Source organism: Coffea arabica, chromosome 10c (assembly GCF_036785885.1).
Source record: "Coffea arabica cultivar ET-39 chromosome 10c, Coffea Arabica ET-39 HiFi, whole genome shotgun sequence".
NCBI classification, from domain to species: domain Eukaryota; kingdom Viridiplantae; phylum Streptophyta; class Magnoliopsida; order Gentianales; family Rubiaceae; genus Coffea; species Coffea arabica.
In genome coordinates this window covers 12,294,283-12,358,280 of record NC_092329.1, presented here as the reverse complement: position 1 = coordinate 12,358,280, position 63,998 = coordinate 12,294,283, and the positions used below count along the sequence as shown (strand labels likewise).

Sequence of the window (63,998 nt, the reverse complement as noted above, 5' to 3'; positions counted from 1 at the left end):
CTTTAATCCCTCATATTCTCACAAAAACCAAATTAATTAGTCATTTTTTTATTTTTTATTTTTGCTTCAATTTCCTTTAAATGATAGCATTTTGCATATCTTTACAAATGTAGATCAAATTTTGGATGATGTCCTTAGCTGTTTTGGTTGAAATTGAAAATTAAAAATTGAACTAATTTCTTTTTTTTTTTTTTGGTAAAAAATCTGAAGAAGAGGGACAAATTAGTTGATCAGACTAGAAACTCGTGAGGAGACTAAACTTTTATTTATTTTTCTTTTCCCCAACCTGCATGAGCAAATTCATCTACCTTAATGATGAAGGGCTAACCGGTAATTATACATTTTCTAAAAAGGGCAAAAATATTTAATAATGCTATATATTTCACCACGTAAGAATGTACCTGCCTTAAAGTTCCAGCAAAGATATAAGGCTTTGAGCTAGACTACATATTTAGCATCCCCATTAGTGCTGCAGACTCAAATCGTTATCTAATTAATTACCCAGCAAAAAGAACTTCAAATAGCTCTGGTCATTACTTAATTGTGTTGATATTACATTACTACACCAATAGCCTGAATCCAAACCATTTAGTATTTTTCCAAAATGGGATGGTAAAAAGCTTAACATACATTACAAAGTAGTCAGATATCTAATTGCAACAAGAAATCGGCTTAAGAAATTAAGATCAATTCTTGTTAATAGGATCTATAAAATAGAAATCCTCAACGTACATTATGTTTTAGGACGAAAGTTTATCGTTTAAAACATAGAATTATTTTTATATACGCTGCTGTCAGTATATATACTATTACAATTAGATATATGACACATGTGCGAAATTTAAATTTGAAATCCAAAATTTACTTACGTGTCATCCGTCCAACTGTGACAGTATATATAAGATTCACTCTAAAACAAAATATATTGGTCAAGAATTTTCTAAGAACTATGTAAATTATTCTAATAGAAGTATACTATTTTAGGCTCTCATTATAGTTAACAAATGTGCCGACAACTAATTTAAGAATATGTTATTTACACTTGATATTTTGTTAGTTGCACTACTACCATTTATTTTATCGTATAGTCTCATAAATGAAAACCATATAATAAAAGGATAGTAGAATTGTGATTAACAAAAATTAAGAGTGTAAATAACATATCCCTTAATTTAAGTCAGAAACATAGGTCAAACACACTACTATCTTTTCCTTTCCTTTTCTTTATTGCTTTCTTGTTTCTTTGGTTTTCCCCGTATTAACTAAGTTTTTGGTTTTGCTGATGTTCTTTCTTTTTAAGATTGGATAATGAAATCCTAACGGATTAAGTTATAATTAAGCAGAAGATAATTGTCCGCCGAGGATGTTTTGACAAATTGTCCACTAGTTTTGTTTTTACTTTGACAGAAGATAATTGTTTTTAATATATTTATATATATCCCTGAAATTCCAGAAAGAAGTGGCGGTTCCGTTACGTGGTGAATTTGAGCGAGGGAAAGTGGGTGTCATTGTCAAAAAAGAGGAGCCAGTGGAGAAGGGTTGCTTTCAGGACTTTGGCGTGTGATGAAGCAATGCTGTTGACCCCTTTGATTGGCTTTCAATTAAAAAAAAGAAAGAAAAATATTGTGTTAGTGCAGCTAGTCAATTACGGGCATGATTTATCATTCTCTCAAGTGGCAAATTGAGAGTTGAAACATATTATCCTCTGAATTATAAATTTAACGAGTACAAAATGTTACACTAATCTAAAATGATCTATTGAATTCCCTTTAGAAGTAGGTTAAGAGTAGGACGGTAAAAAAAAATAAATAAATAAAAATAAAAAAGGGCTATCAAAATTTAGAAAAAGAAAGGGATACTTTTTCACTCAATTAAAGGTGCGTTTGATAAAATTGAAATTTGAAAATTGAAGCCTGCGATCTGAATCTAAAGTTTGAATTCGTTAAATTATTGAATCGTTAAATATTAAATCTAATACATTTGAGTACATATCATATTTAGTGATAAGTGAATAACTTATCACTTAATTTTGGAAGTAAGTTTTACCTATGAAATTCAGCGTTACTTAATTAATTCAAATGTTCAATTTTTTTTATTATCAAACGATCTGAATATATTAAGATCTGAATCCATTAAATTTAAGTGCTAAACTGAGTTATCAAACAAGGCTTAAGTGGGTATTTTGCATCTCCTACACTTTGATAAGAGACTATTTTATTTTGATTTAATTAAATATAATGGTGTTTGAATCATTTTGTAAACAATGATATTAAAGTTCGGAGGAAGGATTTCTACGTATATACTTCTATGTATATCAAGGGGACCGACAATTCGGAGTGGTCCATATTACAATGAAACGTCTAGCCTGGATTTTGTCAAAGAACCGATAATGACTTTTATGTGATTTATGAACATCACGCAATATACCTAATATGATAATAATAGGCATTCAAAGCGGAAAGGGATAATTTCACAAACCTATTCTGAGGTTTATAATAATTGCAAAGAGCTCCAATTAGGTTTTAAAAATTGCACATACCTCCCCTATTTTTACTATTTATGTAACAATGTAGGTTTAACAAACTAGATTTTCTCTCAAAAATCCTAAATTGCTCTTTTGTACAAAACTAAAAAAGAAAAATACAATATATTGAATCACTTTTTTCCATACTTTGCACAAATCCACTACCCTGATTCCTAACAACTACCCAAGCATAAACTCTAATTTCAAATCTCACTAGCTATCCCAATGATCCTAAATTGCATATATAGCATTAATGCTTGTCAGGCAAAAGAAAAAAAATAGACGCACACACACCCATCGACAACCAATTTTATACCTCAAGCGTAAAACTCAATGCCCCAACACCTTTTGAATACAAGCTAATCTAGTCTAGAACCATCGTTATAACACTCTCATATCCTTAAAAATATATACATCTAAGAAGTATAGAATAAATTCTACATCTATAACAAAATGATAACCAACAATTACTAATCCAATGAAAGAAGTCCTTGTGCAAAACATTGGTATTTTACAAAAAAAAAAATTTTTATAACAGACAAAATACAACAAATTTCATATTTTTTTTCCTTCATATTTCAATCATCAATTTCATTGTTGATTTATCTATCACCGTGATTCTTTTCATTTCGTTTTAGTTTGACACATAATCTGCTCCTCTATTGATTTTACAATTTCAATCTACTAATATCCGTAAAACTGAAGATAATAAAAAGAGGACATAGTAGTATAATATCTAGAAAAGGAAGGAGCAAAAGAGATATAAGATAGAGAAACATTGGTTTTGCAAATCTATTGTCTTAAATTGTGAATTATCTATCAAGTGGAGGGTATTATAGGTACTTTACTATACCAAGGGAGGTAATTATAATTACTTAAACCTAAGGGAAGCTGAGTGAAATTTTCAGAAACCTCATTTTCAGAAACCTCAAGGGAGGTTTCTGAAATTATCCCGAAAAAAAATCCTACCTTGGATTGTGCTGTATCTTAGCATCCCACGATGAGAGGATATGATTTTTAACTCTTTTGCTGTTTTTCCGTTTTTCTTTGTGGTCTTCTTTTGTTGTTCCCAGGCAAGGGAGCATGAAAAAGTGGAAAGAGGAATTAGGAAGATAACGGGAATTAGAAGCCAGAATCATGTAATCATGAAGCATAGTCATAGTTATCCTCGCTAATGCCTGAATATACGTGGATTGCAGGTAGTCCGAATTATTGCTCCTAGAAGTTATAGTTTAATTCTGTGATAGATCAATGGCAGAAGCAAAATTGTTAGAAAATTTTTCCAAAATGTATACATAATGGATATAAATACTGTCCTTAATTTAGTCGTGTAGACATACGAATGAATTAATGTGTATATACATTATTCCAATTACATACTTATTAATTGAAAACGATATATACGAATATCAGTGGTGTAAATTAACTTGATAAATTGATCAACTCACCCCAAAAAGCCTCGTACACCTAACTAACTTTCGGGTTGGGTATTTAAACTTCGATCCCATTAGCACTGAATGACTGGTAGGTCATTGCTTTTTGGCCTTTGTGATGTCTTCATCATTTGGGTGTTTGTGTTTCAATTTTAGTGCTGTCATTTACCTTTAAAGGATGGCCCCTCTGGGCAGCTCATTTGGTCACGACAGCCCTTTGAAAGTCGTTGTTCAGCTCCGCCACCAGGGATCGAGTCCCAGCGGTTATCGTGTTCGGAGAAAAGGGGTCTCTCCTCATGGGCCGGAGTGGGATTAATCGGGGCTCATAAGGATTGATTCGGACACCCACTCCGTCAGTAAAAAAAAAAAAAAAAACCTTCAAAGGGTGGTCCATGTGCCAAGCAACTTCAGCTGGAACAATACGAAGACAGCAGTGGCTAAAGCATGATCCATTTACTAACAAATGAAAATTTGGCGTTTTGTTTGTGTGTGTGACCAAATGAAAAATGGAAATTAAGTGTAATTAATTGAAGTGATGACTTAAACACCACTTGGCTGGAAAGACTGGAACTATCCAGATTTGCATTTTTTGGATGTCTAAGGTTCAGAGCAAACAGGGTATGTCTGGAAATCCTAGAATTCAGCGCCCCATCCATCTTGAAAGTGATAAGTATGAAACTTTAGATGATATGATTGCAATGCAGGCTAACATAGGCGCATTTACATGTCATATGTTTTTCATAATAAAATATTCTTTTTTCTTTTTCTTTTTCTTTTTTTGAAGGAATATACCTTTTAAGGAAAAAAAAAAGTGGGAGGCGTTGAACCGAAAACGTTCTACTTACAACCCTCTTACCTTACTATCTATCCGACTCTCCTTGAAGGAAAATACTCTATTTTTGTTGTTTCAATAATAATATTTCTATTTTGATTTTATTGAGAAATCATAAAAAAGATACAACAAGACAACACAAAAAGTATGTGAATGCTTTCAAGTTCACCCCAAAACAAGTTTTACATAAAACAAGCATCTCTAAATCTGGGGATTGTCAAGGTAGTTGATCTTACTATTGCATAAATTTGGTGTTGAATCCCATTACTTGTGATTTACTATGAGTCAGATGAAGTATTATTGCACTTGAAAATGTTCTTTCATTTCGTCTAATTTGTAAAGACCCTTCAACCAATTTATCCAAAAAAATAAGTAAAAAAAAAAACTAACAACTTATCCAAGCAATAGTGTCCAACAGACGTGTTATGCTTCCTAGAAAAATTTGAAGGTTTTGTAACACGAGTCAACTGGAAAGGAATTTACAGCATAAGGGACCATATAATCAGAGTACAATTTGGAAAAAGCTCAAGAATTTGCGAGGTCCAAAATAGAATTTGCCTAGAAACTGCTCTTGCTCACAAAATGCAGGCGAAAGGTAGTCACTGATCAATTAATTACCCAATCAGAAAGGTATAGTAGGAGAGAAATGAACGTCTTGGCTGAAATCATGGTGAGCCCACAACATGATAAAGCTAATAAAGTTGATGATTACATTTTTTTTTTTTGCACAAGCAACAAACAAAAGTTTCATCAATTTTGTCTAACGATAATCAACAAAGTTTTGATTTGGGCAGCACAGCACCATGCTAAAGCAGTAAAGAAATCTACATATGCTAGATTAATAATGCAGCAAAGATTACAGTTATTGCTCCTTCATTAGCTTCTTTTTCCAGTTCTTGGGATGAATGATTGAGGTAGGTGAAAATCACAAATCTAACTGCTAAATGCATAGCTAGCCCACATGTGAGCAAGCTCTTTCATGAACAACATAATTGCAATGAAGACATTGTTGGCAATTATTAACAGTTAAATGAATTGAAGACTCTTCAACCCCACCAAAATTGTATATAGAGTTGACAAGTACATGTTCCCATAATGATAAATGGAAGGAATCTATAAAGGGTATATCATGCATGTGTTAGCTTCTTTGCTCTTTGTTTTGTTTGGTGGCTTTCATGCTCACATGCAGCACATGCAATCCTTTGGCTCCTTTCATTTGTGGTCTTCTCAGAGTGTGGTGCCTTAGCTGTATTGAATACAAAGAAGGAACTAATATATATAAAGGTTTGTGTTGTCTATGCTAATTTTTTGTGTTTGCATATAATGACCACCCCAGATGAGATTTTCTTATGGAGTTAAGTATCTCTAATCAGACATGAAGTATAGTTACAAAGTCAGAAGAATCTGGAGCTGGAAAGTGAAAAATATTTGGAGGATAAAACAAACAAAAATGCCCTTTAGGCCCACCAATTGAAGAACAATTTTTAAGGCTTTAAACACTTGTTCATATCTGTAATGAAGCTATATTAAAGAAAGCCAATCCTAGAAGATGAAGTTTCACTTGATTATTAGGGTTTCTAGTTGATAGAGGTAATTTGTACCTGAAAATGTTTTGCTGCAGTAAACACCAAAGAGAAAGAACGTGATGAACCCACAATTAGGGTTTTTTTTAATATTTTTGAAAGCAACCCGTAATTAAGGCTATATAGGATTAATTAGTGCACCATATTATTTGCCACATGATTGTTAATTAGTTGTAACTTTTTACCAAAAAAAAAAAAAAAAAGAGGGAGGATATTAAGCTTGTGATACAAATTACAATAATGTATTCTCAATTTCCACTTGTTGCAATTTAAGCTAAACCTCTATATTCGACCCTTTGGTAGTAGAATAGTAGTTAAAAAAACAACAAATAAAGTGCAGCAACACTATTATTCTACTCATTGCTTGGGATTAACATGCTACGATCAATTGCATAATTTGCTTTAAAAGTAAAAATCCAACTATCACATAATGTAAAAGTGCTGAAAAATAAGTGATCTAATAAAAAAAAATTAATTCTAAGCCTTTTTAGTTATAAATTTTATATGGTACAAAGTGATATTATTCATATTATCCACTTTCATCAAACATTTGGATACCTCACAGGCTATAAAGGCCAATGGGAAAATCGAGTCAACCATTTTTTTTTCTTCATGGAATGTTGCAAAACAACCTAGGATTATCTTTTCACGGTTTATTTATTGATTTATTTTTCTCTTGGAAGATGGGAGGTAGAGGCTAAAACAGACAAGGGCTTCTTAAATTGGCACATCAAATCACTGTACCAAAAAAGGGGACAGAGTTTTATTAAGCTTTTATGTGCCGTTCTTGTCATGCTGTACCAAATGGATCTTTGAATTGAAGGCTTTCATACTGCGATGTTCAATTTTACACCATAGCCGACACTTCCAATGACTCTATGCGTCTTCTTGGTTGGTGGCATTAAAGTAATCAGTGTAACGGACGAGTTCACCTACAAAAAGCGAGTTGAAAATTCTCGCTACGTGTTGAAGTGATAAGCAAAAACATAAAAATCTTTGAAATCAATGAGATGATCATCTTTATCTTTATTTTTATCGTATTAACTCGTCTGTCACATAGAGTAGCATTTTCCATAATGGAAATGGATACTAGTCAATTGTTTGGCATGCTAGCAATTGTTTTTAGTAACAAGACGAGTGCTAGGGGTAATCTCATGTTCTTTTTCTGTACAGTGAATTGTTGAAGAATTTTTTTTTTTTCTACTTTTAGAATTACTACCAAAAGTTCTTCTAGGATTGATGAGATTTTTTGTGGTTCAAGTAAGAATCTAAAAGGGAGTATTTGAAAAGTTTACCAGAGTCTTATAAATAAATTACCAAACTAATGTCTTTATCAACCAATGATTTAGACTTGAGAGCTCAGTTTGAGGAATACTTCCAATCCATATATAGATTGACATTTGATATTTTGGAAAAGAAGGAAATATTCAATACTCAAAAATATTTTACAAACTTACTTCCCGTATAGTATTTTCTATTTTTTTTTTTTGGCTTTGCGACTTGTACAAATATGTGTCCTTTCTAGGGGCTTTGATAAACAATCTTCACATTTTGTTGCAAGGGGGATGATAAATACTTCTGCGGTGAACGTAAAAATGGTTGTGTTTAGAAACTAAACAAAAATTTTCCTATCTTTTTATGAATTAGTAAACTTGCACCACTCCTATTGGAAATTTTTCCTAAAATTTAACTGTTGTCATTGCATTAAAAAGAAATTCAGTTAGGTTTTTCCAACGAGAACTTTCCACAAAATATAAAAAGAGAAAAAAAATAACTCCATCTGAATGTCATCTGAATTACCAAATTTCTATATAAAAATAGAGGAAAAAAGTTCAAGATAGTGAAAGGGTTTGTTAAAGATTGACACGACAAGACATAGAGATTATGGGTTTAAATTCTCTTCTTCTCCTCGTTTCTTAAATCACATCTCTCGCTGCTCGAAAAAAATGGAATGGTACCAAGAATCTAATAAAAGGGGAATAAGATTTAGAGGAGAACAATGGTATAAAGTGAAAGCGTGATTCTTTCTTTTGGATCTTTATCCAAAAAAGTGATCATCCTTCTGGAAATCAATATAACACCAGCATCCAAAAGAATGTCCATCCCTAGTTCAGCTCAAAGAATCTCCTAAAAAGGCCTTCATCGATTCTTTTCAGCTAAAGGTGTTTTGGACTGTTCAATTTTTTGCCCAAATAGTTCAAACTTTAATTCTAGTTCTCAATGTTCAAAAAGTGCCATTTCCATCAGAAAAAGAACCGACCATTTCTCTCTCTTCGCAAAAAAGGGAACAGAAAAGGAAAAAGAACATTGGATGGAAAATTGTGCCTGACTGGACGGTTACTAAAATAGGTGGGCCTTTTAATTTGATCCAATTCACCCTAGTTAAGAGATGGGTCAACCTGATAACTTGGGTAGACTAATTTGGGCCCAGCCCGTTAGTCCCTTCCAATTTTTTAAATTTTAGAGAAACAGCAAAATATTTCTTTTGTGCATATTGAGGAAAAATATTTGAAGATAAACCACCGTTTAGCATTGAAACAAGTTGAATCCCTTGTAACAATCACATGTCCGACCACTATTGTATACAAAATATCACAAAAATGTCAAATGCCATTCTAATACTAAATAGTAAGTTTAAGCACTAATAATGTAATAAAAAAACCTATGGACTAAATAACATCACATGAGTCATTTAAAAAATAAAAGAAGAAGGAAACGATGTAAAACTCTACCAAACTCATTTCTATCTGTGTTCCAACTCTCTCTCTCCAAAAGAAAACCTAAGAACCAAACTTCAACAAACATTCAAGTTGGGCATGGTGTGATCCAACATATGTCGAAGACATCAATTTCTAATTCCCGGTTCGTCAAGAAGCATGCATGCAATAGATTCTACTTTCAAAAGGCTAGAATCAAGACAATGAAGACTGATCTTGATAATTGTGTTCTTCTAGTTGCTTTGGTTCTTGGTGGCAATCAATTGACTCATGTGAGTCCTTAAACTTAATACTTAGTATTAGAATGGCATTTGACATTTTTTATACAATAGTGGGCGGACATGTGACTGTCACATGACTTTTTCCGGTAGCAATTTGGGAAAAAATCATCAAGGGTACTAAATGTGTTCAAAATTTGAAAGTTTGGGCACCGGATTTGTTATCATCCAAATTTTGGGACTAAAACCGCTCATATGTCAAAGTTTTGATACCAAAACTACATTTTTCTTGATGGAAAATTGTGCTTTACTGGATAGTTACTAAAATAGTTGGGCATTTTAGTTTGATCCAATTCACCCTAGTTCAGAAATGGGTCAACCTGATAACTTGGGTGGACTAATTTGGGCCTAGTTAGAGGAACAACAAAATATTTCTTTTGTGCATATTGAGGAAAAATATTTGAAGATAAACCATCGTTTAGCATTGAAACAAGTTGAAGCCCTTCATTAGAAATAACAGATTGACTATATTACATGTCCAATGTCTTTGATCCAGTGTCTAAAAATTGAGAGTTCAAAATTTAGAGATTTTGAATTCAAATTCTCCTTTTCCTCCGTCCTCCTAAAATCTCAATTATATATATATATATATATTAGATATCATCATCCATAATTTTCACTAAATATTTACTCTAATTGCCTTCAGTGATATAATTTTTTTATTAGACCATTTTATGTACTCCTTAAATATAAAGTTCTAGTTTATACAAACGATTCAAGAGTTTTGACACATAAAAAGTATCTTAAAATTTACAAGTTCTCGTTGAACACGTGACAAGGATTTATAATACACTTGCTCCTGCAGAGATTCTGTTACACTAATCCTACTTATAAGATTAAATCTGAAGGTACCAAACACCAATATGGTTTAGCGACAAACACAATCCCCTATAGGAAGTAAAATCATCTTACGTTGAATTTTATGCTGGGGTGTGATGGCATTGTTCCCTTATGCAGCAAACACAGATACGCGTCTTTGGCGTCTCATCAACCACAGAGAGAGTGCAGCACTCGTTGATCTAGCATATCTCAAGGGGGCAAATTGAAATGGCAATCCAGAAACCTGACCATTAAAATCAATCACATTAATTTACTTTAATTCAAACTTGGATTAACTTTTAACCAACTGCAAAAGGTTAACAGTTTAGACACCAAGGAGTTTTGATCCAATTTGTATGTTTTATTTTAACCATAGGCAACTGGTAATTGTAAATCTAGATAGATGACAGAAATCACATTGCAAGTACATCAGAATTTGATCATACAAGATCAGAAGCCATCCCAAGTAGAGCGAACAAATTTACTTCGCTACTAATCGGTTCAAGTCTCTTGTTGTTCTTGTCTCTTAGCAATCCAATTCCCCTACAGAATCCCATCCATCCCACTGTTTTCATTCCTTTTTGCTACAAAGTGACTGCTACTAACCTTCTCAAATACATGGTCAAAGATAGAAAATTGCAGAGATATACTCCTAAATCTTCTTTCAAAACCTGCATCATATGAAAGGCAGCTTTCTTCAGCTCTGAAAGAAGGGGTGATTTCATTTAGTTGGACTACAGACCAACTAACCATTCCACCATGTACCAACATTCCATCAACAAAAATTAACAAATTGTGCACCAGAGTTAGATAGGCAAACAAATCAGTACAAGACAAAAACATAACTGAGATTTGTCTGTGAGATTAATCACCTATGATTTTCAATGTTCTGTACTACCTTACAGATGACCAGCAGGAAGAATATCATATAGCTTGACAAAAATATGTCCTCAAGGCACAATACAATTAACATTACAGGAAAAGGCTTGATGGCAAAAGGTGTAAATAAGTTCATAGAGTTAAAAAATTTAGGACAAAATAAAAGGCATCCGTGCAAGTATACTAGTCAGTCAGGCAATCAAATTGTACGAGATGAAGGTGAAGGCAATGAGTACACTTGTTTCTGGATCAATAAGAAAATAATCAAATTTCAAGTAGTAAACTGCTTGATCTGGCAATTGGCTTTTGTCTATCCTCGTTGTTACTAAGATAAAGCCATCTTTCTCACTCTGGAAACAGCCGAAATTCCCAGGTGATGCAACCTGAAGTATACCAGCTCTTAGGTAATTGCACCTAGAGGAATTCAAGGCCAAGCAACTCAATCACATCTTTTCTAATTGTGGTATGTTGAAGTAATTAAGCCAGGAGAAGAATTGGGGGAGCCAACAACTTCACTGGACAGGTTCACATGCAATGGAAACAGAAGAAACAGAAATCTGAGTCACCTAAAGTCTTAACAGTCATTGTTCAAATTTCCTTCTCATTTACTTGTCCATATCTCCTCCACGAGTGGATAGCTTTGAGAACCACATGGAAAGAACATCCTAAGTGACTTCTATAGGTAGTTTATAAAGCTTGGACTTTTTTCATTTTCTTACTTTTTATTTTCTGATAAGACAGTAAATCATGTGTATACTATACAAAGAAATGAGAACAATTGAGACGTTAATTACCAAACTTCAATATCGTTTCAAGAGGTATCATGTAGATCTCCCTATAAAGATTGATAATCCCACCTACTTCTGAGAAACATATAAAGTATCTTCAAAATGTAGCAATATTAAGATGACTATCTCCTTTAAGAGGATTACTGCTGGTCATTCAGACAACTATAAAAAGAGTACTAAAGTACTTTCAGCTCCTATTTTCTACAGATGTAACACCCCATGCCCACGGGATGGCCCAATAACTTTTTGAGCTGAAACCACGAATTCAAAATGGTTAACAAAAAGTTATTAGTAACCCAACGGGCCGGACGTTATAATCCCTTTCATTTTCCTTCTCCATCCTAATGTCGGACAGACGTACAGGCTTTGCGAGGATGCAAAGTCCTTAGGTGGGGGTGAGTGTGATACCCCATACATCCATCCCGCGTCGGGATGGAGAAGGAAAAGGAAAGGAAATAATGTCCGCCCCGTTGGGTTACTAATAACTTTGGGTTAACCACTCTGAGCTCGTGGTTTCAGCTCAAAAAGTTATTGGGCCAGCCCGTGGGCGCAGGGTGTTACAACAGATCTACTTGATTCATATAAACAAATAATTAACAGCATTAGCTTGAGGAAGCAAAAGAGAGGCACTGCTATAGAAGAACAGAAGATAACCAACTTTTCAAAACGTTCACAATGCACCAACTTTTTATCTTTCCTAAGCTAAATAAAAGGTGACCCTATGAAGTGAAACAACAGAAAAGCAGTATTTCCAAGTAAAACAAGATGTCATTATTATAAACGCATGCTTAAAGTATGCCATTGTACACCTACTGGATGCTGATGCATCCTCTATCAACAGTGTCAAGTTAAATGAAATTTCTGTAATCTTACTGAGGATGTGTGCAAGATGCAGTCTGCCATTGTACACCTACTGGATGCTGATGCATCCTCTATCAACAGTGTCAAGTTAAATGAAATTTCTGTAATCTTACTGAGGATGTGTGCAAGATGCAGTCTTGTGGCCCTTTTTCATATTTTTACGAGCATCTTCCTGGGATGTCTATTTGGAGGTAGCCTTGTCCTACTTTTAGAAACTTCCCTGAAAAAGCAAAGCTAGTTAACACACAAAGTTTATTTTGAAGAATCTAGTTGTAATGCTGCTAAAAGTAAATCAAGACTTTGTTTAATGAAGATCAAATGTATGACACAGACTGAACAGTAGCAGTTACTCAAAACCTAAGTTCTCTTAAATTTGAAGGTACTATCTACGACCACAACTTTAAGTTCTGAAAACCATAAGGAAGGTTGTGTAACAAAATTATTGCTTTAAATAGCAGAAAGAAGTATTTGATGAAACAAGATGGCCTAAAGTTGCAAGCAATTCCAAAGTTATAGCTAGAGAGCCAGATAATTATTTGTGACAGACATTCCTAGATTCCACTTGATGAGAATAATCTAATGTCCTAAGCTCCACTTCCTTTTTTTTTTTTTTTTTTTTTTAAATTATCAGACAGCTTTATTTGGAATGAAAGTAAACATCTAATGAAGTAAGAGCCCAGAAGCAAACGCACAGATGCTATGCTCCATTGACACTGCCTATCTATACTTACAATATAGATTGAAAGATCATGCTGTTTAAATGCAGCGTTGCATGCCTCCACCATACAAAATCATATGGACAACAATACTGAAGACTAGTATCAGATTTCCGGACTAGATGCCATACTGATACCTTCAGAAAATTAATTTCACATATGGATAACATACTGATACTTTCAGAAGCCATCTAATGACGAAGTAAGAGCCCAGAAGCAAATGCACGGATGCTATGCTCCATTGACACTGCCTACCTATACTTACAATATAGATTGAAAGATCATGCTGTTTAAATGCAGCGTTGCATGCCTCCACCATACAAAATCATATGGATAACAATAATGAAGACAAGTTTCAGATTTCCAGGACTAGATGCCATACTGATACTTTCAGAAAATTAATTTCCCGCAATTGTCAATTGGGATTTACAGCCTATGTGTTGAATCTCCATTATAATGACACAAAAATTATGGTATAAACTAATAAAGGTAGATGCTGTTGAAGGAAATGTACCAGTGAGAAACAATGTCTCATTCCTCTTCTTAAACTGCAGAGTCAAAACGAACAAGGAGATCATCATTTCCCACACTTTCTTGTTCTTGTTTAATTTGCATAACTGACCTAACAGCATCATAGGAACCGTATACATCAATTATCTGGAGATAAGGAATTTCAGCAAAATCAAGAGGAACTTCTCTAAGGCAGCGGCAGCGAAAAAGGCGAAGGTGCTTAAGACTAGGAAATTGAGTACTGGTTGCTCTCCAATGGACAAGATCTGTCTTATCAATAAGCAAATACTTTAGCTGGGAAAACCCCTCTTCATATTGTTCCCAGTCTGATCCTACAAATGCATTATTTTTCAGTTTGAGCACTTCAAGATTAGGCAACATAGAAAGAACATTCATATCTTTCCATGGTAGGTAGCTGGAACTTAGAGTCAACTTCTTCAGGTTTGGTGGAAATTCATCCACACAGGGAACCCATCGTCTTTCTTCAGCAAATAAGTTTATAAAGTTCAGTTTTAATATTTCAAGTTGATGTAGTTGAGCAACATTACTGATATAGGACCAGCAGTTGCTCTGAATGGGGTAAACTGAACTAATCAAGTTACCAGATGGGAAGACACGATCAAGCCAAAGTTTTTCAGTTACGTGTGCTTCTGCAGTTTCATATAATCCCAACTTCTTTAGATTTGGAAGGCTAGCAATTACTTGCATGGTACAACTTGAGAAGCTCAATTTGGAGAGTGTTTGTAGGTTCCGCAGGACTAAATCGCCTTGTCCATTAATTTCTGCCCCTGCAGGATTGGGCAGAAAACTGCAGAAATTGAAATGGAGATGCCTTAGCTGCTGCATTGTCCACAGTTTCCATGGTAATGTCGTGCATCCAGAATAAATGTTAAGAACCAGAGTTTGCAAATTCCAAAGGTGGGATATAGTTGATGGAAGCTCAGTGACTGATAACGCAAGGAATCTCAAGTTACCAAGTTGTAGAATCTCAACAGGGAAACAATTTAATGCAGAGCGGATGATGTCCAACACTTTGAGCAGCTTGAATGCAGAGTGCCTGAAACAGGAGTACATTGAAAAACGACTAAAGCACAGAACAGAATCTATGTGAGTGGTAGAAAGAATGGGGAAGCTACAATCCATATGGAAACTGAGACGTTGCGCATTGGTTTTGCCTTCATGAAAAACATGGCTGTTGTGATTAACCACGTGCATGAAATTTTCTTTCTCAGCTTCCCTCAAGCACAAGTCCCGCAATATATCATGGATGATACATGTTTTTATTCTGCCATAGGACACTCTCCTGACCAGAATTAAGTTTCTATCGATGAGATCCATCAAACATTCTTCAGCTATCTCTTCCAAGCTTTTCCCTGTCACTTGCTTTAGAAACCCCTCAGCAACCCATAAGTAAATCAGTCTTGACACTGGGATTTCACGATCTTCAGGGAAGGCTCCAAAATAAAGGAAGCATGCTTTCAAAGGAGGAGGTAATTGGTTGTAACTCAATGCAATTATGTCTAAACACTGTTGTGGGTCTCCAGTTACATACGAAGCCACACTATCCGCAAAATTATCCCAGCAATCTCGTGTCCTGTCAATTTTTAGGAGATACCCTGCAACCACAACAATTGCCAGAGGTAGTCCTTGACATTTTGCTGCAATTTCTTTTCCAACTTCCTCCAGCTCTTGGGGGCATCTTTCATCAACAAACAACTTCTGATGCAGTAATTTCCAACTGTCAACTGGGTCTAAAAGCTTGATGTGATGAGGTTTTTCATGGTTAGCATGAACAGCCACCTCCTTGAGCCGGCTAGTTAATATGATTCTACTTCCATTGTTATCATCTGGAAAAATGCTTTTTACAGCATCCCATGCCTCAGTACACCAAATATCATCCAAAACAATTAGATACCTCCTGCCCTTTAAACTTTTGTATAGATGCTCAGCTAAGTCTGCATTATTCATCTCATTATCATTACCAAGCTGGCAAAGATCTTGCAAAAGTATTCTGATTTGAAAGTCTTGAGAAACAGTTACCCACAAACGAACATGAAAGTGAAGTACAATAGAAGGATCCTCATAAAGTCTTCTAGCTAGAGTTGTCTTTCCTACGCCTCCCATCCCTACTATGGGGATCGTTTCCAGTCTCAAAGGTGACTGAGTGAGTCGATCTTTAACTATTTGCAAGTCATTATTAAGACCCACAACATGGTTTTCCATGTATACACGGCGAGATAAACCGCCAAGCACAGGTTCTCCAGCTTGTAAATCTGCGCTGGCAGCATTCTTTCTTTTTTGACTAATTTTATTGAGTTTTTTCAGTATAAAATCAACTTTCTCTGTTAATTTTCGCAAACTCCGGCGAAGGATCCTCCGAGCCTTTTTCCAACTTTTTGCACTTTTGGCTGCATAAACATTTAACAGTTTTGAATCAATGACTTTTCTTGCTTTATAGAACACATCTCTGATCTCCAGTTCCAAATGTTTCATGCTTCCACGATCATATCTCTTCTCAGATTCCTCCAGAAAGCCTCGCAGAAGATTGACTTTGTCGTGGAGAAACTCAACTTGTTCCTTGTAATGAAGGATGGGATGTGGATCGGATTGCAGTAGAAACTCAAGGTTTTCAAGAAGAGCAGTTATATCTGCATAAGCCATTTCTACTTCTTTCTCTCTGTCTCTTTCGTTTTTTTATAGTGGTAGAATGTATTTAAGCAAACGTAATAGTTGAATATAGACCTGCGCCCAGTTTTTGGTACCAAATTCTGTCATTTAAACCAATAATTACCTCTGAATCTACAACAATGGAAAAATTCAAGGTAACATGGTTAAAAGAGAAGGAAAGACAACCAGAAAATACTTTTGCTTCTTTGCAGAAACATGAATTGAATTTCAGCCTCAGTTTTTGGTATATGAATCAAACATATGATTACCTCTTGAATCTTTAGCAACAGCAAGAATACAAGAAAAGGAAATATGGTTAAACAGAGAAAGAAAAACAACCAGAAAATACTTTTGCTTCTTTGCAGAAACATGAACTGAATTTCAGCCAAATTCGAAATGCAAGTATATGGTAAAACAAGAAATAAAACCAATCAAGACTAATAAATCGAGGCAGTAGCATTTCAATTTCTGACAGATTTCTAATGTAACATTAGATCACTAGCAGACGAAAAGCAGAAAAGAGGAAACATAACTCATCCTTTAAAAACAAGAATACCTTTTTTTTTAGCTAAAAACAACATTACATGTTTGTGCCTATGGATATGCAAGCTACTGAATGTGTCAGGGTCACAATGTTGATGTGGATACTAATTTGGGAACTGTCGTTATTTCACCCCAAAAAGGAGAAGAAAAAAAAAGTCCACTTTGAATCTTATTCTTTTCTTCAATGGTACAACCCTTTCCTTGCCAAAGCCAAATCTCTCTTCCAGTTAATCAAGATGCTTAATATTTATTCTTAGTAATCTTAATATATTTCTTTTCCCAAATCACTTAAAAAGTACTGTCAAGGACAGCTGAAATTAAAATTCTTAACCTAGTTAATTGACAACTAGGTTCCTGAAACTTAACAGTTCCTTTATGAGATGAGACTTTCCTTACATCAAATCTGACACATCTAGCATATAACTGCATGTATATTCTACTTAGCTGGTATCCTGAGAAAGTCTCTCTCTTCCTTTCTAAAGAAAGTTACAAAAAAAAAATTAAGTTCCCTGAGGCTGCTAGTTAGTTCTCATTGACTGACTTCAAACCATATATTTCCTTTTTCCAATGCTGAAATATTCTACAGCGTAGCAAGTTAAGGTCTTTCATTTCCCCTTTAGAAAACAAAATATGATGAATCAGGCTCGAGTATAACACTCCTTTTCTTTCCACTTGCATGTAAAATTGATAGAGTTCAATCTCAGATGGCAGCTCTTTTATTTGTTATTGTAACACAGAAATATAATATACAGCCCACAGAAGTTGCAAATCTACAAAAACCATTCTTGCCTTCATCAATTTTGACCTTTATGCCCAAAGAATTCTTCGCCTTAGATGTGGGGCTCAAAACCTTAACCAATTTTGAGTTTTGAAAGCAATTAAGAAAATCCTGGCAAATTGGGTGAATTCAAGTGGCAGACTTTCTTGAACAATTCAGATTTCCTGAGTTGCATATCAAAATTCTTATTGACCCGGTAAGGGTTCGAGATGGGAGGCAACAACTCACCCTCATTCAAGGTCTGGCTATGCCCTGTTCCGGCCTATGAACATAAAATACAGATCTGTTTTGTGTAGTTCTTGAAGAACACAAGTAACTACTGGAAATTAAAAGGAAAATGTGCCATCCTCATCTCTCTCTCCTCATCCATGAATGACATTTAATTGTATTAACTGTAGTTGATTTGCAATGATTTAAGTTTGAATTATGACAACCCTTTTTCTGGATTTATCTTACTAAGTCCGAGTAGTCACACAAAATCAACAGAGTAGCTTGACCCTATAATTTTTTTTTTAAGAAAAAAAAAAGAAAGATAATAATAACAAAAACAAGATTAAATTGAAAGCTAGTATAGTACAAAAATACTTACAAGAGGGATTATCTTTTGCTAGATCAGGAAATCTGGATTGCAGTTTTGTAGCAGCAGAAGTTCAGCTACAGATGATCGTATGCCTTATTGTAGGATGCTTGTTCCCTTCCACGTTATTTTATCATTAACAGAGTATCAAACTTCTTCCACTAGTGAAACTGTCATTGCTTTTCTTTAACAATAAAATAAAAACCCCACAAAAAAAAAAAAAAAAAAAACCGCAGGCCCGTAGCCGTTGGCATTGGATATGTGAAAGATGCGCACTTATTTCCACGTTCACTGTATTAAGGCCGGTGCTAAATGTTTGACTCATTGATATACCTGTCATTACTCGTTACCATCTCTTAGTTTATTACACCTGGGGAAAACGAACAACATGGCTGGTTGGTAAAGACAGAAAAAGTTAATCAAATCACGTTGCAGAAGACATTTTACCTAGGAAAGGGATGTTATGAACGAGTACAAGGGATGGAAAGTGTAAACACTTTGAAATCTAAGCAACAAAATGTTGTTTGTATGCGTTAGTAGACTTGTTCGTTTTTTGAGATAAAACTTATTACTTCATCTATAAAAAGAGAACTTATCCATTTACCAACCTTTTTACATTGTTATATCGGTCAATGGTATCTTTGAGTTTTGGTTTATAAACAGGCAGGGAAAGTGATTTGCTATATCTGTCATTCGTTTGGTGCGACTATACTTGCGTCGAAGAAACCGTTTAAAAAGTCACTCACATCTTATAAAATAATTGTTTTCATTCTTTATTTTTAAAAATATAACTTCACGTCCGTTATAAATTCATATTAGTCAAATTTAGTTCCTAATTAGATTTTCAATTGATTTTTAGATGGAATTCACCATGTATCTTGTATGTGATCATTTTTTAGGGTAAAATGTCAAATCGCATTTCACATAATCTGATTTATAATCCCTAACATTTTACAAAATAATTTTTTTCATCCCTCATTAATCACATGTACAAATAGTTTTTCTTATTTTTGAAAACTTATGCATATATTTATTTGATTTCACCTGAATAGTACAAATAGTATGTAATATATCTCTATTTAATTTTACCTGAACAAGCTAATTATAATTGTAGGTGAAATCAAATATAGATATAGATATATTACATGCTATTCATATTGTTTAAGTAAAATTAAATAGATATATATATGGGTTTAAAAAAAACTATTTGTATAAATTATTAATGAAGGATGAAAAAATTCATTTTATGAAATGTAAATGATTATGGATTGGATTATGTGAAATTTGATTTGATAATTTTTTCCCTCAAAAATAATCACGTGCAAGTTACGTAGTAGATCCCGACAAAAAACTAATTGAAAACTTAGGTAAGAACCAAACTTGACCAATATAAATTTGTAAGGGACATCAAATTACATTTTTAAATGCAAGGAATAAAAAAAATCATTTTATAAAATATAAGAAACGTTTTTTACGATTTTCCCTCCATTTAATTCTAAAGAAGTCTCAATATGGAATATTCTTCAAATTGGTTCGGACAACTTGTCACCAATTATATTTATTATCTTGTAAGAGCTATGATGTGGACCAAGTACAAATTTGTTCGAATAACCTGTATTGACCCTGATTTCTTTATGATCTAATTCGCAATCCAAATAGCTTGATGTAAGAATTAAGATGTGGATTTTGAAGCTTATACGTCGTTGACATTATATGATTGGTTAAAACCTACTTGATCTGTCTTTGTAGTGTTGCGGTTATGTTTATCTGAACTACTTTTTTCCTGCAGATTTCTTACTTTTTTTTTTTTTTTTAATTCACGCACCCTTTTAATTCCTTTCAATAATGACACTATCGTGTGTAGTAAGGGTGTTAGACTAGTGTTCATTGTATTGAGGCCAGTACTAAATTTTGACTCAACACAAAAGGTTCAAGAGTTGTTTCGAAAAGGCTCAACCAATAGCTATTTTGCAAAAGTTTCATGGATTTTAGGCAGGTACTCGTTAAGTTTCATTGAAAGTGTCACAAAAATCATTAAAAGTATCATGTTTTGTCATTAAAAATATCATACTTTTCATTTTAGAATATTTCAAAATATTTGTCATTCTATCAAAAGTCAAATATTCCCACTTTTATCTATATTTAATACTAAATTTAAATTTAAAATTTGAATTTTAAAGTACAACATTGAAAATAAATTTACTAATATCACTATGAAGTCACTATTTTTAAGAGGTTGAAATTTCAAAATGTGATAAACTACTTGTGATGGATGGTGTATTTTATTTGCGAGTGGAGTACCCACACTACCAACCGTACATGAAACGGAAACCGCACAAGCTCCCAGCCCATTTTACTTTACAAGTTCTTAATTCATCTTTCAAAACACAAAACAACTCTTTCAGAACATCCTAGCTTAGCAGTGTCTTAAAAATCGGATTGGACCAGTCGGTTCGACTGATTGAATCTTGAACTAGCCATGCCGTTGATCCGATTCAATTGAATTGAATTGCCTAAAAATCAATTGAATTGATTAATAATCGGTTGAACCGGTAAAAATGAAAAAGTTCTATCAATTTTTATTAAATTTTTGTTTTATAAAATAAATATTTTAGTTTTATTCAAAATTTTAATGCTAAAATAAATAAAAAATTATTAAATCTTTAAACCGGAGTTGAACCAATTGAATTGATCAACCTCGAATTGGAAAGTTTTTCGATTCAGTCTCTACTTCGAGTTTAGAAACATTGTAGCTCAGTTCAGTTCATGACCATATATTTAAATCTTTAGACCATTAGCGACAACGATGATCACTTTCCTGGAACACGACACAAAGGCTTATTTTGTTACCGGTTCGTTGTACATGGCAACCTACGTCTCCACCTTGTGAATTTTGTAATGCAAATTGCTTAATCAGGTTTTGACTTGGAATTTGAAAAATTTTTCTTTCCGCTACAATGTGGGCAAAGATATAAAATTATGTAAACCATCTCGGGAAAATGATGGAAATAGTCCCTCACATATCTTGTATATAGCTTTTTGGTCCCTCATTTTAAAATGTTGTAAATTCATCCTTCACATAGACAAAATGTATCATGTTAGTCCTTATATCCATTTTAGGTCACTTTTCCCAATAAATGCCCATGCCACCATGAAATAATAGTTTTAGGAGTACAAAAGATATTAGGCGCCATTCTCCCTCAAATACACACGCCTAGTAAAACTAATAATTACAAAAATTTCAAATTTTTTTTAAAAAAAAATCTAGAGGACTTGTAAAATGAGATAATTCTAAATTCCGATAAAGAAATTTAACCAAAAAAGGAAATAATACTTTTAAAAGGGTAAAAAAAAAGTGAGCAAATACAAGTTTTAGTAAAAAGAAAAAGGCAAGAACTACAGAAAAAATATGACAAATATATTTAAAAAATATGACAAATGACACATAGAGAACTCAAAAAAGGAGGAGGAGGAGAAGATATAGCCAATGTGATTAAAAAAATAAAAAGAAATTAAGAAACAAATGAAATATTCCTTAGGTCATGATTCGAAGTTCAGAGTTCAAATGCATTATAATAGATTGAGATTCTAAAATTTTTTAATATTTTGGACAAAAATGGATGCAATACCCTTTGACCCGTGAAATTACTGTTTCATGCAAGCATCTGACATTTTTTTGGTCAAAAGGACCTAGAAATGGGTGTAAGGACCAAAATGGTGCACTTTCTTTCTGCACGCAAAGAAGAATGTTGTTTCATTTTAAAAACGAGAGATAAAAAAAGGTACACGTACAATGTGTGAGGACTATTTATGCAATTTTTCCAACTATATTTCATACTTCTTACTATTTTTTTTTTTTGGGTTGACCTAGAGGTTTAAGCCTTTCCCTGGCAGCCTAACTCGCAGCTGGGCTGAGCTGAATTGGTTTCATACTGCTGATCAATCTATGAACCAGAAAAACAGCTTCACTTGTAAAGCCCCTGGCAGTTTCTCTAATTAGAAAAGGGATAGAAGCAGACATAATTTAGGCCATTAAACAATTCGTCCTCTTCATCCTGTACAAAAGCCGGTCCAGAAGTAAACTTCACAATGCTGCAGTACTATCTAAGGAATATGCAGGTTCCTGTGCAAAGACCTGATTATTTGTTGGTCGAGACTGTGCCACCAGTGGCAGAGGGTGGTACTTATGATGTGGTGGAGACAATGCAGTTTTTGTATGTCAATGTTGTGAAGGCAAAGGATCTTCCGGGGACGGAGATATCAGGAAGTCTTGATCCATATGTGGAAGTGGAGGTTGGGAGTGATAAAGGGATCGTTACAAAGAACGTAAAGAAGAACCAAAATCCCGTATGGGAAAGCGTTATTGCTTTCTCCAAGGAAAGACTGCAGTCCAATTTGATTGAAGTAACTGTCAGAGACAAATATACTGACCTAGAGGGAAATTTTGTAGGAAGGGTATCATTCGACGTAACGAAAGTTCCTCTTAGATGTCAGCCAGAAAGTCCAATAGCTCCTCAGTGGTATAAATTGGAGGATGAAGACAGTCAAAGGATCAAAACGGGGGAGATTATGCTTGCGGTTTGGATGGGAACGCAAGCGGATGAGGCCTTTACTGAGGCATGGCACTCCGATGCTCAGAGCTTTAGCAGATGGAGTCAAGTTGATACACGGTCAAAAGTTTATTTTTCGCCAAATTTATATTACCTGCGTATTCATGTTATCGAGGCTAAAGATCTTATATCCTCTGAAATAGGTAGGCAACCGGCTGCATATGTGAAGGTAGATGTTGAGAGTGAAAGCGGTAAAACAGAGCCATCAAAAGAGAGAACCAATAGTCCAGTATGGAATTCTGAAATGATGTTTGTAGTGTCTGACCTTTCTGATGGATGCATATTTATAGCGGTTGAGGACAAGGTTGGACCAGGCAAGGAAGAGGTAATTGGAAGGCTAGTGATACCTGTTAGAGAAGTTCCACGTAGAGGGGAAAACAATAAGCTTCCTGATGCTCGATGGTTCAACCTCCAAAATCGTTCGGTGACTGAAGGAGAAGGAAAGACGAAGAAGGAAAAGGTAAAGTTTTGCAGCAGAATATGCCTTTCCATCTGTATAGATGCTGGTTACCATGTTGCGGATGAGCCGGTTGAATTTAGCAGCGATTTTCAGCCTTCTGCAGAACATTTGAGAAGGTCTAGCATCGGCTTTCTGGAATTGGGGATTTTGAGTGCTCAAAATCTGCTACCAGTGAAGATGAATAATGATGGTATAAGTACACGAACTGATGCTTATTGTGTGGCCAAGTATGGTAACAAGTGGGTAAAGACAAGGACAATTCTTGATACTCCGACACCTCATTGGAATGAAAAGTATACTTGGGAAGTATACGACCCTTGTACTGTGATTACAATTGGTGTTTTTGACAATTGCCAGATCAGTGGATGCAAAGAGAATGTGAAAGATCAAGGGATTGGTAGGGTGAGAATTCGGCTTTCAACCTTGGTAATGGGTAAGATTTATGCATATCGTTATCCTTTACTCGTTGTTGGACCCCGTGGTTTCAGGAAGCAAGGGGAACTACATTTGGCAATTCGATTCACTTGCACAGCTTGGAGGAACATGGTGACACAATACTGTCGGCCTCTGTTGCCCAAGATGCATTTTCTTGAACCCATAACTGCAAGGCAACTTGACAGGATGCAGTATCAAGCAGTAAAGATTGTGGCTGAGGTGCTAGATGGAGAAGAGCCGCCTCTCTGCAAGGAGATAGTGCAATATATGTTGGAGTATTGGAGCGACCGATATATGTCGGACAATTGGATCCTGCCCATGTCTCTTAGGAAAATCAAAGCTAACTTTCATCGCATATCATCACTTCTTTCTGGGATATCAGCTATTTCTCAATGCTTCCATGATATCTGTCACTGGAAAAATCCATTGACAACCATCCTTGTGCATGTATTGTTCTTCATGCAGGTCCGCTATCCACTATCAATCATGCCCAACATTTTCCTCTGCTTTGCTGTCATTGGCTTAAGAAACTATCGATTCAGGCCTAGACATCCACTTCACCTGGATGCTCAGCTTTCTTTGGCTGAAGCTGTTGATGAAGATGAATTGGATGAGGAGGTCGATACTTTCCCAACTTCTCAGCGAGGTGATGGAGCGAGGATGAGATACGACCGCCTGCGGAGTGTTGCAGGTTTGATTTTTCAAACTACAGTGGAAGATGTGGCAATGCAAGGGGAAAAGGCTCTTTCCATAGTAAGTTGGAGGGATCCAAGGGCCACAGTCATATTTATCATATTTGCCTTTTTCTGTTCTCTGGTCTTTTATGTTGCTCCTATGCTAGTAGTTCAGCTCACTGGGCTGTACTTGCTTCGACATCCTTTGTTTCGGAGCAAAGTTCCATCTCCAGCAGTCAATTTCTTCAGTAGATTACCTACCAAATCGGAAATGCTGCTATGAGATGGCAACTTTTTTGCCTGCCAACATATCTGAGTAGAAAAAACCAGAAAGGGAAGCAACTGTTTTCCTACTTTCATATCGATGTCTTCCTTTTTCTTTTTCCCTTCTTCCTTGACCTGTTCCCCGATGGAAAAGGATATTCAATCGGAGTGAGGTGTCATAAGCAGGATAAAGACAATTTTTTTTAAAACACATATATTTGGTGAATCTTAAGCAACTTTCTTCACGGGTCCTCTCTTCAATTTCCTTTTTGCTGCATTTACTAGGGTATGAATTTGAAAACTATAAATTAACAGCTAACTGGATTGACAAAAGTGTACAGAGAAACAATGGAATGAGATGTGTACAGCTTGGTATCTTGAAATTGAATCATTCTGATAAAGGGGAGAGCTTATATGAGTCAAAGAATATGACCATTGTCTTGATTGAGGCCATGAAATTCACAGCATCTACATGTTGTGGCTCCAGATGAACTAGAGTGGTAAGTTGAAGACCCAAAGGGTCCTGCATTCAGAATCAAAGTAAAACGAAAACTGGCAAGAAGTAGCCCTGCAAAACATTGACATCACTTTCAAGCTAAAGTACTATAACTCCAAGGGCCTCACTCTCTCTCTCTCTTGAAATTCTGTTGTACCACTTCAACTACAATGCACCTTTCTTTCATTCAAGGGAAAAAAACGTTACTTCTTTCTTTAATAGTTCGCTCATCATTAATCCTTGTCCCCATCAACCACCCCCTCTGCACCCTGACTTGCCCTTTTTTTAATGGCATTTGCGAGGCAGTCTGCATCCCCTCTTCCTACCTGTCTTATAATCAACACCCAGTCGCCCCCTCCAAAGAGGTGAGAAATTTTTAGGTGATACTGGTCATCTGAGTCTAATCATGCTACAGGGTGTCATTGGAGTCAATGATGATTTGAGGTGAATTAATGATCAAAATCAAACCACCATTAAACTGTGCAGTTTCCAACCACGGGAATAAGATGTAATGGTTAGATGAGTGATTTTTGTCACTGACCCTTCTATATTCAGGCATGTGTAATTAACTGTCCTGGGAAAAGAAAGATGAGTGACAGGTAAAGGCACAGCTGTTTGATATGGCTGAGCTATCAATCCTCTATAACAATTCGCCAGAAAGCATGATCCCAAAAGGAAAAAAAAAAAATCACAGAGGATCCCTATGCCACGATACTTGAAATTCCCAATGGAAACCAAACTTGAAATCAGCAGTTGTAATGGATATTTGCAACCATTTCAGTCCACCTATCATGAAAACCAAGTTCTCAGTGTATCAAACGGTGAATTCCAGATCAAAATGATCACCTAATCTCCCAAATATCCCCAATCCCATTACTCAAGCACATTTTACCCCAGAGCTATCAAATATTAACACAGTACCATACCATCAACCCTGCATTAACCACTTTGTTCTAAATAAAAAACAATCCGAAGAAAATCATTTCAAACAAAACTAACCGTATACCTTCAATGCGGAATAAGAATCTGTGGTTCTATGTATTCAAGTCTCCATCAAGGTTCATATATATTGACACCAGTAGCTTTCATGATTCATACAGATACTTAAGCCAATTGAGACAAATAAAAAGTTACCCTTCAAGTCAACTAATTTCCATTTTTCAGTCCAAAATCTGCCATGAAAAGCCCTTGAACCATAATCATTTCCATAAATAAGGCTATTACTTGGATGCACGTCATTTTTCCAAGCAAATATGTTTAAATTAGGATAGTTACCCAAAACAAATTGACATGGAAATCTAACTGCTACCTGAAAAATTGGGAATGCTGCACTGGGCCATGAAACTGCCTAAGGTAAACAAGCATAGCTAGTGATTTGGTACAAAATTTAGTCATCACAATCAGAAAAGACTCTGTCACAATGCGTTGCGTACCTCATTTTAAACAAGAATCAAATATTTATTACTTAAACCTCCAAACGTCGAAGGCATTTAACAGCTTTCAGTGCAAACCAAGTGGAACAAAGTGATGTCTATAAACATGTTGAACATTGGAAATCATAAAATTAGAAACTTCATTCCAACTATCTATGAGAAGCCACAAATTGGAAAAGAAACACTTCTACCAAGGACATATAACATCAGTAACATTTTTTAAAGAGATTGTGTCTTATAATTGCATTTTTATCATTAATTTCCTTTCATTCCTTTATTTTTTTTATGTTTGTCTTCTCTTTATTAGTAATGCAGATTCCTACTTCTATCTATTTGAAAGAGAAGTGAAAAGAAATAAAAGGTCTTGACTTCGTAGTTTTTTTTTTTAATAAATAATTTTTAAGAACATGATTGAAGAGCTAGAATAAATGCACCAAAGGTAACATGCAGCCCCATTGCCTTTCGCCAATCCATTAAGATTATTTGCTGCATCCATGTACAAGAACTGACAGCTAAAAAAGATCATTCCTGTGCATAGATTTCAAATCCTTTTGACCAGCTACATAAACAACTATTCCTCATCAAAAGACACTTAGCACCAATTTCCTACAAATTGATGAAAAGAAAATGCATAAAGCAATAACTTAAGGACCAAACATTCATGCACTTTCTAGCCACCTAACACAACCCAGGTAAGAACAATGTAGAAATCAGGACCTTAGAATTGTTTGGAAATGCATCAGAGCTGAACCTCAAAAGTATATCCCTCGTTCTTTCAACATCAACAACCAGTGAATGAACCACAGCAGTCACTCTTGGATAAGTGGCTTATATATTTTTGTTAGAGTTTGCAAGCAAAATACAAAATTCCAACAACCCTCAAACAAGAAAGTAATTGGGTTGCTAAGTAGTGTGTACATGAAACCACATGTTCAAGTTTAAGATCTCACCACAAGTACAATAAATAACCATCATGTCTTTTTTGTTTCTTTGGGGGAGAACGGTGCCTTAATTTGTTGCTCAGTAAGATGTACCAGGAAAGTGAGATAGAAGAACAAACACAGCGGGAAGAGAACCAGACTAAACTCATCCTTTAAACTGCCACTCCCTTCGGCACATTGGACAATGGGCTTGAGGAGTCTGTGAGTTGACCCACTTTAAAATGCAATGAAGATGAAATGCATGGTTGCAAGCACCCCAGACTGCAAAAGGAATGTAGCGGTTAGCAAAGCATAACTATCTGTGGTGGCATATTAAAGCAGATACAGGAAAGCCCAAGTCATAGAATCACATATGGAGGTTAAAGAGAAAGAGACAACAGTATTTGTTTATAAGATAGAAACTACAACTCATATCTCATTTATATATCATAACAGCTATTCTGGGAAGAAAACCAATAGGAAAAAATGGCAGAAAACCGTGTTACTTGAATTAGCAGAGTGCTAAATATGAGAAGAATTTACTTAGCCACATTAAAACGACAAAAATTAGAGCAAAAGGAAAGTTCTATCAAGCAAATAGTTGCAGAAACCTGTTATTATACGACACAGAAAGGTATCTTCTTGTAACAAAAAATAAAAGACCAACACCCTGAAAGGTCTAGGATCCACATGTGTAAAATAAGGATCTGCAGAAGCAGTTGATTATTCAGAATCGTTAAAACAGATGTATGTCCAGCTAACGACAAACTTGTTCATCCCAAATTCAAAGCCACAAACTGTCGTTGCAGACTATTCCTAGGTTCTATAAAAAATCTTCGTTTTACTACTTTCTTCCATTTAAGGCAACAGGATTTCAAACTTAAAGGTTATCATGCAAGGACGAGAATCAAAAAACACATGACAAAACATTGGACAATAAAAAGCATTGTATCCGTTTCAAAGTGCAAGATTAATACGAGTTGCACAGATAAGAAGCAATGTTTTCTTAAGAAAAGGAACTGCTAGAAAAACCCATTAAGCAGACAGAGCATTCACCTACAATGAAACAGTAGATAAATGGAAAAGCAACATTATAATGGGAAAAGGTTAGTCAAAGTATCTGTCCAAGACTCACTCAGAGGGCAATCATCCCCGGGAAGTTTACAATCGGGACAACAACCATCAAACGCCATCCGACAAATCCCACACGTCTCATCCTGCGCATCCCATGTCCATGATGCTACAGCATGCCATCTATAGTACACGTTGTTAAAAGCTTATAAATTCCCTACACAGTTTGAATTACAAAAAACTAATAAAAATGTACGAGCGAAAAAAGACCATACTCTGTTCATCGATCCCAGCAGTATATTCGCAAGCAAAGAGGTCAAGGGAAATCTAATGTTCAAACAACACTCCGAGAAAAATTCAACAAAAACATATACTTAAAATCAGCATCTAACCTAAGAAGCGAACAATACATTATGTCCAAAAGATAGGATTCTCCAAAGACCAAGTTGATAACAAGTAATTGAAACACGAAATTGAGGAAATTTAACATCTAGTGATACAAGCAAATCAAGCTAAGTACACTATCAAAATTTACCCATGAATGCAATGCAGATAATTAAACGAGGAATCAGACAGAATTGGAGTGGATTCATAAGCTCTATCCAAAAAACGCAGGTAATAAACCAAGAATTAGACAAAATTAGAGTAGATTCCAAAGCATGTGATTAATTATCAATAATCTCAGTTGAGGCTACCAATCAAATCATTCAAGAAGGAATAAGTAGATGAAATGGAAACATTTTGCAAATCAAATAACACAATTAAATCAAAAAAGGATACGCAGAATCTTGACCTTCATTCTTTTTCTTTGTTTTGCAAAAATCAAAGACGAGAAGAAAAGTTGGGAGATTGGGAGGGCGAAAAGAGGAGGGAAAGTGGATGAAAATGCAAAACCTCCTCCTTCAAAATTCGAGGTTTAAGCTTTTTCTTTTCTTTTTTTTTTCTTTTTCTCTATTTGTGAAATTTGTGCTTTGGTGTGACGGCGTCGTTTAATTTTACAAGCAAAGCAAGAATGGATTCAAGGAAAAATGGTTGAAAACGTCCCTCAAAATTTGCAAAATAACTTTTTCTGTCCCTCATTTTTAAAAGTGTAATTTTACGTTTCTTTTAAATTCACATAAGTTAAATTTGATACCTACCTCGATTTTCGATTAATTTTTTGTCAGAATCCATCATGTGCCTTGCACGTGATAATTTTAAAAGGGCAAAATTATCAAATTAAATTTTATATAATATGATCTATAGTCCCTTATATTTTACAAAATAAATTTTTTCGTCCATCACATTTAACAAAATAAGTTTTTCGTCCTTGCATTTCACAAATTGAATTTTTTTGTTCCTTACATTTAACAAAATGAATTTTTTCATCCCTAATTGATCATATGTATAAATAGTTTTTTTAACCAATGTATATATCTATTTAATTTCACGTTAACGATACAAATATCATGTAATATATCTCTATTTGATTTTGTCTGGCATTTATATCGAATTAATTTTGGACAGAAAAAATAAACAAAGAAAAAGTATGACAAAAGAAGTAAGTGATTGGCATATTCAAATTTTAAAATAATCACAAGGCAAATAATTCAACTATTGGTCTTAAAAGTGATGAATAGAAACTTTAGATTTAAACTGCAATTTGTTAATATGATTACAAATTTAGAGTTAGGAGTTAGAACCCATTAATTAGATGGCTTTATTATACAACTCAATAAATGCATTATTATCAAAAGAGAAAATGCCGCAAATATTGAATAGATTCATATGATGAAATCAAATAGTTATATAAATGAGTAATTGTTGATTTTAAATCCCTTATATATATTGTTAAATAGCATATGTATAATTACAATTAGCTTGTTTAGATGAAATCAAATAACGATATATTACATGATATTTGTACTGTTCAAGTGAAATCAAACACATATATATATGAGTTTAAAAAAATATTAGTACATATTGTCAATGAGAGATAAAAAAAATTTTAATTTGTGAAATATAAGGGATGAAACAATTTATTTTGTGAAATGTGTGAAACTATGAATCGGAATATGTAAAATTTGATTCGACAATTTTACTCCTAAAAAATGATCACATGCTAGGCACGTGGTAAATTCTAACGAAAAACTAGTCAAAAACCTAGATAGGGACTAAAGTTGAACAATGTGAATTTGTAAGGAACGTAAAATTATACTTTTAAAAGTGAGGGATGAAAAAGTTATTTTATAAAATGTGAGGAGAACGATTTTCCCACTCAATAAAAAAAACGACGTCGCACGACGTTTTCTTTCTCTCTAACTCTCTTCTTCAGATTTGCAGATGAGGATTCGCAACACAGATTCGTAGACGCAAAATTTTGATTTTCCATTTCTTGAAATTTTTGCTTGAAGAAATTAAGCTGTAATCATTTTCCCCGGAGCTGTTTTATGCTATTGAAGGTAATTGCATTTAATGAATTTTTCTTAGTAGCTTTAGTTTCATATTAGTGGCTAGCTTCTTATGGCCTCCAAGTTGCTATCATTTGATATAAATTTCCCTTATTTTTCTGGATTTTTTTAAAATTTAGATGGTTACTTTTCTGCTATTTGGTTGTCCTGTTTTCTGTTAGTTGTTGTGAATATTGCAGGTATGACCAACTAAATATCTGATCACAAGTCAGTCAAGTCTTTGCTCTATTTGAATCTTTGAGGGAAAAAAGGTCAAGAAATGAGCTAGGCAATGTTAGATTTTTGAGCCATTGCTGCTTATCATCCCTGTAGTAATCTAAGATAATGGTGTGTAAGAGGCTAATCTTTAAGGGTCTAGTACCACTTTTATGGAGATGATTAGAAGTTTAGATGTTTTAGAGTTTCCTTTCATCCCCTGGGAATCATTCTGCAATAAAGGTATCTTATGTAAGGAGAGTCATTGGTGTGTTTAACAAGCATTGAGTGTTGCTTATGTTATTGATGATTGTAGAACTAAGTCCTGAGATATAGAAAAGGGGCACTAAAAGAATGAACTCTTCAATTCTTTTGAAGTTTGTTTGCTGAACTTGATGGTTTCTCTGTGCTTACAAGGACTACGTCCATCGAGCTTTTCTACAAATCGCTTTTTTCTTAATTTGGATTCTGTTTCTTTTTGCCAATTTTCCCACTTTCCCTGTTGTTACTCTCCTTACTTCAAGAATGAAGCTTGTCAAGGATGCCATTGTAGCAGAGACTGGCAATAGACAGTTATTTCCTCCTTCAAGAGAATGATCGCATATCTGGATTTTGCTCTGTAACGCTGACTATTGACCATAAAAGTGAGTCTTGCTACAGTAGTTTTGGCAACTAAAGATTTTGTTAAGTCATATATCCTGGCTTTTCTATCTTTTACTTCATGATCTTATGATGTTTATGAGTTGACCCTTCTGGTTTTGCTCAGAAAGAGAAAAATAAACAGCCTTTTCTTGTCATGTCTTCCTGCAGATTTGGGTCTTCCTGCAGATTTGGGTTGCCCATCATTATGGAGCCAACAGCGGTTCTGATCTCAAATGTTATTAGCTTTGTACTCCAATAGTACATACTTTCAGATGAAAAAATTCAAAGCCATGTTCATCCTAACCTTAGTCCTTATGTCCTCATTTGACTTCCTTATTTTGGTCTTCTCACTCCGACTTAATCCAAACAGCTCTGATTTATGTGAGAATAAAGTGGACCCTCGGACTCTCCGGCCAGACCAAATGACGGTGGTGATAAGTGGCTACTCAGAGCACAGAATCCCACTCCTCCAATCCATTGCTGCCAGGTATTCAGCAGCTGCATCAGTCTCATCCATCCTAATATTGTGGTGCAATCCTGCTACTCCAACCCAAACCATCTCCCAACTCTCCAAGAACCTATCCCATTACTCTACCGTAAATGCCCCCATTTCTGTCATCCATGAAACCACTGCAAGCTTAAATTCACGATTCTATCCAAGGGAATCAATTGACACCCATGCTGTCCTCATCTGTGACGATGATGTGGAACTTGATTCCAGTTCCATTGACTTTGCATTCAACATTTGGAAATCAAATCCTAATCATTTGATTGGTTTCTTTGCTAGATCACATGCATATGATTTAAATACCAAGTCTTGGATCTACACTATCAGCAGCGACAAGTATTCCATTATACTCACCAAGGCCATGATCATGAAATGGGAATACTTATGGGAATACAGTTGTGGAGGTGGAAAAGTGAATGAAGAGCTGCGGAAAATCGTGGATGCTGAAAGGAATTGTGAGGATATTCTAATGAATTTTGTTGTGGCAGACAAGATAAATGCAGGGCCCATATTAGCAGGAGCTGAGAGAGTGAGGGACTGGGGGGATGCAAGGAATGAAGGCAGGGTGGGGAAGGAGGAGAGGGAGGCTGGGTTGAGCAGCAGGAGAGGGGAGCATAGGAAAAGGAGAGGGGACTGCATCAGAGAGTTCCATAGGGTTCTAGGCAGAATGCCTCTGAGATATAGTTACGGGAAGGTAGTAAAATCAGTCGGTGAGCAAGGGCTTTGTGAGAAGAGTGGCAAGCTGGTGTTTTGTGACCAGCAGGTTTTCAAGTAAATTTGTTTTTTTTTTTTTTGGTGTTTTTCTCTCATATGCAACTGCCATGTGGGTTTCTGTTCTAGTTCGATAGTGCATTAATGTAATTTTGCCTGTAGGTACTTTTCTTACTAATACAGTTGAAAAAGACACACCATACAGAAAAGGGAACATCCTTTTTTATTTTTCTGGAAAACTAGTATCCAGACTTGCATGTTGTTACAAATGGACATTATACCTGAACAAACTAAAATGAAAAGCCGATGTTGATGAAGCTATGCCTTACAGTTACTTGAACAACAACTGTTTCACACAAAACTATGCCAAAGCTGATCATGATTTGGTTTCCTAGTTTCATGTGGATGGCATTTATTTTCTTTCAATGTGAAGTCTAAAGAAGGAAATTGGTGTCTACTTCGGAGTTTCTGTTGATTTGTCTTGCCACTGTAGTTGTTTGACACTACAGCTGCATGGTTAAGTACCCAAGTCAGCCTGAATGTGTAAGTACGGAAAGGCCTCTGGTGGTAATAGGATCTATGACTCAAGGAAGTTCTGATTTTAAGATCCCGGAAGAAGTAGTTGAAATGGAGCAATCTGGCTGGTGGCAGAAGTTAGCGAGTGAAGCACAATTACTCTGTAACTTGAATCACAGGGTTGGAATGCAGTCTCGAGGTGATAAAGTTGGGGCTGGCTGAGTAAGAGGATTAGGACATCGATATTGTATTTACCTGGCCTACCTCTACTGGAAAATAGAAAATGTTTGATGTAAGCAAACAAATTGTCAACTTTATTTCGGTTTATATTGGATGGGCAAAGAGTGCTGGAGGAGTAGTGTTGTTTATGTCTAGCTTTCCACATAGCTGTAATGTTCAAAATTGCTTTGGAAAATTGCATCTACTAGTTTCTGGTACAATTAAGGTTAACTATTTGTTAAGAGAAATGATATTGGCACTTTTCAAAAAACTTCAACCACTCCTTAAACTGTCAAAGAAAAATGAAGTGTTTGAGGATTTTTGAGAAGTGCTAAATATCATTTCTCCCGTTATATATCTCAGAAGCATTTTGGCTTCTGTCTTAACACTTGTTGAGAGAACATTTGCTGGTAGGTGGTCAGTTTTGCAAGAATTAATAGATAATCTTGGATAAGAAAATGGGAATTACATCTGAGAGAAGTAGTGACAAATGCTCACACTACCCCAATTCAGATTATGGTGCTGTTGAAAAGACTCAGGCCCCATGTGCTTGTGACACAAATTCTTGGTATAAACAGACGAAGAGATTGAAATCAGTATGATCTAAAGTTAACTGAGCAAAGTAACCTTATACACTTTCTTTATCTCATTAAAAGTGTTATACTTTTCTTTTCGTATCTGTTTCAAAATTAGTGTCTCTTACTAATTTAGTCAAAAAAATATGTCACCGGAGTTTCAAATTTAACCCTTGTACCTTCTTTGTTAAAATGAAGATTTTATGTCATTTAGGTGGATCCCATGATTTGCTTGTACATATTTATCTAGCTAAGGTAAGGAGCGTGCATCATTTTACAATGAGCAATGAATTGTGTGAACACTAATTCAATTTTTCTACAAGACTCCTATTACAATTCAAATTTTTACCACTACAAACTAGGGATAATATTGGAAAAAGAGCAAAAGTCCAACCTTTTAGATTACGATTAAAAAAAAAGTGCTATTCCTCGAAAGTGTCTAAAATTTTTGGGACTATTGTATTGGGATACTGAGCAATGAGTAGAGTGTCTCTTACCGGATCTGGAATTCTGAAAGAAAGCCAGGATAAACCCCGAACTTGCATGCCTAAGTGGAGTCCTCTTGAAAAAGGTCTCTTCTTGGGTGGTATGGTTGTGAGCTTGTTGACAATGCGGCTCCCCGTCTGGGAACATTTGGGCTTGTTTGAGACCACTTTTGTCACACAAAAGCGTGGATCCACACAATCTGCAGACCCCCGGCTTTGCTGACACTATTTTGGCAAACCTAATGGGGCTTCTCATTGAGTTCTGGGATCAAATTTCCCAGTATGCACCTGGGATATAATTTTCAAACATACTCTATATCATTTTTTTGTTTCATAGTCATTTGAGAGGCAGCAGGATAATATTGGAGTTGCTTCATTTTTGTTTGACTACACTGGTTTCAAAACTTTTTGACTTGTTCAGGCTGCACAAGACAAAGCATAATGTCATATCGATAGTAATAGATTCTCAAGAACTTGATTCATTGTGAGATTCCCTTGTCTAATCATGGTTGGACTTAGCAGAAATGTGACCGTCTATGGTAGAAACTACAGAAAAAATTGTCAGCCTGAAATTTGGATCCATATTACGAGGAAGAAAAAATGATTAGACAGAGTTTTATCCCAAAGATATTCAAGAAAAAATATGTGGATGTTAATTATAATTAAAGGAAGAAAAATAAACAACAACATTAGTTGGTCTAGTACAATGCTTGAAGAATCATTGACATTTCACGTTGCCATCGGTTTCATATCTGTTAAGGGGGCTGGCAGGTCAAATGACACATGTTGCTTTCGCTTTTGTTTACTCCTGCAGCTGTCTTTAATGGAACTATTTGCCAAAGTGCCTTCTGCGTTTTATGACCAATGTTTTAAAACTTGGATCGTTAATTGAATTGATGAGGTGTTCGAATCAAGGTTTAATCGGTCAGATCGATTCAATCCTGGTTCAATGAATTTTTTAAAAAATAATTTTCATAAATATATATGTACAAAAGAGAAGACAGAGAGAGTTGAAAACTAGAAAAAAAGAGTCATGAGAGGATGAGATTTTATAGGAAAAACGGATGAAAGAAAGATGGAGATTTGTTTTATATAAATGTGTTATCAAAAGAGATTAATTGGATGTGAGTGCAATGATTACCATGTTGGATTTTAATAGCAAAGGCCCCAAGTTCAATCCTTGGTAGTTCCATTTTGCAAAACTTTAAAAAATATTGAGAAAAAAATTGAAAAATCGAAAATCACCGGTTCGACCAAGTTTATCGATTTTGAGGAGTTTAATTGGCTATTTGACACTTTCAACTTTGGTATAGAACCAGACCGGTGTCATGATCGGTTGAACAGCTAGCCCGATTAGATTTTCGAAACATTGTTTAAGACTGTAAAATGGGAAGATATGTGAAGAACATCTATCTGTCTACCTAAAATCTCTTTGAAAGTATGATAGATCTTGGTAAGTAGAGTGTAAGTATTTTCTAGAAAAACATAAACTATATGGTCTTAAAATACTCTAAAATTATACTCCCTCCGTCCTATTTGATAGTTTTGTTTTCCTTTTCATCAGTTCCAAATTATAGTCCAACTTCTAATTGAAAAATGTAATTAACTTTTAATTTCTCTAAAATACTCTTATTTAATATATTTTATTATCAGCAAAAATAGTTTATCTTATTTAATATAGTCAATTTTTCCACCCATAATTGCTTTGATATATATCTTGAATGTTGCAATATACTATCATTGTTATTGTCGTAATTAATGCAAAGGTATAGTGTTTAGTGATACTTCTAATATTAATGTAAAGGCATTTTAGAAAAATAATAAACTAGATTTACTTTTCTAACAAAATTAACTAATTTTTCATAAACTGTGTGAGAAAAAAAGCAAGACTATCAAAGTAAAACGAAAGAAGTATATGTAGCATTTTTAGTTTTCTTACCAAACAGATATTGTGTTAATGGTAGGTGGACTAGGGGAATGAAAGGTTGTCATGCATGGTGTAACATTTTTAATTTTTTTGACGGGGTGTAACTCTAAATGATCTACTTGTAAAATTTCATAATAGAGACACAATTATTATGCATGAAACCTACATGAACAATAAAAGAATATCAAACCATGTACAACAGTTCATTAAGAATTACAAAATGTTCAAAAAGTGAATGGTGTCCCTGTCCCACGCCCATAGTAGTAGCTCTTTGTATTGCTAAGCATAAAAAAGAATGGGATAATTTCACATACCTCCCCTACAATTTTTGACAATTGCAGAAAGCTCCCCTCAAGTTCTAAAAATTACACCTATCTCTCCTATTTTCATTGTTTAAGTAACATTCTAGACCACAAAGGCTAGAATTTTCTAAAAAATTGTATAATGCCTTTGGGTTATAATTCACAATAAAATTAAAAAGTAAAAAAAAAATAGTTTACTATCTCTGTTTCATTCATTCTTACTTGCTATCACCATTGCCTACCCATCAACATCCAAATCACCACCAAGTAAATACTTAACTTTGTTCTAATATCCCCTTTTTATCTAAAAATTTTCAGCGCAGAGCATTATATCAACTACAAACACTACATCAAATACCCAAAAGTTTATCTACAATCTTATATCAATATCAAGTTTTGCTTAATACACAGCAATAGTCATCAATATTTCTAAATTTCAATCCATGGTTGCCACCTTTTGAATACAACATAGTTTAAAACAATCACTATTAATATCAATATCCAGTATACTCTATCCGCACAGAGTTCAAAATCAATGAAATTCTCTCTATAGGAATAACATCACTAATAATTGCAAATAAAAAATAGAAACAAAATGTAGTTATAAATATATCAAAAACACTTTTTTTCATAACAACCACAATAGTATAATATTTATTTAGTTCCTATTAAATTAAGTTACAATTATTAATGTAATATTCATAAAAAATGTAATGATCTAATATACTATATGAATATTATGAAGGAAAGAAGTGTAATAGTTGAAGAAAAGATACCATGTGTAGTTTGATGTAAAATCATAGCAAGAACTGATGAACATTGGATAGCAGTGGAGTTGTCATTAGTAGCCATAGTTTGTAAAGTGACCCATATATAAATGCATTTGTTAACATGTATTAATTAAAATGTAAATGAAAAAATTACTTCTATTGTTAACATAAATTATGTTATGTGCAAAGATTAGAAAAACTGAAGAGAAGTATTTTTAGATTGGAAATTTTTTTAATTAATGAATGATAATATGTGTATTTAATAGTAAGATTTGAGGAAATTTAACCTTAATTTGGTAATGTTTATGATAGTAGTTGGTAATGTTTTATGTTTGAGAAATTATTTAGTGGGTGAAATTGATGTACAACGTGAAGCATGTATGGAAAAGTTAAGAGTTATGAGTCACTATATTTTTTATGGTATGTAATTAAACATTTAGAATAGTGAAAAAGATTTTTGATTATGTTATATATTGATCCGAACAAATAGGCAATTTTGGTAGTAGAAGCGACAATATATTTATGTTAACCAATGCTATTAGATAAGATTGTAGTGATTCGAAGAAAGGTTATCTTTTATAGCATCAAGATAAGATTGTAGTGATTTGAAGAAATATTGTAGTTTATAACCTCACAATTGCAGCTTAGTGTTGAGTTTGGAATGAATCATATTATATTGTATTAATCCAATCATTTTATGTTATATTCATCCTTACATATAAGAAATTTTGGTAGTAGGAACGGATAGTAATTCCACAATAGAGTTTTATCTTTTATAACTTCATCACTATAGCTTTAGTGCTATCTGATTAAAATTAAATCAACTAAAAAGTAAGAACTAATGCAAGATAAAGAGTAAGAACTAATATGAAACTAAGAAGTAAGAACATATGAGTTATGACGTAGTAACTTATTAGGTTGGTCAATGACCCAAATAATAAAAAACAAACATAACAAGCATGAAAGATAAAATAGCATAGAAATGGTATGGTATTTGAACAGCAGTAATAATTCACCTATGGAAATTAAGAGTCAATATTGTTATTGATATCTCAATTTTGAATAACTTAGATTAAATAACAAACCCCTTTCCCCAGAAGCCAAATTTTGCGAAGAATACACCATTGCAACTAAACAAATCTTGAGTGTGAAACAAAGGGTCCAGATATCTTATTTTTTTGCCTTTCAGTCTTTCACACCCCCTCACCCATACTAGTCATCCGGTACAATAGCACATTCCTATGTAATGAATGGCTTTCGATACTATTCATTATGGTTGACCGTTGCACATGCAATAATGGTTTTTGGTACTATTTGTTAACATGTAACACATTAACAAAGCAAGTGGATAGCTTTCAGCGGCATTCATTAAAGTGCTTATTGGTACTCTTTCCACATTCTTATAAACAATGGAAACAGCAATAATATTGTAATATTGGGAATATTATTAATACTTGAAATTACAATGAAAATGGCAATATTTAATAGTATCGAAACTTCTAATTTGATGGGTGCGACATTTGAATCGGTGTAGTCTAGATTTTATCCATCATAGTTGATGTGAGATTTCTCTTTTGTCAATGCAAAGTTGTTAAAACTTTTCCAATTCTTGTGTGGGATCGTTGTGGCATACATTTCGTTTTGTAAGCAAATGTTTTCTCCTTTGCAATCTTGCAAGTTTGAAATTTAGGCGTTGTTGAAATGCTTGTAAACGGCCATGTTCCACTGTAAAATTAATTTGAGGGCTAATAACAATACTAGCATGGAAAGAGTTCTTGCGAGTTTGCAATCTTATTATGGCATTGGAAGAGTAGAAATGACAATATATGGCATTGGTGAGTTTGTAAATTTTTTATTGGAAGAGTTTTAATTGTAGTAGGAAGGTGTGTGAGGAGTGGAAATTAATTTGAGGGCTAATAAGTATGCCAACATCAAGTGGAAATAGATCTTGCGAGTTTGGAATCTTATTATAGCATTGGAAGAGTTTTAATTGAAGTGAAATTCTTGATTAGAAGAATTTTAATTGTAGTGGGAAGGTGTGTGAGGAGTGTTAGTTGGAGTTAACTTCTTGTTTGAGGGAAACCTGATGGTGTAACATGCCCATGATGTATTTTATGAAATAAATTAAATATAAAATGCTAGGAAAATAGAATTGAGAGAAGAAAGGTGTGTGGAGGCTTAGTGTTAAAAATACCTTCCGAAATTTGTATAGATTTAGATTTACAATTGGATTGTACATGCACTTTCTGCAATTCACTGAGAGAAATAATACTGTTTTGTACTCAACTTTACCTCTAACCACTGGCATGGCCACTCCTGGCTTTGCAGAATTTTAAAAATTAGACAAATAGGTAAGGCCAGTTAACCCTTCAACTTCTGATATGAGGCAAAAAAACCTAAATTGTAGCTCCAGGTGAGCAAAGCAATCATTAGTGGTATCTGATACTTATGAACTTTATCATCTTCCTTGGTAATAGGCATCACATTTAGTGCAACTTCGATAACTTCTGAGATAGAAATTATAACACTAATGTTGCTAGCAATCCTTTCCACGTTAGCATTTTGATCTTTTGAATTCCATGTTGAGAGATAGCCTTCTGGTAGAAAAACCTATGGACTATCATACAAGAATTTAAAATAGTCAATTTGATCTTCCCATGCCTTGGTTGCCTCAAAAGAGAGAGTGTGCGAATCAAAGAGAACACCCAAGGCTTGAATCCATGTGTAATCTTTGGTTCGACTGACCAATAGGACTAAGGCCAATAAATCTAGCATTGATTTGAAGGTTAGTATCAGAAACTAAGCTGAAATGTTTATTGCTCTTGCCATGGAGTAGAAAACAATGTCATCTCCGCTAATGAAGCGAGGATCAAAGCATGCAGTTCCAAAGCCATCGCAATCTTGTATGCAATCATTGTTTAATCTCCACCAATGAATCGAGGAACAAAGCACACAGACATGTGCTAATTCGATTAACCAATGAGGCAGATTATTATTAGATTTGGTCCAGAAATATCTGGTAATTAATGGTTTTCCTATGTGGGTTTTTAAGTGGTCCATTGATTTTCATGTTGACAGAGAGTCTTCACTTGTGCCTGTTTGGTTTGCTTTACGAAAGTTGCCAGTTCATTTGTTCCATAAAGTGTGTCTTCTCCTTATAGTTGCATGCTTGGGTTGGCCGTTGTGTGTGGACGCTACAACAGCACTAGGTTTGCGGCCAATTGTTGCATGAATGTGCATTGAGGTGGATCTATTGAATGAGCTCCTAGTAGGGTTAGGATCACTGTTAGTGATAGGGTTCGTTTCTGGCAAGCGTTAGTCCCAGAAAACCTGCCTAAATATTGTTGCCACTGTCTTCATTAGGGTCACTTGGAGGAGGAATGTCGGATTAAGAATCCCGAGTTATATTTGGAGAACCCTGATACTTTAAGAGCCGAAAAGAAGAAGGATACATTGATGTATAGGCCGAAAGTTTCTACTACATACCCTGGCATTCGAACAAACGCAAGCTCGGCTGAGATGGGTAGGGTTTTGGATTTGGTGGAGGCATTGCCCGCCCTAACTGAGACGATTAGAAGAAGATTAGAATTGATCAAATTGAAATGAATTCAATCTCGACTCAATCTGGGGTGGCCGATCTTGTAGTTTTCCCTAAACAAACTGAAAAACTAGTTGCTGGGATAGCTGGGACAGCTTCGGCGAAGCAAAATTTGATGACCAATACCCAGACGTACGCTTCAACTATTGATTCAAATTCGGTTGTGGTTAGTTGATAGGAAGGTATGAATGGGGTTGCGGTTGGCATGAAGGGAGTTGCATCAATTTTGGATTTCCCATATTTTAATTCTTTTACTCATGTTGCTATGCACGAAGCTAGTGGAGGGAGTGGTAAGGAGGCAGCTCAGTTTTCTTCGAGCATGGGGTAGATGGCTGACGAGGTCATTCAAGTGGCTGCCGGGAAACTAATTGAACAATTGGCTAAGAAAGTTGTTCATGAAAAAAGGATGGAGACTGACTTAGGTGACATAGTGGAGAAGGAGGATGTCGTCACTCCAGAAGAAATTAGCAGGAGATAGATTTTTCTAGTTGAGGAGATGAAACTCTCGCCTAGAAATGTTTATAATGCTAGGCAATCGATGGAAATACTTCGTAACAGGCTGGATGGCCTACATCCTTGTGACGAATGGCAAACGGTATCTAGACGTAGCAAAAAGAGAGATTCTTCCCTTTCTCAAGCTTCAATTTTGCTGTCTAAATGATTAATTCTCCATTTTGGAATGTTACGGGAGTGGGCAACAAACCTACTCTAGCGAGATTACGTAAGTTGTAACGTCTACACTCATTGTCGTTGATTGCTTTGTTCGAACCGTTACTTGCAGTATCCCAACTGAATCATGTTCGGGTAAAGCTGAACTTTCCTCAAGCTGTAGCGAATGTTGAGAGACGAATTTGGGTATTCTTCGATCAGCCCTTTTCGTTTGTAATTGTCTCTCAGTCTACTCAATTTATTGCATTGAAAATGTCTAATTCTTTGATCAAGGAGGAGTTTTTGGCCGTTTTCTTTCATATATCGTGTGATGAGGATGTTAGCAAGAACTTGTGGGAGAATTTAGCTTCTTTATGCTCCGCAGGTTTACTTGCACTTATAGTAGGAGATTTCAATGTGATCCTGGCAGCCTCTGAGAAAAAGGGTGGAAGACCATTTGTAGTTTGAAGGTTGAGGATTTTTCAAATTTTATCAAGACCTCGGAGTTATGTGATGTGGGTTTTTTGGGGTCTAAATACACTTGGTGTAATAATAGATTTGGGAGGGCCAGAGTGTGGAAAAGGCTGGATTGGCTTCTGGTAAATTCTAATTGGGGACATTTGAACATGGCTACGTCTGTTTTGCACTTGAATAGGACAATGTCTAATCATTCTTCCCTTTTGATTTCTTCAAAAAATTCAGTTGTTCAACCTTCCCGAAGTTTTCACTTTTTGAATGTTTGGTGCTCTCATCACCAGTTCCTAGATGTTATTAAACAAGCTTGGATGCTGCCTGTATAAGGTCGACATATTCGAACATTGTTACTTAAACTGAAAATTGTTGAATCTATTTTGATTAACTGGAACAGAGAGGTCTTTGGTAATATCACTGATAGGGTCAAAGAAGCTGAGGAAATAGTTAGTCTACAAGAATTGGCTCTAGAAGCGGATCAATCGGAAAATAGTCAAGTTTTTTTGCATCAACCTCAGGTGCATTTGAAGTTTGAATTAAGTAAGGAGGCAAAAGGCCAAGTTCAAGTGGTTACAAGAGGGTGATAGAAATTCTAAATTTTTTCATAACACGGTGAGGCAATGGAGGGCAAAATTGTTTATTTATCGAATTAAAAAGCAAGATGGAAGTTGGGAGGAAGATTTTAACCAAATAAAATTATGGCAGAGCAGTTTTTTCCTGGAATTTTTGCGGGACCAGTACAAGAGGCTTCCGTTGAACCTAGATTATTACAGTGGATTCTCAAGCCGCTAACAGAATAGGAAAATGACTTGTTGCAAGGGGTTCTGAATGGGGATGAGGTAAAGGGAACTGTTTTTACCATAGATGAGGAGTGTGCGTCCGGACTAGATGGCTTCACGAGAAAGTTTTTTACGGCTTCTTGGGGGATTGTGGGAGAAGATGTGGTCTCGACGGTCCAAGATTTCATTGTTGGGACGAGTTTGCCTTTGGGGCACACGTCCACCTTGCTTGCCTTAATTCCCAAAGTTGTGAATCCAACTTTTGTCTCAGATTTCCGGCCTATTAGCTTGTGTAACTTTGTAAGCAAGATTATCTCCAAAATATTGGTTGGAAGAGGTGCTGGTTAAGATCATTTCCCTCTAACAAAGTGCCTTTCTTAAGGGAAGATTGATCTCTGACAACGTATTGCTGGCCCAAGAGATAATTTCTGCTATTAATAAGAAGGTTAGGGGTGCTAATGTGGCGCTAAAATTGGATATACCTAAGGCATATGACAGGGTTACGTGGGTAATTTTAGTTAGGTGTTACAATCATTTGGCTTTGGAGAAATTTTCATTGATATGGTGTGGCAATTAGTTTCCAATTGCCGTTTTTCTATTCTTATTAATGGTCAACCATGTGGTTTTTTCAAATCCACTTGTGGGTTGAGACAAGGGGACACCCTGTCAGTAGCTTTATTTGTCATTGCGGTAGAAGTTCTCTCACGTGGTTTAAATGCCCTACTAGATCAGCCTCAGTTTACCCTATTTTCTATGGCTAGGAAGGCTAGGTCGGTTTCTCATATAGCGTATGTTGATGATATCATTATTTTCTGTTGGGGTGATCCATGATCTCTTCAATGTGTGATGCAAGTTCTTCAGGATTACCAGGATTGTTCAGGCCAATTGATTAATAAAGATAAAAGTCATTTTCTAACTTCTTCTAAGTGTTCTTCCTCCAGGCGAGCGGTGGTGGCTAAGTTAACAGGTTTTCTTATAAGGCATTCCCAGTTAAATATTCAGGATGCCTTTTATTCCTAGGGAGGAAAGTGCGCTCTTTATTCTCGGGGCTAGTTGATTCAATAGCTGGTAGGATAAGTTGCTGGTCCTCTAAGTGGTTATCCTTTGGAGGTCGTTTGGTGTTAATTAAATCATTCATGTTATCAATGCTAGCATATCTTCTCTCAGTTCTTGATCCTCCAAAGGGGGTGATTAATCATATCCATCGACTGCTTGGGAATTTTCTGTGGGGGTCCATGGAGGGTGAACAAAGGCATCATTGGTTTTCATGGTCAAAGTTGTATCAGAAATTCAAGGAAGGGGGTTTGGCTTTGCGGCAATGTTTTGAAAATCGGACCGGACCGGACCGGCCGGTTCGACCGGTTGAACCGCGAACCGGCCATGGCATCGGTCCGGTTCAATGCCATAGTTGACTTTGTCAGAAAACCGGTCAAGAACCGGTTGAACCGTAAAAACCGCTATTGAACCGGTTTTCAACCTTCCTTTTTTTTTTTTTTTTTTTTTTTTTGCAAAATGCAACTATCAAGATTTGAGCTATTGAACCGGTTTTCAACCTTAAGAAATACTCATGGTAACCATTCGAGCTGACGAAATTAGTAACATTATTCGCGAACGGATTGAACAATATAATAGAGAAGTAAAGATTGTAAATACTGGGACCGTGCTTCAAGTAGGCGATGGCATTGCTCGTATTCATGGTCTTGATGAAGTAATGGCGGGCGAATTAGTTGAATTTGAAGAGGGGACAATAGGCATTGCTCTGAATTTGGAATCAAATAATGTTGGTGTTGTGTTAATGGGTGACGGTTTGATGATACAAGAAGGAAGTTCTGTAAAAGCAACAGGAAGAATTGCTCAGATACCAGTGAGTGAGGCCTATTTGGGGCGCGTTATAAACGCCCTGGCTAAGCCTATTGATGGTAGGGGTGAAATTTCAGCTTCTGAATCTCGATTAATTGAATCTCCTGCCCCCGATATTATTTCGCGGCGTTCTGTATATGAGCCTCTTCAAACCGGGCTTATTGCTATTGATTCGATGATTCCTATAGGGCGGGGCCAGCGAGAATTAATTATTGGGGACAGACAGACCGGTAAAACAGCAGTAGCCACAGTTCCTTCTTTTTTTTTTTTGCAAAATGCAACTATCAAGATTCGAACTCAAGACCTTTGTAATAGAAGACCAATGTATTAACTGTTGTACCATCACATCTTATTAGTTTTTTTTGATAACTTATTTATATAAAGTAAACACTCATATTTCTTTTTTCCATTTTTCTTACAAAATCTCATCCTCTCATGACTCTTTTTTTTTAATTTTCAACTCTCTCTCTCTCTCTCTCTATCCTCTTTTCTTTCATCACTCCCTTTTTAATCAAACCTCTTTATTTTTAATTTATTGATATTTTCTTCCATCTTTTAATTTTGTTTTTGTCCATTAAATTGAAAAAAGTTAAAAAAGAATAATTTTTTTTAACCCAAATTATTTAATGTCACAACCACTCACTTTTATCTCATTTTTTGTTTCTTATCAAGTTTACATTTCGATTTTTGATTTTCTTGACTTCCTTCGAACTCCAAACTTTCTTTTTTAAATTGCAATCTCTAAATCCCAAAACGTAAATTAAAATTTAAGTTCACAATATCTAAATTCTCATAAACGTGAATTTTGTATAATTTCAAAAAATTGTGATATTTTTGGGTTGGATTTAGATATAATTGAAATTGAGATGAAATTTATTTGTTTTAACTTATAATTTAAAAAATTTATTTTTAAAAATCCAAGTTATTAAAAAATAATAAACTTTTCATCATATAAAGTATTAAATTAGTCCATTACATGTCTTATTTTGTACATATATATTTATATAAATTATTTTTAAAAAAATTCATTGAACCGAGGTTGAACCGGTCCGACCGGTTGAACCTCGACCCTTTCACTTCATCGGTTCAATTAACGATCCGGTTTTTAAAACGCGGTCGCTTCACACTTCGATTGAGGCGTTCTCATGTAAGTTGTGGTGGAGATTTCAACAAGGATCTCTTTGGTCGGATTTCATGTTGACAAGATATTGCAATGGAATTCATCCTAATCAAGTACAAGTTACTTCTTGTTCTTTAGCCACTTGGAAGAGAATGCTTCGGATGAGAAATATGGTGGAGCTTCACGCAGTTTGGGATTTGGCAGAAGGGCATATCTCATTCTGGTGGGATAATTAGTTGGGCAATGGCCTCCTTGCATGGCAGTTTCCACACCATGCTGGAGACTAGGCAATATTGACTTACTGGGCAGATGGAGCTTGGGATTTTGTGGCATTAAGTAAGGTACTTCCAAGTGAAATTTTGCAGAGAATATCTTCACACTTTTATTGTTTAAAGGATGGCTCCCAGGATGTCATCCTTTGGTCTGATACAGCTTCTGGGTGTTTCAGGATTAGTTCTATGGTAAAGTTTATAGCTCCGGCCTCAGCTTTGTCTTGGGTCTCTAAGTATGTCTGGGTGAATGGCCCACCGCTAAAATTCTCATGCTTGCTATGGTGATTATTACAGTTTAAATTACCTATTTCGGATGTATTGTTTAAATTTAATGTTCATGGTACTTCGAGATGCTATTGTTGCGATGACCAACAGTTGGAGACTTTGCAGCATGTGTTCTCCTTGGGGGATATTCCTACGCAAATTTGGAGATTTTTTGAGATGTCATTTGGGTTTTCTTCCCAAGGGAAGCTAGTACGCGATCAGTGCATGTCTTGGTGGCTTAGTACTTCACCTTATTGGATGCTGAGATGGGTTTTACGGGTGGCACCGGCTGTAATCTTGTGGCACCTGTGGTGAGCAAGGAATTTGTATGTGTATGACGGGCATGCATGTCTTGCCAGTCTATATTCTGTCTCATAGGATCTTGGGAAATTTTCAGTCTACATTTGTTGGATTCAGCCTCCAGTGGGACTGTTCAAACTGAATTTTGATGGCTCGTTTAAGGATCAATCTAAGGCCGGGTGTGGAGGGGTGTTGAGGGACTCGTACAATTGGATGGTATTTGCTCTTCTGAGTCTTATAGTGGTGTAACTTCGGTACAAGCCGAGGCTAGGGCATTATGTACGGGGTTTGAGTTGTGTAGCCTGTTTTGCATTGCTCCTATGATGGTTGAGGGCGACTTTAAAATTATCATTGACGCTATGTATGATATCGGTGCGGTCCCGCCATCTGTTCTTCCGGTATTTCGTCGAATTCGTAAGTTACCTTTTGCTGGCATCTCCTATTTGCATACATATCGGGAGGGTAATGCTGTTGCAGACTCTTTGGCATCCATTGGCAGTAGTTCTAATAGGTTTTTAATATTTCCCATGCTTCAATCTTTGCCTAGGTCTATTAGAGGTCTCTGTAACGTTGATAGGCTAGGAATTGGTAGATTGAGATTTTTCAGACGACCGTCTATGGCTTGTATTTAGTAGGAGGTATGGTTCATGTCCCCCTCGGTTCTTGTACTTTCGTTATTTACTTGAATAAAAGGGTATTTTGGCTAAAAAAAAAAAAAATTATACGAGATTGTTGACCAACTCTCTTTTCAAATTAAGCAAGATTAAAACTGTGAGTTTGGAAGTTGAAGTATTACTTCACGCCATGATTTGACGATAATAATGGTCCTATTACTTGAAGAGTGGTTCAAGGTCTGCCATTCACTTTGGGAATGAACGATATTAATTCTCTAGAAAACCAAATTGGCTGAAATAGGTTTCATTCCTTATGGTAAATATAACTTTTGACATGCACCTTTTCACTTGCTAATGACTAAAATACTTTCTCATATATGCAGCCACATTTAGAAACATTTTGATTATGTCGTGTTAAACTAATAACAGTAAGTTTATAGGTTTTCTAATACTATTGCTATCGACATAATAGCGAATATAAAAAATTAGATGTGCCTAAAACCTTAGGAAAAAGGTTGATTAATATTAGAAATTTTTTATTAATTATACTAATTATGATATTTTAACATAATTTGTATTGTTTTAGTCCGAACTTCTTTTTTTTTGGGAATTGAATAAATGCAGCACAAGCATAAACTCAGAAGCTAGTTATTTCAATGTTACTGTTGTAGTTTGTTTTAACTTTTAAGTGAAGTACAAAGGTTAACAATGAAACAGAAAAGGTAAAGATATTAAACAGTCATCACATTCCCCAAAACACGTGATATATTAAACTTCATGAGCATCTCAAATCAAGGCTTTATAATTATATTGGTGATTGCAGGTATAATTAAGGGGATGATTGGTTTAGTTTGACATTGGATAGATGAGATTAATGGTTAATTTGACATTGGCTGACGTTGTAAAGGTCGCAGTCTTCTTTGAATAAAAAAAAAATTTAATTCTAAAGTTCTAAGGTGACATCAATTACCATTTAGAACTATTTAGTAAATCACAGTAAGTTTAAGGGCACAATGATTCAGGAATGACATGCGTTATTATAATTAAATTACGCATTACAAATTCCTAATCTCTGTTTCTAAACTCGGATCGAATCGACCGGTCAAATCGAAAATCAGCCAATTATCCGGTCCGAGTTAATCCTAAAAACCGAAAAATAAAAAACTCAATCAAATCAGGTCAAAAATCGGGTTTGACTGGGTTTGACAGGAAAAATATAAACCTAGTCTCCTTTTTTTTGAAAGGTCAAAATATTTTTAATATTATGTTTTGATCCCTAGGTTGTTAAAAATTATTATTATACTTCAAATATTTCATACTTTATAAATGTTGTCTTAAAATTTGGTGTTATTTTTCAATTAAATCCATAATTTTAATTCTAAACTTATTAATGCTCATTAAATAATACAAATTGCTACTTGATTGTTCTAATTTATTTATATTTTCTTGTTAAATATATTTGAAACATCAAATATATATGAATATACCTTTATTAATATTACCATGTTATTAGGTATTTTACATATAATATTCTAATTTTTAAATAATTTTTATTTATGACGTCATCCGGTTCAACCTCGATCAAATTCGTTGAACCTATTGACCCCTGAGCTTGACCGAGTCGATACCCGATCCGATTCTGAAAACGTAGTTCCTAATATGTAAGACAATTCAAGGTATCAATGATTAGGGCTGTGCATCAAAATCGAAAGCGGTAATTCGGAAGTTTGAAATCGGAAATTTTCGAAATTTTGACTTGAAGTTCCCCGACCGAATTCGATTTCGAATTCGATACCGAATTGAATTCGAAATTCGGTGAATTCCGAATTCACCGAATTCCTTCTTTTTTTTTTTCCTTTCGTTTCAGACTTGGTTCTCACTTCTTATCTTCTCAGCTAACGGTCGTTAAAGGAAGCAATAAAAAGAAGAGAGTAAGCTGAGTCGGAGGCGGAGGAAGGAATAAAAAGAAGAGTAGCCCTGATAAAACCAAAATACTTGCTGCCGTTATGCTTACTGCAGCAGCTCCAACTATCTTCTTGGATGTTGATGGTGAGCTTGCTGGCGTTGCTGGTAGAGGCTGTGGAAGCAGCAGCGGCGGTGATACCGGGCTGGTCCGGACTGGGCGGTAGCAAAACCGGCTGATTTTGCGGGGGATTGGAGGGGGAAGCTCGTGGTGTAAGAGGAGATGGAAAGAAAGTCTCTAAGTTCTGAGGGGAAGCAGATTGGGATGAAGATTGAGGGATGGAAGAAAGGATGATGAGCAAGAATGAATAAAGAATTTTTGATGGACAAAGATTTGCGGCCATGAATGTGATGTCTTGAACCAAATTGAACAAAGCTCGAATGAGTTTGAATGTGGATTTTGGTTATATTTGTGGACCGTGTGGCTTTTTGGTTTAGATAAGGAAGAGGCGGCGGAAGAGTGAGGTGAGTTAAGTTAACAGGTTAGGGTTTTTGCAATATCATGTATCAGGTATTAACTTATTATTTTAATTTTAATTTCAATTATTAACTTATTATGTTATATAATATATATTATATATATGTATTGTTAAAAAGTAAAAACTATTATATTATATATAAATATTATTATTCGAATTCGGTATAAAATTTCCGATTTCAAATTCCGATTTCAAAAATTATATTTTCGAATTCGACCCGATTTCGACCAATTCGAAATCGGAATTACCGAATTCCATTCCGAATTATCGAAATTCCGAATTCAAAATTTCGAATTCAATTCGAAATCGGTCAATAAATCGGAATTTTTCGAATTTGCACACCCCTATCAATGATGCCTTAATTTATTGTTTAAACTTGAGACTTTAGGAATTAGAAATTTTAGACTCAAATGTCACGAAATGTGAATTTATATTAATCCTCATTTCACTATTTTTTCGTTATCCGTAATCATAATAAAACAAATAATAATAAGACAATTCAAGGGCTAAGTATTATTGATAATACTTAAACAAAATCTAAGGTTACAATGCCTTACGAATAACTAATCACCACTAGTAACATCAGTTATGAATTATGAATTCCAAATATGAAACTCAATTCAAGGTCCAAGTGTTGTTGATATTAGTAAGTGAAGTCACAAGGTGACAATGACTTAGGAAATATTTAATCAAGACTGACAAATATTAATTTAGAACTCCGAATGGGTACCTGAATTCAAGGTAGTCGTATTATTAATAACATTAATTCTTAATTACTGCTAGTATAATTGATAAAATTAGTTAGGATTTTTCTAATGGATGCCCATTGGACACTTGTTCATATATTTAATATTCATTTAACCGATCATGTATATATACATATTAACAATTATTATATTCCCTTGCATTTATAAAATTTTTCAATATAATCTTACCTACTCTCTTTTATATTTATTTACTTTCTCTAATTAATCTCACATTTCTAAAATATGACACTTAAAATATATTTTAACAAATACCATATGACACCATTAGACAAATCCAATTAGTTATTGACTAAACAACGTGACATTTAATATACTTCTCTCTCTACCCACTATTTTCTTTGCTTTCTTTCTACTCTCAACCTTCGCTTTGCTGCTCTTCCTCTATAAGACAAAAATGTTGGTCTCAAACCAAGGTCACCCTTCCTCTTTCACTGTTTTTATTTTGTGTTTAATAAAATCTCTTCTATTGTATCTTAATGAGAGTTTTCTCTTTCCTAATATTTACAAGTAATAGTTTTCTTCTCTTCTAAACTATCCTAGCAAGAATTTTGTCTAGTTTTTTTTTTACTTTTTGCTTAAATCTAAAAGTTTTTTCAAATCTATTTGTTAGATCTGGAATTTTTTGGATCTTCTCATCAAATCTCAGTATTAATTTTGAACTTGAACTAGTTGAATAATAGATATGAGGGAACAGACATGTATAGATATTTATAAAGCAACTCGTGTAAATGGTCAGATTAAATAAATTGTGATTCACAATGTAATATTTCTTATTTTGTAAATCTGTTAAATCTAATGATTTTCAAATTAGTTATATTTGTGACATGTTCTATGTATTTTCTGCTATTAGTGCAACTATTTTTATCAAATAAATCATGTTGGACAATTTTAAACTAGTTTATTAATAATATTAGCTCCCGTCTTATAAAAAAAAGTGACATTTAGTGCAAAGAATAATTGCCATAATGTTATCTGTGTAACTCAATTCAAAATCCTTGTATTAATAACATTAATTAATAATTACAAGTTGACAATGTGGCATTTGGAGCAAAGACTAATTGTCATGGGAACGTCACATATCAATCACATCTCGACGTGACTCCCAAATCAAGGTCCAAGTTTGTTCATTGTATTAATTGGACTATGAACCTCCCCTGAAATTTTTTAGTAATTTCACTAGTCTCTCTTGATGTTTGTAAAATTACACTAACTTCCCCAATGATTAAAGTTTTGATAACAAAATCAATTCAAATTAGAAAAAATATCATTTAAAAAGGTACTTTAAAAAGAGATATGAAATTTTTATTCTATAAATAATCCTTATGCATGTGTATAAGTTGTATTAGTAAAAGAATGAAATCAATAAAAAGATGAAAACAATTAACAGCCATATTCCACTGTTTAAAAAGTTCATATTCAATACATTATACATAACAAATAAGCAACAAAACTAACTAATAATCATAAGATTCAACAAAATAGACTAGTCATCTCTTTCACACGAGGTGTGCTATGACTCTTATGATTTTGAACAGAATTTTTTTTTTTGAATTTTGCACTTCTTCTCCTTCTTTTCTTTACTTCCACAAAATACTTTATAACTATCATAGTTTTAAGAGTTTCAAAGAAATTTTCCTCGTAAACAGCCTTGTTTTGCCTTGTGTTTTCTTTCTTCTCTCAGATCCCTTCTTCTCATATAGCATAACTAATTTTTGCTCATTGTCAAGTTCTATCAATCATAAAATGGCGCCATTTGGTATATCAATTTGCATTATTTTATAATTGCAAGTTACAGTTCATGATTAAAAAATTTTGCAATAGTTATTTCCTTCAATTACTTACTAACAGTTAATTAGTGCTTGAATTGCTCAATCATCAGATATTAATTTCTAATAAAACATAATGTCTTAGGATATATGAGTAATTTCTCCCCATGTGAGATAAGTAATTGATCCCACAATTCTATTAGAGAAGGTAAGTAAAATTTTGCAAACCTCAAGCGAGGCCAGTGAAATTGTAAGAAACCTTAGAAGAGTTCTCTGAAATTATCCCTATATCATATTTGGAATTCATTATTGGCTTGTTTTATGCCTATCAAATGATATAAAGTTTGTTATAGTGCATGCTACGAATACCGCCCAACTAGTAAAGCATTGGCAACGTTTATCAGTGGAAAGATTATTTAGCATTGGCAAATTTTTTTATTTTTTTGGAGGGACATTCCAACCTTTAATAAGTTGTCATGGTAGTTCACTGTTCTAGGATAGATACCAATTCATTTTGGGGATAAATTCAGAAACAATATCACTTTTTTTTTTTCAGAAAGTATGTCAAAGTTACTTGGCTCTCTTAAAATTTACCGAGAAAACTTTAGACTGGTGGTTAAGGTTGAGACTCTAAGAATTAAAAGTCTTGAATTCAAATTTTTCTTTTTTCATCTCGCTTCTTAAATCACACCCATCCCCTACTTAGATGGAGACTCTAAAAATTAGAAGTCTTTGAGATCAAATTCCCTTTCCCTCACTTCGTTTATTAAATCACACCCATCCCATTATTAGATCTTTGTGAATCTTGTATGCCAAGTGAATTCTCAAATTGATCATAAATTAAACTCTTGTTTGCTTAAGCTAGTCACACAGGTCATCAATTTTTATGAGCGGGTGCTTATTCTTAACGATGATCTTGTTGAACTTGCCATAGTCAATTCATAACCTTAAGGTATGATCGGTGTTTCAGGTCTAATGACCTTTATGCCCAGCAAGTCTTACATTTACTCTTCAATTTGGGTGCCAAAGGCATTTGAGATTCAAACTCTTTATCCAACGGTATTTTAGGTAAATCCTCGAGAAACACATTCAGAAGCTGTTAACAACTGAAATCTCTTCAAAAGAATTCACTTTCTTAGTTAGTAGTATTTAATACATAACCAAGTAATTCTCAGCACCTTTCCTTAGTGCTCTCACTGTATATTTCTGAGATTTAGGCCTACAACTAGCAGCACTTGGATATCGAAGTTACCCGATCACGGGAGAGGAGAGGGGCGTGGGAGTGGGACAATGCAGGGCGGAGAGATAGAAAATGGGGCGGCCCTCTTCCATTCCTCGTCCCGTTCCCTACGTGCGCACGTGCACATACATACATATATATATATATATACACATATGTGTGTGTATGATATATGTAAATATGAAATGAAAAATCTAACATTTTGTTGATGTAAAAGGATAAATTGTTGTTGTGTTAGTTTACTTTTTTTTTTTTTTAAATGTATGGCATGTTGTTTTTAAAACAACAATAATGGGTTTAGATTTTATGTAAAATCAAATATGGAGAAATGAATTCAAAATATCAAAAAACTTAAATTTTATGTCATGATGAATTTTTTGGTTAAAAATTCAAAGAATGATTTATAAATTTATTATTAATATTTGCGTGTGTGAGAGAGAGAGAGTATAAGAAAAAACTTATAATGGTCACCTACGGGATAACATTAAATAACTTTTTATGGAATAGAAACACCTCAAAGAAAATTTTCAACATGAATAGTTCGTATCATAAAAGCAACTGTTGCTGCATTTCATCCCATCGTAAATACACCTTCATGCAGTTTGACTTCATTTCCAATCTTTTTGGAGTAATATACTTCAAACCTTTAATAGAGTAGGACAACAAAAGAGCAATTTTTAAATGGAAACATTTTATTTCATCTCCCTTAAATGAGTTTTAGAATATTATAATTTGCAATGAGCTGACAATGTTACAAAAAGTTAAAAATAGGGATGGTTAATTTTTTTTTTTTTTTTTTAAAAGTGCAAGGGTCATCAAGTGGTACCATGAGAAATCTTTCCCAAATTATCCCTATATTTAATTTGTTAGTGTTTTCTCGTCTTTTTGTTTTTATGCAAGTACTCAATTTCTTTTCTAATTATGTATGGGTTGACATTATTGAAGCGTCAGTGTTGCCAAGCAGCTCACTTTTCTATGAATATATAAACTAAAGAAATATTAAGCAAATATTTTATCACCTGAAGTTAATGGATCATATAACTCTGCTTACAAGGCACACTACCATGCAAAAAGTTAAAACTACGAAAGTTGGAGATATCTATCATAAATTACAATGTCAATGAAACCCCATACAAGAAAGACTAAAGGAAGAATTTAGAGTGGAATCAAGTAGGTAAATGCTTGAAAACTCCAAAGCAATCTAAAAGAACGTGAATTCTCTGAAAACATCTAAAAGGGTTTGAATTTGCATGTCATCCAAAGCGGTGCTACATTTAAAGACAGTAATTGGAGCAAAATCCGCAGAGTGAACTAACTACAGCACAACCTGAAACAGGATTCCCCTGAACTACACAACGGATGGCCTTTTGTCTCTAAGCTTTCGTTCAGACCAGATGAACATGATGCATAATCACACTAGTCTCTTGTAGGGAACACTGAATGCAAGCCTGATAGCTGCTGAGTGAACATCATGTCCGGTTTTGAAAATGCTGCATTCAAGCCTACGCGTTGCTTCTTAGATGACCTGTCAGCGTCTATGTTTTCAAACAGGTTCATGTGGCAGCCAGACTCAGGAGTTTGAGGCTCCTGGGGAGAGAACGATTCATCCATAGAAAGGCTCTTGGTTGAAGGATGGTCCTTGGTAGGCTTATCTATCACAGGAGGCTCAGAAGTCGGGGGAGGGGTTCCTGGGTCGGTTCTCATCTCAACATCTGCACAATTGTCTGTTACCCCTGCACTTGGCCCTTCTGGAAGAACTCCATTCAGACGCTGCTGCTCTTCAATTATCTTCTTCAGATACTTTCCCTGGGCTTCAATTCTTAACTGTAGCTGCTTTTGCACCTATTTTGTGGGTCAAGTGGAAGAAATAATTGGATTAGTCAACAGATAGATGGCGAATCGCACATATGACTTCCTACCACTAGACAAGAAACAGTTAGGAGCAATCCCCATGACTGAATGCCACTATTTGGGAAACTTAAGGCAAGATTTCAGGCTTCAAAAATAGAAATTCACCATTTATGCCAGAAGAAATACAGTTTTCAATCATTTATGAACTCTTTTTTAAGCACACATCGGGATGTCAATAACAGTTGCAGGGCAATGCATGGCCAAATGGAAGAGCATAAGCATACTGTTTATTTTTTTATACTAGATCCTCCTAAAACTGAAAATCCTGCAAGTGGCTTCATTTCAAGCGGAAGCCACTAGCTGCAGGCCATGCATCTGCTCAACAAGTTTCTACCATGGGCAATAGTTGCAGTATGGTTGAAGATTACACAAGAACCCTCTGTAATAGAAAAGAACGCTTCCTCTTAGCCATATTATAATATCACACAAAAGCTTAAGAAAAGGATTCTTCATATTAGTGAACGAGATGCAGGAAACAAATCTGCTGGATTAACCAAAATCTCATGCAGACTTTTGCTAGCAGATGTCATCAACATCAAAGCTTAGCTGCAACTTTCCCAATTCACTTGTGCACACTATTAATTTTTTCCTCTTCATACAAGAAAATTCAGAAGCAACACTCTATTGTCTGACTATAGGCATCTCACAAGTTAGTTACACACTTAAAATTGGTAAATAGAAATTCAACACTATGCAGGGCAACAGTGCTTGGTTCCTGAGGACACTGACACTATTTTTCTAGGCAAAGATCGATATTCCCAAACTGGGGGAGATGCATGTCTAAGATGGCTCTTCCCATATAGACAATGTAAGCTAAGACTAAAGCTATGTGAAGGATTTTTTTTAACATGATCAGCTCAAACTTTTGGTCTATGGTCTACATGCAGCATCATGAACATCAAATGCAAATCTACATCACCAAAATGCATTCTAACGAGCCAAAAATGCCTTTGAGATGCATGCCAATGTGCAACAACATCAACAAACTAGATATACTAATGGAAAAATCATAGAGAAAAACTTTCCTCTACATGGACACCATGATAAGCATACCTCCAACTGCTCATGCAGTCGCTTTTGAACTTCCATCTGCAGTTTTAGTGCTTCAGTAATTTCCATCCCGCTGTAAAAAGAAAGTCAGAAAATCATTATATACAGCAAATGAGTGCAGACCATTTACTTAAACAGAAATTAAGTTTACTATCGAGTAGACTCAAGTAACTTGCTGGGCTGAAACTTCATCAAACCAATCCAGTATATTTCATTTGCAAACACCCATTAGCAAGTTCAGAAGAGCCTATTCAACATAAGGAACCAGAATGCACTTACGATGAACCATCCAAACCAGCAAGCATATCCTTAGCATCTTTCTTGTCCAGCTTTTTCCCTGGAATTTGCATTTCAGACAAACGACATCACAAAGTATCATAAATTTCTCAAATTAAAATAAAAAAGGGAGAGAATCTCAAACATAATTTTAGCAACTTCTATTTTTTCTTCTTCTTTCGAGTGTAAGATGTGTTTATATTAGAAATCTAGATAGCATAATCACATAAAAACAGAGAACAATAAGCATACCATCAACTGAGGAATCAGGAAGGTACTTGGCAAGTCTGTATTTCTGGAATCAAGCAAGAAATCATTAAGCAAAGATCAATCCCAAAAAGAATGACTACTAGCATGCATCAAACTTCAAACTATACCTGCAAATGGCTCTTGACATGGTAAATTGTTAACCCTTGTACACCCATAACCCTAAGAACACCCTTGGGTGTAGCCCCTGCAATACGATCAACAAGTCTCACAATAACTTATGGAGCGTAAATTTGATAGAATTCTTCTATGATACACTAAACGACAGTCATAAAAATACTTACTGAATACCCAGCACTCTGCATAAATAGTATCCAGATATTCTACCTATCACCAGATGATAGAAGGTCCATATAGATAATCTCTTGTATGTCTTTTGTTAATTAAAACAAAACAAGAACAAAAGAGCAGATATGCTACATAATCTCATTGCAGAAGCATTTTACCAGTTTTCAACAGGCTCTTTCATCTTTTTCTCCCATATTTCGTAAACAATCACCAAAAGTTTTAACCTTCTAACAGTTTCTTTACCAAATGTTATACAAAGACAACTTTGGCTAAACTTATTCCTCAAATACAAAACCCAATTATTTTAACTTATCATTCTCTTTATTCAAATCAAACTATGGAACTAGACATGCCTACTAACTACATCATCTTTCATAAACTATCAATTCCTCCAAAACAGAAGCTAGTCAAACCAGAATGAAAACCAAGAAACTTACGATCCGGGCCACCAAGTTGAGCAACAGCATCAACAAATCGTTCATGGAGCTCATTAGTCCAGCGTAGTCGTTGCTTAGAAGCCAGATTGGCCGCGTTGTTGTTTCCTCCGTTCATGAAGTCCATCGTTTTCTTTGATACCGAAAGGTTTGAAATGGCTAAACCACAAAATACCCTGTTTTGAGTTAAAACTAAAGGTTCAACTCAAAGGTGCCTGCCCTGTACACAACCACAACAACAAGAAAGAGCCCACAAAGTCAACATCATTGACTTGAAACAAGCCGTGGATTAGTGATAATCCAAATATCAATTAACTATTAATTCTGGAAATTAAGCTTCAGCTCGAGATGCCCTCCAGACAACAAGAACCCACAAAGTCAAAAGCATCACTCTTGAGATTAAAAGAACCCCATGAAAGTACGAAAAAAGCAGTGATCATGATAATTTAAATATCTCAACTATACATAAAAATCGAATCTTTAAAGCAAAATTTCAAAATGATATGATACTCCTACTAAAATATTTTAGCCAAGATGGGTTTTCCTGAAAAGGGTAAAATCAGAAGCAACTAAAACCAAAATTGAAAATTACAAGTGGTTTTGTCCCAGTTTTCACAACAACCCATGATTAAATAGAAAAGCAGAAAGGGAGGTAGCAGACGGATGGAAATAAAAAAGATGGAGAAAACATACCTTTCCCTTTTGGAAAAACAAAAAAAAAAAAGCTACTAAAAATAGAAACTGATTAGCTAGCTGAAAATACAACTTTGCAGGAGAATTTTTGAAGGCCAGAAGGCTTGGGGGACAGAAAGATATCCAGTTTCCTTGTTGGCCTTCTTTCTTTCACAAGTTTCAGGGGTGGAAACCCTCTATTATCAGGTTATGGGAAGAGGGATTTCATATAATTTCATTCTCAAGAAAGAACTAGAGAGAATGGGATTGGGAGTGGTCGTGCTACAGGTAAATGGTGGGGTGGGTGGGTCCAGTTCGGCAGAGGTCACATAGTTACAGGCCACAAAGGGAGGAAAGGGGTGCAAAGCTCTATCTGGGACGGAATCTAGTTGGACATATTCCGGGCCGGCCTTTTGTTTTCTTCCTATTTCCTCACTTTCTCTACTCCATTTGTCTTTTCCTACATTTCGCGGACAGTTTGTTCTTAGGTGCGTTCAATGAAATATAATGCCTGAAACCTAAAATTTGAAGCGTGAAATTTAAAATCTGAATTCCTTGATATAGTGAATTATAAATATAAATTTAATATATTTAAATATATATCATATTAAATAATAAATAAATACTTGTGAATAGTTTACTTATTTATTAGAAAAATTTTATTTAGAAAATTCAGTGTTGAGGGTGTGTTTGAATCCTTCAATTTTTCAAAAACTAATTTTTTTAATATTATAAAAAAAATTTTAAAATAGTCTAATTTTTTTTATGTTTAAAAAATATCCCAAAATATATTTTAAAAACTCTACTACTCTTAAATATTCCAAAATATTTTCTAAAAATATTCCAAAATATACTTTAAAAACTCTGTTACAGTAAAATTTTTCAAAAATACCCCCAAAAACAGCTAATCCAAACGAAGTAATGTTAAATTTAAATCTATTAAGTTTAAGCGCTCAATTAGTTTATCAAACACGGCCTTAGTCACAATTGAATTTTAATTCCAAAATTTACATAGAATTATACGTACTTATGCCCGCTAATGTATACGTCATTAGTATTTAAAAGATCATTTTTCTCCAAAAAATTTTTACATTTTTCATGAACACATTTAGTAATTATTTTTTATCTCATATTTATCAAATCATTACAATATATCTTTCTACAAAAGTTTAGAAAATGACAATCCAAATGGGTTCCTAATTTTTATAATTTTATTACTCAATTATTTTTTGCGCCTACGAAGGGTATATTACCTTAATTTTTACAGTAGCAATACCAGTAACCCTTTCACGAAAGGCTTTTTAGTTCAATAAAATGGATTTGAAATATTATTTTTTTCTAAAAGTAAATTAAAATTGGACAAGTATTTGAATGCAAGAGGCCTATAAAATGTAAGCGTAGGCATGCATATAATAAGTTGAATCATATTAAATGTATTAACAACCCAACAAACGGAGAGGAACTAGAGGGAGTTAAATTGCAATTTTAATAAATACACTCAGATCTGACCTCCAGCAAATGTACTCTAGGCGATATTTCCAATAAATGCAACATTAATAGCTTATTAATATTTTTGGCCCTCAGTATATTTATTTGAAAAAAAGGTGCATCTTTATTAGTTTCATCTAATCGCATTTACTTTCATGTGTATATTTGTGGGAGATGCTACAATTCCCTTCGGGTATCATTTCCTCAAGTTAAAATTCACTATGAATGATGCAAAAATAAATATTTTTAATCTTTAAATTGTAACATGTTCAATGATTTAATATAAATCAGTATAATCATTGAATATGTCTCAACTAGTTTTCGGATATAAATGAAGGAAATAGTTCTTTAAAGGACCATATAATTTTCTTATATTTGTTAGTATAAATTTGATAGAAGTTTATTGTGTTCAATGTCATTGAGTGAGAAAGAGAATGAAAAGAAGCTAACATTAAAGAAGAATTTTTTTTGCATATTACATAAATTGATAAAAAGTGTTAACACTAAGAGTTAGTTTGGATTGAGAGAAATGGAGAGACAAGTGGGAAGAAAAGAAAGGAAATGGGAGAATGAGAACTTAAAGAAATTCTCTTGCCAAAATTGGAGAGAAATGAAAGGAAAATGAACTAATAGTTAAATTGTCACGTGTGCCTATTAAAATAAACATCAATAATGATAAACTCGAGGGCCAATAAGTAAAATCCACATATTAATAAGCTTTTCCCTCTTACACCTCCCCAATGTCATGGGAGGAGAGTGCTATCCTTTCTTTTCTCTTCTTTTCTTTCTCAAGTTTTCTTTTCTTTTCTTTTCTTTTTTTCTCCTGCTCTACTTGCCATATGTACAGTTATATGTACAGTTAGATGCTTAAGAAAACTCAACTAATCCTTTCTCTTCTCTTTGTTTGGGTTGTAAGTTTTTGAAATTTTTGTAAAAAAAAAATATATACTTTAAAGATGTGATATATATGAAATAAAAAGATAATTAAAATTTTGGAAAGAAAATAATTCAAAATATTTTCTATAAAAACTCACAATCCAAACGTGCTTACATTTCTACACTCCCCTAAACTAAATGGTATAATGAAAATTTGAGCTCTCTACGCATCAACAAGGAGGGTTAAATGTTTTTCTTTTTCGCGCTAGGCTAAGTGTTTTGGTTAATTTTACACTTGGAATAATCGACCTGAAATTATTTTACACGAGTACCTTGGAGAATCTAAAAATTATATCATGACTATTGTCGCACATCCAAACTTATTAGTCTACAAATATTTTTTTACGTTGTCAGTGTTGAAAAAATTAAGCCTTACATTTGATTTGGCTTAAGAATTGATGTTCAACAATGATGGGTTCACCTCATATGCAATTAAAAACAAAAGGCAAAGCGAATCACGAGAAGCCGCCTTAAGACATGCGGATGCGACTAGAGTTTCATGTGAAACTGATGCCGGTTATTTGACCGGGACAAATTCGGTTTGATTGGACCGATTTATAAGTGGGACAAAATAATCTATATGGGTTGTTTTTATTGAGGAAAGGATATTTGATCCCGAAAGGCGAGTCGAATTAGTTGTACCTAATACTTTCATAAATTTAGATTTATTAGGTTTATAAATCAACAAAAGTCTAATTACGGCTGTTGAAAAAAAGACAAACTGCCTCACGGGATTGGGTAATTGGGTGGTAGTATCCCACTTAGCAGCAGGTTCCCCCTATAGGTAGTTTATCCCACATCGGGGTTGGGGTTGGGTTATAAGTCCCTGGGATTGTCTCAAGAGTTGCCGGCTTTTGGGGTTAATTCTGGGATTAGGTTTATAAATCAACAAAAGTCTAATTACGGCTGTTGAAAAAAAAAAAAGAGTGATGTAAAATGGAATTTAATAATCATTCATGATCTGAAGTCCAAATAATTTCAAAAAGAAAAATCTAAATAAGTGCTTGAAAGATTGAATTTAAATTAGGAATTTAGGATCTTGAATGGGTTATCTAATGTACGTGGGAAATAACGAAATACGGCGCCAATCGATGATTAGATGCCGATTTACGTTACGTTTATGACCATATGACAAAGGAATTAGCCATACACTGTCTTTTTTTTTGTGCTTTAAAATCAACAAATTATAGGTTTTTGGGGGACAAAGCTGTTCAAATATTTTAGTGTCAGCTAGCCATTTGTGTTTTTATTGTTCTATGTTAGGCTAAAAGAAAATTTTCCATTTGATTTTTGAAACAACTTTTTTAAGTAATCCGTTCTTCAGTTTTTATACAACATTATAAACCAAACTACAGTTTTTAGCAAAGACGAAGGCACTATTGGTGGTTTATTGCTTGAACCAAAACAAAAGAACATTGCATATGCTTGTATGCTAATAGAATGGGATGCCATGGGATTGAGGTCCAGAATTTATTATCATCTAGCATCTATTTATTTATTTTGTTTCCCTGCCATCTAAAAGTTGCCCTCTATGTTTATGTGCTATAAAGTTTGGGTGGTTTAAAGATTAAATTGATTAAGTACCTCTCGAAACGCAGATCTGTTAATTGATTAAATTGATCAAGTTAATTTTGCTGTTTTTATAGCCCCAAGTATCACTTTTCTCTTTTTGAGGGTTTCATCTTTATTTTATTATTCTATCACTTTTCTAATACTTTAATTTTTTTTCTTTAAGAAAATTCTGTGCTTTACAAGGCGAAAGGAAAAAATAAAATAAAATTTAAGAGTCAAACCAAAAATCTCAGTATCTTCTGATTAATGTTGTACCGTCTAAATTGGGTCTAATATTTGTAAGTTAGAATATCAACGAGTTTATTGCTAAAATAACTCGTCTTCTAAAACATATATCCAAAGTAACCTAATTTTAAAAATTATTACCTTTATAATTCTCTTTTTGCCACAAAGGTTGCATATGTGGCAGGATGAAAATAGAGACATATTCTATCTTTCTTTTTTATCTGATATCCCCCCAGATTCTCTCTCTGAACTTTTTCCTTTAGTTATTTTTTTCTTGTCAAAAGTAATTTTGAGAAGCCAATATTTATATTAATAGAATCTAAAACTTCACTATCATTCCTGATATTGTATTCGCGGATGAAAATATTCTTCTCGAATTGATGATCTCAAGGTAAATGAAGATTATTCTCTTATCTTTTCTATTGTGTAGTTTTTGGAACATTCCTATAGCCTTCAAAAAAATTTTGAATACTAATTGTGTAACAAATGATTTCTCATACCATGTGTTTGTTAAAATGTCCAAGAGGAAAACTACATAACAACATAGATTCATACTCAATATGTTTGATTT

The 63,998-nt window shown here is 34.5% G+C and overlaps 5 protein-coding genes across 21 annotated transcripts; 2 read left to right on the top strand and 3 right to left on the bottom strand.

Moving 5' to 3' along the window:
• Window positions 1–10,089: 10,089 nt before the first annotated feature.
• Window positions 10,090–18,903, bottom strand: LOC113714355 (putative late blight resistance protein homolog R1B-16). Of its 13 annotated transcripts, none has more exons than XR_011822410.1 (5): window positions 18,518–18,903; window positions 13,945–16,739; window positions 12,828–12,934; window positions 10,633–10,857; window positions 10,090–10,430 (listed from the first exon to the last, which is right to left on the bottom strand). XR_011822410.1 is itself a non-coding variant. In XM_072069064.1 (3 exons), exon 2 carries the CDS (start codon window positions 16,599–16,601, stop codon window positions 13,974–13,976), a length of 2,628 nt encoding a protein of 875 aa, XP_071925165.1. In that variant the 5' UTR covers window positions 16,602–16,739; window positions 18,518–18,903; the 3' UTR covers window positions 10,090–12,934; window positions 13,945–13,973. The 13 variants fall into 13 exon arrangements, 4 of the variants coding, with proteins under 4 accessions (XP_071925165.1, XP_027093960.2, XP_027093959.2 ...); XR_011822412.1 differs by having other exon boundaries at window positions 10,793–10,857; window positions 12,727–12,934; window positions 13,945–16,682; XR_011822415.1 differs by having other exon boundaries at window positions 10,793–10,857; window positions 13,945–16,682.
• Window positions 18,904–22,386: 3,483 nt separating this feature from the next.
• On the top strand, window positions 22,387–25,049 carry LOC113713752 (multiple C2 domain and transmembrane region protein 6-like). 2 transcript variants are annotated; one of them, XM_072069636.1, is made up of 2 exons: window positions 22,387–23,175; window positions 23,263–25,049. In XM_072069636.1, exons 1-2 carry the CDS (start codon window positions 22,595–22,597, stop codon window positions 24,965–24,967), a joined length of 2,286 nt encoding a protein of 761 aa, XP_071925737.1. In that variant the 5' UTR covers window positions 22,387–22,594; the 3' UTR covers window positions 24,968–25,049. The 2 variants fall into 2 exon arrangements, with proteins under 2 accessions (XP_071925737.1, XP_027093338.1); XM_027237537.2 differs by having other exon boundaries at window positions 22,387–25,049.
• Window positions 25,050–27,669: 2,620 nt separating this feature from the next.
• LOC113713910 (anaphase-promoting complex subunit 11) lies at window positions 27,670–29,280 on the bottom strand. The gene is made up of 3 exons (XM_072068603.1): window positions 29,261–29,280; window positions 28,933–29,051; window positions 27,670–28,079 (listed from the first exon to the last, which is right to left on the bottom strand). The coding sequence occupies exons 1-3, from the start codon at window positions 29,278–29,280 to the stop codon at window positions 27,964–27,966; spliced, it is 255 nt and encodes an 84-aa protein (XP_071924704.1). The 3' UTR covers window positions 27,670–27,963.
• Window positions 29,281–31,121: 1,841 nt separating this feature from the next.
• On the top strand, window positions 31,122–34,258 carry LOC113713744 (glycosyltransferase family protein 64 C3-like). Of its 4 annotated transcripts, XM_027237530.2 has the most exons (4): window positions 31,122–31,309; window positions 32,038–32,157; window positions 32,324–32,642; window positions 32,943–34,258. In XM_027237530.2, the coding sequence occupies exons 3-4, from the start codon at window positions 32,389–32,391 to the stop codon at window positions 33,436–33,438; spliced, it is 750 nt and encodes a 249-aa protein (XP_027093331.1). In that variant the 5' UTR covers window positions 31,122–31,309; window positions 32,038–32,157; window positions 32,324–32,388; the 3' UTR covers window positions 33,439–34,258. The 4 variants fall into 4 exon arrangements, with proteins under 4 accessions (XP_027093331.1, XP_071925904.1, XP_071925903.1 ...); XM_072069803.1 differs by having other exon boundaries at window positions 32,045–32,157; window positions 32,324–34,258; XM_072069802.1 differs by having other exon boundaries at window positions 32,324–34,258.
• Window positions 34,259–55,524: 21,266 nt separating this feature from the next.
• Window positions 55,525–59,681, bottom strand: LOC113714799 (myb family transcription factor PHL7-like). The gene is made up of 7 exons (XM_027238880.2): window positions 59,228–59,681; window positions 58,538–58,754; window positions 57,923–57,999; window positions 57,798–57,840; window positions 57,549–57,606; window positions 57,273–57,342; window positions 55,525–56,150 (listed from the first exon to the last, which is right to left on the bottom strand). The coding sequence occupies exons 2-7, from the start codon at window positions 58,659–58,661 to the stop codon at window positions 55,725–55,727; spliced, it is 798 nt and encodes a 265-aa protein (XP_027094681.1). The 5' UTR covers window positions 58,662–58,754; window positions 59,228–59,681; the 3' UTR covers window positions 55,525–55,724.
• Between the last annotated feature and the right edge of the window lie 4,317 nt (window positions 59,682–63,998).

What these genes read in the sequence shown, in the direction of transcription:
- LOC113714355 (XM_072069064.1), bottom strand. Translation starts at nt 16,601, where the DNA reads ATGGCTTATGCAGATATAACTGCTCTTCTTGAAAACCTTGAGTTTCTA.
- LOC113713752 (XM_027237537.2), top strand. Translation starts at nt 22,595, where the DNA reads ATGCTGCAGTACTATCTAAGGAATATGCAGGTTCCTGTGCAAAGACCT.
- LOC113713910 (XM_072068603.1), bottom strand. Translation starts at nt 29,280, where the DNA reads ATGTATTGTTCGCTTCTTAG. An exon ending in ATGTATTGTTCGCTTCTTAG is followed by an intron (nt 29,052 to 29,260) that starts GTTAGATGCTGA and finishes CGTGTACTATAG; the next exon opens with ATGGCATGCTGTAGCATCAT. An exon ending in CGGGGATGATTGCCCTCTGA is followed by an intron (nt 28,080 to 28,932) that starts GTGAGTCTTGGA and finishes TTCCTTTTGCAG; the next exon opens with TCTGGGGTGCTTGCAACCAT.
- LOC113713744 (XM_072069804.1), top strand. Translation starts at nt 32,389, where the DNA reads ATGTTATTAGCTTTGTACTCCAATAGTACATACTTTCAGATGAAAAAA.
- LOC113714799 (XM_027238880.2), bottom strand. Translation starts at nt 58,661, where the DNA reads ATGGACTTCATGAACGGAGGAAACAACAACGCGGCCAATCTGGCTTCT. An exon ending in TCCTGATTCCTCAGTTGATG is followed by an intron (nt 57,607 to 57,797) that starts GTATGCTTATTG and finishes TGCAAATTCCAG; the next exon opens with GGAAAAAGCTGGACAAGAAA. An exon ending in GACTGCATGAGCAGTTGGAG is followed by an intron (nt 56,151 to 57,272) that starts GTATGCTTATCA and finishes CCCACAAAATAG; the next exon opens with GTGCAAAAGCAGCTACAGTT.